The sequence below is a fragment of the Phyllobates terribilis genome, unplaced genomic scaffold (assembly GCF_046119375.1).
Source record: "Phyllobates terribilis strain yellow unplaced genomic scaffold, ASM4611937v1 Scaffold_1__5_contigs__length_1240528914, whole genome shotgun sequence".
NCBI lineage: Eukaryota > Metazoa > Chordata > Amphibia > Anura > Dendrobatidae > Phyllobates > Phyllobates terribilis.
The window spans coordinates 1,135,675,785-1,135,747,873 of NW_027362761.1; the positions used below are offsets into that span (position 1 = coordinate 1,135,675,785).

At 45.4% G+C, this 72,089-nt stretch overlaps 1 protein-coding gene across 1 annotated transcript; it reads right to left on the bottom strand.

Annotated features, from left to right (window-relative positions):
• Positions 1-22,633: 22,633 nt before the first annotated feature.
• LRPAP1 (LDL receptor related protein associated protein 1) lies at positions 22,634-54,836 on the bottom strand. The gene is made up of 8 exons (XM_073647645.1): positions 54,568-54,836; positions 46,712-46,856; positions 44,453-44,577; positions 43,157-43,277; positions 35,185-35,340; positions 33,691-33,773; positions 33,439-33,615; positions 22,634-23,092 (listed from the first exon to the last, which is right to left on the bottom strand). The coding sequence occupies exons 1-8, from the start codon at positions 54,736-54,738 to the stop codon at positions 23,024-23,026; spliced, it is 1,047 nt and encodes a 348-aa protein (XP_073503746.1). The 5' UTR covers positions 54,739-54,836; the 3' UTR covers positions 22,634-23,023.
• Between the last annotated feature and the right edge of the window lie 17,253 nt (positions 54,837-72,089).

The following is a 72,089-nucleotide window of genomic DNA, read 5'->3' on the forward strand; positions in this document are numbered from 1 at the left end:
GGGGGTTGGCTGGATCCAGGACCTGGTGGACGCAGCACGGCTCGGGTGGTCACTAGCAGCTGGAGTGACCAGTACAACATCTGCAGTAAGTAAACACCCTTAACTGCACAACCCGACTCTGTCTTCATTGCCGTCTGCACTGCACCACCACAACCCCCATCCTCTGCACCTGTCCCCCCTGAGGCTATACCCCTCCCGTTGGGGGTTATCTCATCAAGCTGCGCACCCACCATCAGCCTCAGCGGACCCTGCTGCAGCGGCGGCCACAGTGACCGCATCACAACGGGTGGCGTAGTCGACACAAAAGAACTTTAGTAACATCTGTAGAACTGCCACATCACACTGAGCTTGACGCCCTGGGCACGGGACCGGGTCACAGCCGCTCGGAGACTACAACCCCCCCCCATCTGATCCGGTGCCGGGTATTCCCCTCAAAAAGGAATATGTCCCAGGGGGCGCGTCACAAACAACTCCAGAGTTGTGAATTAGTTAACCACCAAAATGAGTGGAAAAAGGCCTGCTGCTGGTGGAAAGGGGAATAGGCGTGTTGGGAAGGGGAAAAAAGGTTGTGTCCGTGGGGTAGGTGTTAAAGCAACAGTAACATCTGCAGAAGAAAGACCATCTTCCAGCCAAACTAAAATGTTTACTTCTTTTAGCGGACAATGTGATAAGATCCCTTTCTTACGGCCACGCCAATCGCTACAAATTCCAGATGAGGCACAAAAACAGCAGGTGCTTCAACGGATATCAAGTGCTCCTTTAAGTGGGCTCTCCTCCACATCAACTTCAACATCACAAATACTCCAGTCCTCAAAGGTGTCACCCAAATCGCACTTGCTTCCTCACAGCTCCCAAATCTCCAGCTGCCCGTCTGAGTATGAGGTAGAACAGATGGTTGAGTCTGCAGAGCTGTTTACTCATACTATAGCCTGGGAATCAGAGGTCGACTCCAGCGCTTCTGTGAATCCAGACGAGGAAATGATCTGCACTGATGCCCAGAATCTTTATGAGTCGGATCCAGGACCAGACGCAGAAGGTTCTGACCATAATGTAGACCCTCATTCCCAAACTGTAACTCCTGTTGGTGGAGACAATGAGGAAGACGATGATAAGACTCAAATACCTGATTGGAGCGACAACTTTAGTTTTTTGTCAGGGCAGGAACAGGTTGGCTCTGAGGACGACGGGTGTGATAACGCACAGGGTGATGATGATGAGGTCGGAGATCCCACTTACTGTCAACCCACAGTCAGCCAAGAGATGAGGTCAGCAGAGGAGGTGGAGGAAGATGCTAGTGACGACGAGGTCAGGTTGCGCCTTCCTGGACAGAGACGTAGTACTGGAAGCACGTCAACAACTGCATCCTCAAACACAACTCTGCCTCTCACCACAAGTCGTGGTGGCTCTTCAGGTCGCATGGGTGCTAAGCCTTGCATAGCCTGGGCATTTTTTCAGATCGATAAAGATGACCCAACTCGTGTTATCTGTAACATTTGTCAGCAAAAGCTAAGTAGAGGCCAAAAAATACATAGTTTGAGTACTTCATGCATGAACCGGCACATGGACATGAAGCATAAGTTGCAGTGGGAAGCTCAGTGTGCTACAATGCGGCCTAGCCGGCCGGGCCAATCACCGTCTGCCATATCTTGTGCATCCGCGGCCTCTTCATCCTCTGTGACTGGGGGGACAGCAGTCACACCTGTTTTGGGGCGCAGACCTGCCACCTCTTTACCCGCAACAGCCAGCGTGATTGGCAGGTCATCATTTTCTTTGGAGGTGGTAACACCAGCTGGTGTTGAGCGCTGTCCGACATCGATAGCACCACCTTTGGATCAAGGCAACCTAACATGTCCGCCTGCATCTTCCTCACAGACCGGCAGTTTGCCGGGGACACCCTTATCAACCCCGTCTAAGCACAGTAGCCAGCCCTCGGTCCCTCAGATGTGGACAAGTAAAAGACCATTTCCTCCTAGCCATGAGAAAGCTAAGAGGTTGAATTTCACCATCTGCAAGCTCTTGGCTACAGAAATGCTGCCTTTCCGCCTGGTGGACACAGAGGATTTTCGAGACCTTATGTCCGTCGCAGTGCCCCAGTACCAGATGCCCAGTCGGCACTACTTCTCAAAGAAAGGTGTGCCTGCGCTCCACCAGCATGTCGCACACAACATCACCGCTTCTTTGAGAAACTCTGTGTGTGACAGGGTGCATTTCACCACAGACACTTGGACGAGTAGGCATGGACAGGGGCGTTACATGTCGATGACTGGGCACTGGGTAACTATGGTGACAGCAGGACAAGGGGCTGCTGTCCAAGTCTTGCCGTCCCCACGAGTTGTGCGTCAATCCTCTTTATGTCAAAGTTCCTCCACTGCTTCTGCCTCCTCAACCTCCTCTCGGTCTTCCACCTGCACCCAAAGCCTGTCTGGTCATGCCACAAGCTTTCTAACTGCGCAGAAGGGATCCTGCACACCTCCTTACTATGCTGGCAGTAGGGCTCAACGTCATCAGGCGGTTTTTACATTGAAATGTCTGGGAAATGTGAGTCACACAGCTGAGGAGTTGTGGTCAGCTCTGGAGAACCAATTTCATGAATGGTTGTCTCCACTGGACCTGAAACCAGGGAAGGCCGTGTGCGACAATGCTGCAAACCTGGGTGCGGCCCTTCGCCGGGGCAATGTCACACACGTGCCTTGTATGGCTCACGTGTTGAACCTGGTTGTCCAGCAATTTTTAGCCCACTATCCCAGACTAGATGGCCTTCTGCAGAGGGCACGGTCGCTGTGTGCTCACTTCCGCCGTTCGCATCCCGCAGCTCAGCGACTTACATCTCTACAGAAGTCGTTGGGCCTGCCACTTCACCGGCTAAAATGCGATGTGCCTACCCGGTGGAATTCAACTCTGCACATGTTGCAGCGACTGTGGCAGCACCGACAAGCCCTGGTGCAATACGTTCTGACGTATAGCCTGGGCCAACGAGATTCAGAGGTGGGGCAAATCACGCTGGAGGAGTGGTCTCAGATCAGGGACCTATGCACCCTTCTGCACAGTTTTGAAATGGCGACGAAGATGTTTAGTGCTGACGATGCCATTATCAGCATGACTATTCCGGTGATTTACATGCTGGAGCACATGTTAAACAGAATTCGGAGTCAGGTGGTGGCACAAGAGGAGGTGGAGGAAGTAGAGGAGGAGGAGTTGTATGCGGAAGGGCTAACATCTGCAAGGTCCAGACGGTCGGCAGCACCAAGGCGGCAGGCATGTGAGGGTGGGGGAGATGGTTTTACCAGGGCGCATGGTAGCAGCCAAACTAGTGAGGAAGGTGCAGGAGCCCAGGAAGAAGTGGAGGACGAACTGATGGAAGACTCATCAGATGAGGGAGACCTTGATCACATTTCTGTTGTGCGAGGTTGGGGGGAGAGGACAGAGGAAGGAAGCATGATTGTTACCTCGCCACCAACACAACAGGGACTTGGTGCTCCTGGATGCGCAACACACATGAGTGCCTTCTTGCTGCACTACCTGCAACATGACCCTCGAATTGTGAGAATTAGAAATAATCCTGACTACTGGGTTGCCACACTGTTAGATCCCCGGTACAAAAGTAAATTTGCAGAAATTATTCCTGCCATAGAAAGGGATGCACGCATGCAGGAGTATCAGCAGAGACTGTTGCAGAATCTTACATGTGCTTTTCCACAAAATACCAGTGGTGCACGTAGTGAATCTCACAGTTCCAACTTGCCAACCGTGGGACCGTCAAGTGTTCAGCACTCAAACCGTAACAGAACCACAGTATCTGCTGGTAACATCAATTTTGCGGAATCATTTCACCACTTTTTTAGCCCATCCTTTGCAAGGCCACAGGAGACAAGAAGTCTGACACATAGTCAACGCCTAGAGACGATGGTACAGGAGTATCTCCAAGTAAACATTGAAGCCACGACTGTGTCACTGGACCCTTGCTCTTTTTGGGCTTCCAATCTGGATAAATGGCCGGAGCTAGCCACTTACGCCTTGGAGATCTTGTCATGCCCCGCAGCCAGCGTTCTGTCTGAACGTGTGTTCAGCGCTGCTGGTGGTGTGCTGACAGATAAGCGCACGCGGCTCTCCACTGATAATGTAGACAGACTCACGTTCATAAAGATGAACAAATCATGGATCCGAAACGACTTTTCTACCCCTGTGTCATCCTGGGGAGAGTAAAAGCTTGATGATTGGTTAAAATCACCCTACCAACCGTTTTAAGCTTTCAAATTACTAATCATGTTTATCTGTATCTTGACTGGAAAATAATTTGGGCTTTGTAGCAGTGTGCAGCACTGATCCTATTAGGCCATCTATACTAAAGCTTCACCAGATTTAAAATTAAAAATAATTTTTAGCTGCATCTAGCCCGGAAAATAATTTTGGGGCTCCGAGATGCGCAAGGCACATAAGTGCCTTCTTGCTGCACTACCTGCAGCATGACCCTCATATTGTCAGAATTCGAAGTAATCATGACTACTGGGTTGCCACACTCTTAGATCCCCCAAACTTTTCGATCAACCTTTTCATTTTAATAAAGACCAAAAAAATGGTCATTTTTGAAATTATAAGCATTAGCAGGTTGTTAGAAACTGAAATCAAACAGTTTTCAACTCAAAACTTTATTCTAGGTGATGTTACATTTTCACATAGGACCCCTTGTTCGAAAGGAGCTTCTGAACTCTCTCGTCCATTGAATTTGTCAGGTTTTGGATGGTTTCTGCTTCAATTGTTTTGCATGAGGACAGAATACCCTCCCAGAGCTGTTGCTTAGATGTGAACTGCCTCCCGCCATCATAGACACTCCTTTTAATGATGCTCCAAAGGTTCTGAATGGGGTAGAGGTCAGGGGAGCATGGGGGTCACACCATAAGTTTGTCCCCTTTTATGCCCATATCAGCCAGAGATGCAGATGTTTTATGTGCAGCATGAGATGGTGCATTATCATGCAGAAAAATGATCTTGCTGTGAAATACACGGTTCTTCTTCTTGAACCATGGCAGGAAGTGCTGTTTGAGAAAATCCACATACATTATGGAGTTCATCTTTAGCGCCTTCAGGGATCCTAAAGGGGCCGACAATCTCTCTCCCCATGATTCCAGCCCAAAACATTACTCCACCTCCTCCTTGTTGGCGCTGTAGCCGTGTTTGCGTGGGGTGTCCATCAACCAGCCATCCTCCACTCCATCCATCTGGACCATCGAGCGCTGCACGGCACTCATCCGTGAACAAAACAGTTTTGAAATCAGTCTTCATGTAATGTTTGGCCCACTGGAGCCGTTTCTGCTTGTGTGAAGTGGATAGAGGAGGTCGACAGGATGGCGCATGCACAGCTGCAAACCTCTGAAGGACCCTGCATCTTGTTGTTCGGGGGACGTTGGAGGCACAAGCAGCTTCAAAAACTTGTCTGCTGCTATGACAAGGCTTTTTTGCCGCTGCTCTTTCAACCTGACGTAATTGCCTGTAGGAAAGAGTCCTCAATTTGCCCTTATCAGCACGCACACGTGTGTACTGTGAATCAGCTACATACTTCTTGATTGCCAAGACACTTCATCCTGATCATCGCACAATGTTGATTGTAGTCATGCCTTGACCTAAACACTCCACAATTTGTTGCTTCTCAGCAGCCGACACATCCTTTTTCTTTCCCATTTTGGCAGAAAATGTAGGCTGCTTAATAATGTGAGAGAGCCTTCTTAAGTAGTCTTGCCTTTCATTGGACACACCTGCCAAACTAATTAGCACAGGTGTCTGCAATTGCTTACAGTGATATAAAGAGCCCTGACACACATCACCATCAATGAGTTTAACTGACAAACAAACAAATTCTTCCCTTATCACTCCTAAACACTTTTTGTATAATAATTTGGAACGCAGTGTACATGTGCTTTTCCACAAAACACCAGTGGTTCACGTAGTGAATCTTACAGTTCTAACTTGCCAACCGTGGTCTGTATGGAGTTGTTCAATAAAGGGCCCAAAATTAAGATAACATAGATGGGAGAGGTCTCTATGAATAGGAATTCCTAAGTATTTGATACCCTGTGAGGGCCAGGCAAAGGGAAAGTTGGACTGGATGGAATCCTATTTGGATTTGGGGAGGGAGACATCGAGGGCCTCAGACTTCGCTGCATTGATTTTAAAATTTTACCATGTAACAAAGTGATCTATTTCAGCCATAACAGCATGGATGGATATATGTGATTGAGTGATATATACTAGGACATCATCAGCAAATAGAGAGCACTTGTACTCGGTGCCTCCCACCTCAATCCACCTAATATTGGGGTTATGGCGAATTGATGAGAGCAGGTGCTCCGTCACTAGGATGTATAAGAGAGGGGACAGAGGACATCACTGCCTTGTCCCATTGGTGATTGTGAAAGGTGATGAAAATGTTCTGACGCACCCCCTGGGCCTTGGGACACCCGGAGCCGGACCCTTTTTGGTGGATGCTGGTGGTTGTAGTCTTCGTGGCGGCGACCCAGTTCCGTGGCTCAGGGCGGTCAAACCAGTGGCGGAACTATTTATGTGGTTTTCATGTTTAAATGTCCGACTACGCCACCCGTGGATTGCGGCCAGAGTGACCCGCCGCTACAGGGCAGACCACTGAGGCTGGTGTTGTGGGTGCAGCAGAGCGTAGCATAACTCCCACGGGAGGAGTATAGCCTCAGGGCAGTGTATGCGGAGGATGGGGGTGATGGTGCAGGGCAGCAGCAGTAACGACACGGAGTCAGTGATGCAGTTCAGGGCCTTTACTCACAGTTCTTATTATCCAGACCACGTCTGCAGGTAACGGCTGCCCACGTCGTACTGTGCTCACCAGGTGAGGGGCTCAGACAACTCCCAGATAACTTTGGAGCACTTCACAGGAACCCCTTTGTGTGTCCTTTGTCTGGCCTTTCTTACCAACACTTCTGTCCGGCTGCCTCGGGCCTCCTCTTGGTAAACTTGGCGCCAGTTTCCCTGACCCTATGTGGTGCCTTCCTAGCGGGTGTAGCGAGGGGCTGCGCCACATAAAATGTCAGAGCCTCCGGTTTCTAGCTGAGGGTCGTTTCCTGCCTCCACTAGTTCGGGGACCGGTCTCCCCCTTTGGCCTGACCCCTCCACGCAGGTGGATTCGGGCGTGCGGTGGCGACTCGCCCGTCCGCACCCCTGGGATCCCTTCATTCCTCGTTCCTGGAGCCTTCTCCGCTCCTCTTCCTTCCTTCTCCCTCTTCCAGGCCTGGGCCTCTGTTACTAGGCCCGCCTCCGGAGCAGAGCTCATGCAGAGCCCCTGCTCCCTGCCACTTCTGCTCAGACTTCTCTGCACTGAACTAAGATGGTGCCCACCTTTTATACTCCCTTCTCAATGCACCCAGGAACTGCTTCCTCCCTGCTCCTGCACTACAGGGTTCCCCTTCCTCAGTGTTCCCTCCCCCAACTCCAGCCAGGGACAGGGACTGTCGTGCCCATCTCAGGGGCATATTGGTCGCCCTGCCCCACGGCAATGTGGTGTAATGCATGCAGGTGTCGGGTCCTGATCCACACTCCATCCTTACCTGAGAGTGAGATATCACACCTCTGGGTGAGGTGCAATACGTCTGTAGCAACCGAGCCCTCAGGGTGCTACAGTTCCATTTATCTTCAGCCTAGGTGACGTATTGCGATACAGGGCCGTGATTTTGGCTATAAAAGGGTCCCCTAGACCCCTACCCCAAGCTTTTTAAAAGAATCATATATGGCGTGCCAGGAGACTCTATGGAATGCTTTCTCAGCATCCAACGAGAGTATCTAATTACAAATTTTTAACTGCATCTAGCCCAGGAAATACTTTGTGCCTAGTAGCAGTGTCTGCTAGTGAGCGGATTATCCCGGCTGTTAAGCAAGCTGCACCACCTGTAGTTTAGACACTTAATTTTTTCAAAGGAAATGCTTCGGGACCATGGGATACTTAGTGAAGAGCATCAGGAGGCACCCCAAGGCATAGGGGCTGGGACTGGCAGTAGAATGCCTTGCGGTGGACAGCCGAGCTCGATCCTTATAAAAGCTTTTTAACTGCAGCAGCTTTAGTGGACGCTACTGGAGCTGGAATTACCGCGGCTGCTGGCATGAGACTTGCCCTCCAATAGATCCTTGTAAATGGATTTAAAGTGTATTCATTCAAATTAGAGAGACAATTTAAATTAAAAAGCTTAGAGCTGCCTCCACCACAGGGGGGCTCGCTCGACCCACCAGCGGTCAGGCACCAGTATTGGGAGAGGGGGGCTGGCCGTCAGGGTTCACCGCGGCTCTGGCACAAACCCGGCGACACGGAGGTGGCACGGGCAGGAGCGGACTGGCCGTGTCGGCTTCTCACTTTTTGGATTTTAGAAGGGCATGACATGCCTATATCTGTGTCTCCCCCTCCTTTTACTCCTCCACCTCTTTTATTTTCGCATGACTATATGTACTTGTTACTTTTCCATGTGTTAGTTATGTCTTCTGAGCAGTTTGTCAGCTTTTGGACACCTTTGAAGGTGTTTTCTATGTGTTTCTATGTGTTTTTGTTTGCCTGCCATTGGTTTTAACGGTGTTCGAAGGTGTTCGACGAACAGTTCGACGAACAGTTCGGCGAACACACGGGTGTTCGACGAACCGAACCGAACTCGAACACTACGGGGGTGGCTCAACACTAGTGGCCAGCAATGAGTCCAGACCTGAATCCCATAGAACACCTGTGGAGAGATCTCAAAATGGCAGTTTGGAGAAGGCACCCTTCAAATATCAGGGACCTGGAGCAGTTTGCCAAAGAAGAATGGTCTACAATTCCAGCAGAGCATTGTAAGAAACTCATTGATGGTTACCAGAAGCGGTTGTTCGCAGTTATTTTGGCTAAAGGTTGTGCAACCAAGTATTAGGCTGAGGGTGCCAATAATTTGGTCTGGCCCATTTTTGGAGTTTTGTGTGAAATGATCAATGATTTGAATTTAGCTTCATTCTCTTTTGTGTTTTTCCTTGCAAGCAAATTAAATGAAGATAATAATACCAAAGAATTTGTGATTGCAATCATTTTCAGGAAGAAACTGAGTATTATCTGACAGAATTGCAGGGGTGCCAATACTTTTGGCCACCACTGTGTGTATATATATATATACACACACACACACACACACACACACACACACACACACACACACACACACACACACACATACATACAGTACAGACCAAAAGTTTGGACACACCTTCTCATTTAAAGATTTTTCTGTATTTTCTTGACTATGAAAATTGTACATTCACACTGAAGGCATCAAAACTATGAATTAACACATGTGGAATTATATACTTAACAAAAAAGTGTGAAACAACTGAAAATATGTCTTATATTCTAGGTTCTTCAAAGTAGCCACCTTTTGCTTTGATGACTGCTTTGCACACTCTTGGCATTCTCTTGATGAGCTTCAAGAGGTAGTCACCGGAAATGGTCTTCCAACCATCTTGAAGAAGTTCCCAGAGATGCTTAGCACTTGTTGACCCTTTTGCCTTCACTCTGCGGTCCAGCTCACCCCAAACCATCTCGATTGAGTTCAGGTCTGGTGACTGTGGAGGCCAGGTCATCTGGCGTAGCACCCCATCACTCTCCTTCTTGGTCAAATAGCCCTTACACAGCCTGGAGGTGTGTTTGGGGTCATTGCCCTGTTGAAAAATAAATGATGGTCCAACTAAACGCAAACCGGATGGAATAGCATGCCTCTGCAAGATGCTGTGGTAGCCATGCTGGTTCAGTATGCCTTCAATTTTGAATAAATCCCCAACAGTGTCACCAGCAAAGCACCCCCACACCATCACACCTCCTCCTCCATGCTTCACGGTGGGAACCAGGCATGTAGAGTTCATCCGTTCACCTTTTCTGCGTCGCACAAAGACACAGTGGTTTGAACCGAAGATCTCAAATTTGGACTCATCAGACCAAAGCACAGATTTCCACTGGTCTAATGTCCATTCCTTGTGTTCTTTAGCCCAAACAAGTCTCTTCTGCTTGTTGCCTGTCGTTAGCAGTGGTTTCCTAGCAGCTATTTTACCATGAAGGCCTGCTGCACAAAGTCTCCTCTTAACAGTTGTTGTAGAGATGTGTCTGCTGCTAGAACTCTGTGTGGCATTGACCTGGTCTCTAATCTGAGCTGCTGTTAACCTGCGATTTCTGAGGCTGGTGACTCGGATAAACTTATCCTCAGAAGCAGAGGTGACTCTTGGTCTTCCTTTCCTGGGGCGGTCCTCATGTGAGCCAGTTTCTTTGTAGCACTTGATGGTTTTTGCAACTGCACTTGGGGACACTTTCAAAGTTTTCCCAATTTTTCGCACAGACTGACCTTCATTTCTTAAAGTAATGATGGCCACTCGTTTTTCTTTACTTAGCTGCTTTTTTCTTGTCATAATACAAATTCTAACAGTCTATTCAGTAGGACTATCAGCTGTGCATCCACCAGACTTCTGCACAACACAACTGATTGTCCCAACCCAATTTATATGGCAAGAAATCCCACTTATTAAACCTGACAGGGCACACCTGTGAAGTGAAAACCATTTCCGGTGACTACCTCTTAAAGCTCATGAAGAGAATGGCAAGAGTGTGCAAAGCAGTCATCAAAGCAAAAGGTGGCTACTTTGAAGAACCTAGAATATAAGACATTTTCAGTTGTTTCACACTTTTTTGTTAAGTATATAATTCCTCATGTGTTAATTCATAGTTTTAATGCCTTCAGTGTGAATGTACAATTTTTATAGTCATGAAAATACAGAAAAATCTTTAAATGAGAAAGGTGTGTCCAAACTTTTGGTCTGTACTGTATATGTATATATATATATATATATATATATATATATATATATATATATATATATATATATATATATATATATATATATACACACAGTGCCTACAAGTAGTATTCAACCCCCTGCAGATTTAGCTGGTTGACACATGCGGAATTAACTTGGCATTGTGACATTTGTACTGTAGATCAGCCTGGAAGTGGGAAATGCACTGCAGCAAATTTTGTTTTTGTTTTGTTTTTGTTTTTTTTTAAAAACGTTAAAAGTTAATTCAGAGTGTCATTTATTATTCAACCCCTCAAACCACAAGAATTCTGTTTGGTCCCCCAAAAGTATTAAGAAGTAGTTCAGGCACCAAGAATAATGAGCTTCACATGTGTGGATTAAAGATCTCTTTTGCCAGCCTTTTCTGACTATTTAAGACCCTCCCCAAACTTGTGAACAGCACTCAGACATGGTCAACATGGGAAAGACAAAGGAGCATTCCAAGGCCATCAGAGACAAGATCATGGAGGGTCACAAGGCTGGCAAGGGGTACAAAACCCTTTCCAAGGAGTTGGGCCTACCTGTCTCCACTGTTGGGAGCATCATCCGTAAGTGGAAGGCTTATGGAACTACTGTTAGCCTTCCACGGCCAGGACAGCCTTTGAAAGTGTCCTCCCGTGCCGAGGCCAGGCTTGTCCGAAGAGTCAAGGCTAACCCAAGGACAACAAGGAACGAGCTCCGGGAAGATCTCATGGCAGTGGGGACATTGGTTTCAGTCAATACCATAAGTAACGTACTCCACCGCAATGGTCTCCGTTCCAGACGAGCCCGTAAGGTACCTTTACTTTCAAAGCGTCATGTCAAGGCTCGTCTACAGTTTGCTCATGATCACTTGGAGGACTCTGAGACAGACTGGTTCAAGGTTCTATGGTCTGATGAGACCAAGATCGAGATCTTTGGTGCCAACCACACACCTGACGTTTGGAGACTGGATGGCACTGCATACGACCCCAAGAATACCATCCCTACAGTCAAGCATGGTGGTGGCAGCATCATGCTGTGGGGCTGTTTCTCTGCCAAGGGGCCTGGCCATCTGGTCCGCATCCAAGGGAAGATGGATAGCACGGCCTACCTGGAGATTTTGGCCAAGAACCTCCGCTCCTCCATCAAGGATCTTAAGATGGGTCGTAATTTCATCTTCCAACAAGACAACGACCCAAAGCACACAGCCAAGAAAACCAAGGCCTGGTTCAAGAGGGAAAAAGTCAAGGTGTTGGAGTGGCCTAGTCAGTCTCCTGACCTTAACCCAATTGAAAACTTGTGGAAGGAGCTCAAGAATAAAGTCCACATGAGACACCCAAAGAACCTAGATAACTTGGAGAAGATCTGCATGGAGGAGTGGGCCAAGATAACTCCACAGACCTGTGCCGGCCTGATCAGGTCTTATAAAAGACGATTATTAGCTGTAATTGCAAACAAGGGTTATTCCACAAAATATTAAACATAGGGGTTGAATAATAATTGACCCACACTTTTATGTTTAAAATTTAATAAAATTCAACTGAGCAACATAACTTTTTGGTTTGTAAGATTTATGCTTCTGTTCATAAAACCTACTCTCGTTTGCAGTTTGAAGGCTCTAACTTATTTGCATCTTATCAAACCAGCTAAATCTGCAGGGGGTTGAATACTACTTGTAGGCACTGTATATATATATATATATATATATATATATATATATATATATATATATATATATATATATATATATATATATATATATATATATTCCATGTGTTGGAATCGGATGTGCATATACCATACGCTCACTGTGTGTTCTCCAATAACCGGCCTAGAATATTGTTATGCCTTGTCTGTTTTTAAATGTTTTTATTTTTTCTTGTGTTGTCAGTGTGTAATCATGTAATAAAGATTTTTTCATTTTTCTAATATTGGGTGTGCACGGTTGTATATCCTGAGTCTTTTTTCTTCCAAACTACATAAAACCCAGATACCCCATATCCCCACCGCAGAAATAGCTGATTTTTTTCCCTTGAGGCAAATTTTCGGTTCGTAAAACACTCCACACTAAAAAACAAAAAAACTATTCAAAATGGGAGTGCCAAACATACTATTATGAACTTTATTACTTGCACTACAAGGGGCGTTATTTATGGCCTAAGATGCCGATGTAATAAACTATATATAGGCTGCACTATACGCCCCCTGACTATCAGAATATATGAACATCTTCGTAACATCAGGAACAAATTTTTAGATCACCCCTTATCCAAACAAACACTTTGCGGATAAACACGGTGGGTCATGTAATGGTATCCAAATAACGGGCATACAGACAGTCCCCAGACACTGGCGACAGGGGAACTATATAAAACAAATGTCCAGGATAGAGAGCAGCTGGATATTCAAATTTGACACTTGGAAACCCAGAGGTTTAAACTATGAAATAGAACAGTTTGCTTTTAATAACTAATAGTCACCATTCAAGTAATCACTTTTCTGGAATGAAGGATAAAGTCATCACGAGATCTATTCACCTACAACTAATCCTTCCATAAGACTGTGAACCATTCCCCAATCAACTGCTTTTTTTTTTTTACAATTGATACATTACTGGACCTATATAAAGAAGAACCCTATGCCTAGTATGGACCTACCCTGATGAAGGAAACCGTCCTCAGTTTCCGAAACACGTAGGTTTTTTGTCCAACTAGGCACTCGTACAAACTTGTACCACGTGACTGTCCCGTGACTGTATTCCCTGCAGGTCCTCCTGACATGCCTCTACCACACGCTCAGGAGAAGCTCCCTGAGTGTTGAGTCACCGGTCGGGACTCCTCCCTCGCTTTCTCCCCTCTTTCTACACTGCTCCCCTCTGAGCGTCTGCAACTATCAGCCTAAGGACTACATCCTCCGGTAACACAGCACGGCACCCTGCAACCATTCTAACCGGTATCGTTAAAAACACGCCCGGGGACCTGCAAGTTGTAGCATCGGCATCTCTGTCCCTTGCTAGGCAGAGACGCCGTCCATCTCACCTCCCCGCTTCTGGCGTGGCGTCCTCCAGCGCATCTCTCCCCGCTGCTTCCGGCACGCGCTCCTTCCCCGGCAGTGTGCTTAGGATGTGCGCGCGCGCTCTCCCCCTCTCTTAATGGGACCGCGCGCGCCGTCCTAAGGAGTCCCCGGCCAATTGCCGTTGGACCTCCCATATTTAAGGCACCTCCTCCAAAATGGAGGTGCCCGAGCAATGTTGTTGCAAAGCCTTTCAACTCTGCTTCAGCCCTCAGGTCCCGTTACCAGATACCTGCCAGTTACCTGCCGGATCTCTGCTTGATACCTACCTGTTTCCTGTCTATCTGCTTGCATTCCTGCGGTCCGACAGTCTGCCTTCCATCACCTGTCAGTCTGTCTATGGATCTGCCCGCTCACCTGGGAGTGCTCACCTGCTACCTGCCTGCTAGCCTACCTGGAGGCTCTGCCGTCACTTGTCGTGACCACCTGCCTGTCCAGAGACTTTCGCCCGCTCACCTGGGAGCGCCCACCTGCTACCTGCCTGCTAGCCTACCTGGAGGCTCTGCCGTCACTTGCCGTGACCACCTGCCTGTCCAGAGACTCTCGCCTGCTCACCTGGGAGCGCTCACCTGCTACCTGCCTGCTAGCCTACCTGGAGGCTCTGCCGTCACTCGCTGTGACCACCTGCCTGTCCAGAGACTCTTGCCCGCTCACCTGGGAGTGCTCACCTGCTACCTGCCTGCTAGCCTATCTAGAGACTCTTTCCCTGCTGTCACTTGCCGTGACCACCTGCCCTTCCACCCAGAGACTGTCCCCGTAACTTGCCGTGACCTCCTGCCCTTCTACCCAGAGACTTTCCCCATCACTTGCCGCGACCTCCTGCCCTTCTACCCAGAGACTGTCCCAGTCACTTGCCGTGACTACCTGTCCGCCTTCCCTGGGAGCCACCCGCTTCCTTACAAGGACTGCCCCTTTGTATAGTTGCTCAGAGGTTCCACCTCCCAGACCCGTAACACAAGTACAGACCTGTAAGTACAAACCCTCAATTGGCACGACGCAGCAGGGCACTTTCTTACTAATTGGCAAGCGGCACTCTGGGACCGAAGCCGCGGACATCTTTCTGCCATCTTCACCGCTACTCCTGCCGTGTTCTGCCGTCAGCTGCATACCGCAGGAATCATCGTGACTCGCTACACGCCGACTCTGTGTATTGACTCAACATCCTTGTGAGTATCACTGCTCTCTTTTCCCCACACTATAGACTTTGGACCTTGCCTCCATCACCCACAATTCTCCTATTTTACATTCCAGCACCTCACGTCGAGAGGTGACGAGTTTCTAAGTGACCAGTACACATTACCAATTTTCAATCTGTGTCACTTAGGAGACAGTCAATACTACTGTAAAGGCACGTCATGATCCAAAAGACCCTTACCAGCCTCCTATATAATATATAGTAGCTACACAAAAGAGGTAAATAGTCCATAGAGCCAGGAAATCACATTGGCAACCCCTAATTAAGATTCCCCCACGGTACCCACTCTGTATTGATTATCCCGTTCAGGTGTTCATTGGACCACTCCATACCTATGTGGACATCTACCTCCAACAGAGAGACTTAGGAACAATAATACCAGGTACATATCAAGTCCAGGGAACTTACTTTGTACCACCTTATACTTCCTAAAAATAGACTCTGTACTCTTTTAACTTTTCTTGTGTCTCTCTTTAAGATTGATCCTTTTACTAATTAACAACCAAAACATAAGTCTGAGCCAGCTGTACCTCTTCTGTAAAGACATCTACTTCCCTATCCCACCAGGACATCCACCTACCTATCTTGGGACAACTTAGCAGGTATACCTTAAATACTTATTCTTATTGACGATCACCAATTCCCTTTTTAAATCCTAAACTTTATACACCTCTTTTCAGAGTGAACCATCTCCCTGGGTCACCCACAACCTTCTTGGACTCCTCGGATTCACTTCTCCTCCTTGCCATCAGGAAAATCACCCTGATCTAGAAGCCAATTCTTAGTGGATCCGCTTTGAGAAGATCCACAGAGGGCCACCAGCCTTTTACCACTACTACTAAACCCTTTACCTAATATAAATTACTCCCGTTTTACAATCGGGTTTTAATCAATTTTATCAATAATTTTATTTTATACCTTTCACTCCATCTCATATTTATTTTACGCCTGGGTCCAGCGCTAGTTAATTTTAATCTAATCTTTTAACCCTTGACATACCGTGGTTTGTGTGTCCTACTTACTGCAGGACCCTTCAGGCAGACCTACCAGCGCCACTGTTTTTTTATTTATATTATTGAGTTATGGAAAAAAAATGACGGCAACTATAAATTGTGGAATATATTGAGACTACACTAGAAGTTAAAGGGTTGTTCCCATCTCAAAGATCCTATCCCAATGTGGAGTAGGTGTAATAATAATATTAGCAAATACCTCCAATTAGAAATGTAGCATTGTTTTTCTGATTGGCTAGGTCTCGTTTCTCATGTGCAGGGCATTGCAGGACCTTAGTATCCATGGTTACAACCACAGATATAGGACAGTTTGCTAGTTGCTAGTGGTCGTAACCATGGATACCCAAGGTCCTGCAATGCCTGCACATTAGGAAAAAGACAGAGCGGATCAGGAGAACTATACTAAAATTCTATTATTACACCTACATCATAATGGGATAAGATCTTGGAGCTAGGAGTACCCCTTTAAGCTGCTATTCATTTTACTTTTTTTTCCCCTTCTTTTCATGAAAACATTCGAGTCCCCACCACTGGCCAAATATAACTCACGACAGAGCTTTCTGCAATGGGTTTTTGTGGTTTCATAACTATAAACCCTACAGAGCTGTAATTATAATCCAGGATCATTCCTGCTGAGCAGATAGCTGGATGCAATTGCAGTATTGTAATAAAAACTGCAGGTTTCCTCCATCATCAAAAATCCTATATACAGTTATATGAAAAAGTTTGGGCACCCCTATTAATCTTAAGCTTATTGTTTTATAAAAATTGGTGTTTTTGCAACAGCTATTTCAGTTTGATATATGTAATAACTGTTGGACACAGTAATGTTTCTGCCTTGAAATGAGGTTTATTGTACTAACAGAAAATGTGCAATCTGCATTCAAACAAAATTTGACAGGTGCATAAGTATGGGCACCTCACCAGAAAAGTGACATTAATATTTAGTAGATCCTCCTTTTGCAAAAATAACAGCCTCTAGTCGCTTCCTGAAGCTTTTAATGAGTTCCTGGATCCTGGATGAAGGTATTTTTGACCTTTCCTCTTTACAAAACAATTCCAGTTCAGTTAAGTTTGATGGTCGCCGAGCATGGACAGCCTCTTCAAATGATCCCACAGATGTTCAATGATATTCAGGTCTGGGGACTGGGATGGCCATTCCAGAACATTGTAATTGTTCCTCTGCATGAATGCCTGAGTAGATTTGGAGCGGTGTTTTGGATCATTGTCTTGCTGAAAGATCCATCCCCTGCGTAACTTCAACTTTATCACTGATTCTTGAACATTATTGTCAAGAATCTGCTGATACTGAGTGGAATCCATGCGTCCCTCAACTTTAATAAGATTCCCAGTGCCGGCATTGGCCACATAGCCCCAAAGCATGATGGAACCTCCACCAAATTTTACTGTGGGTAGCAAGTGTTTTTCTTGGAATGCAGTGTTTTTTTGCCGCCATGCATAACGCCTTTTTGTATGACCAAACAACTCAATCTTGGTTTCATCAGTCCACAGGACCTTCTTCCAAAAAGAAATTGGCTTCTCCAAATGTGCTTTTGCATACCTCAGCCGACTCTGTTTGTGACGTGCTTGCAGAAACGGTTTCTTTCGCATCACTCTCCCATACAGCTTCTCCTTGTGCAAAGTGCATTGTATAGTTGACCGATGCACAGTGACACCATCTGCAGCAAGTTGATGCTGCAGCTCTCTGGAGGTGGTCTGAGGATTGTCCTTGACTGATCTCACCATTCTTCTTCTCTGCCTTTCTGATTTTTTTCTTGGCCTGCCACTTCTGGCCTTAACAAGAACTGTCCCTGTGTTCTTCCATTTCCTTACCATGTTCCTCACAGTGGAAACTGACATGTTAAATCTCTGAGACAGCTTTTTGTATCCTTCCCCTGAACAACTATGTTGAATAATCTGTTTTCAGATCATTTGACAGTTGTTTTGAGGAGCCCATGATGCCACTCTTCAGAGGAGATTCAAACAGGAGAACAACTTGCAAGTGGCCACTTTAAGTAGCTTTTCTCATGATTGCATACACCTGGCTATGAAGTTCAAAGCTCAATGAGGTTACAAAACCAAAAAAAGTGCTTTAGTAAGTCAGTAAAAAGTAGGTAGGAGTATTTAAAACAAGAAAATGATAAGGGTGCCCATACTTATGCACCTGTCAAATTTTGTTTGAATGCAGATTGCACATTTTCTGTTAGTACAATAAACCTCATTTCAAGGCAGAAACATTACTGTGTCCAACAGTTATTATATATATCAAACTGAAATAGCTGTTGCAAAAACACCAATTTTTATAAAACATTAAGCTTTAGATTAATAGGGGTGCCCAAACTTTTTCATATAACTGTATTTATCATCTTGCATTAAAACACTGTGATAGGTGCCAGAGTGATGACCACGTTCATTATCTTTCCACCAGGTGCATAAAAAAAACACATGGAGCCGTGGATGAACGAAGCTAAATTCTAAATAAAACCACAAGGAAAATGGTGCTGAATTCAGAAACTTGTAGATGGACAGTCACAGGTGAAACACTGTCCACACTGTTAGGGTGCCACCGCTTTGCTTGGAGTCAGAAGGGAAATCTTAGGTACAGTTTATTGCATTTTTTTCGGCATGGAGGTGTTGGTTTTCCTTGCGTAGCTGTGCCATTTTTCAAAATTGTACTGTGGTCTAGGAAGGCTGTTATTTATTTATTTTTATTTTTTTTACATGTTTTGGTGCCATATTTAAATTTTTGAGATTGCAAATCATGTGGTTCTAAAAGGAATCAAGGAAACACATGACGGTAATGTTATAAAACACATATAGGGTACATTTTCTAATGCCTTCGAAACTTGGCACATCTTCAAACTGTCTAGACTAAATTTGCATCAACTAGTTGGCTTGCATTGTGATAGAAAATTGCATCAAAATTTTGGAACATGGTGTTGCCTATGAAGACACCCCCTTTCTTGCTAAGTCACAAGCACCTTGTCAAATCAAGAGACAAAAACACTTTAGAAATGTGGATATTTTTGGCACAGAATTCTGGGGCATTTAGCTTCAGAAATTTCCTTCATTAAAATTGAAAAAAAATTACCAACATACCAAAAAAAAAAAATAAATAAATGTAATGGTGTTTTTACATGCTGTTTTTCGGGAAAAAAAAGAGCCAAAAATAGACAAGTTTACAATTGGTCAGTCAACTGACAGCTAAACGGATTTTCCAATGAAGGTAGGTGATCAAATTTAAAAAAAAAAAAAAAAAAAAAAAAAAAAAGTGTGTTCCGACTTTTATCCCTGTCCGAATGCTCATGGTGAACCATTAAATTTCCCTTGGGGGTGCTGAGCGCTTTGTCCAGCAGCCCCCTAGAGAATGAATGGAGCGGGTGTGCTCATGTTCAACCGCTGCTCCATTCATTTCATTTGGGAGTGCGGAGTGCTGCGCTCGGCTTTTTACGGATGCCCCATAGATAATGAATGGAGCGGGTGTGAGCATCGCGCACTGCTGCACAATTGTAATGGGGATAAAAATGTCTCGATCTGCCTATTGGTGGTGATCGCGGGGGTCGTACCGTCAAATATCCTCTGGATAGGTGATGACTCAGCTGAAAGGACAAATTAAAGGGCTTATCCAGTGAAGATAAGTTAAAGGGAACCTCCCATATGAAAAAATGCCTTTATGACTGAAAGCCAGAGGCCGCCGAGAGGAATGAAGTTAATTTCCTCCCGGCAGCGGGGCTTTCAGTGTGGTGGCCGCACGGCTTCAGAACGCTATTAACCTGAAAACTAACTGCATATCCGCAGTTTAATAAAGTTTTTCTGACATGACAAGTTTCCTTTAGATGTGCATGTAACTAGTACATATTTTAATAAAGGGGGCAAAAATGGGACAGCAAAATCCATCCTGTGGGACCCCTTCTTCCACTCAAAGCAGGGCTTGGCAAACAGTATCAGGTCTCATATTGTACTGATGACCACCATTGAATCTGGCAGAATTGCAGTATTTAGTCACTGTTGCTCTAATAGCACCAACATGTCAATTGGCCGTTCAAGTGCTGGAGGAAACTTGCCCAAACACGGGGTCAACATACAAGCTCCATGCAGATGTTGTCTTTGGCTATATTCTACCTAGGTACCCCAGTGTTGTAAGGCAGCTGTGATCGAAACAAACCAGCGTGATGGCAGTCTATAGTGATATACACAGTGCTGTGCAAAAGTTTTGGGCAGGTGTGGAAAAACATGCGGTTTTGATAGCAACAGGCGGTCTCCCCAAATATTTATGGGATATAGATTGCTCTTTTGTTCATTCACTTTGCCTTTTGCTAATTGATAGAAGTGTTAATAGTTTTATTTTTTATTTTTAAAACTTCATACTGTGCAGGCTTCTTTTTTCCACACCTGCCTAAAACATGTGCACAGTACTACACTACATGGCCAAATAAACTAAAAAGGGGCACAATAGATCTCGGAGCGATTTGCACCTATTTTACACACCCCTGTTAAGATGCCAGTTTTTTGTAATGCAAAAATAGATAGATCGATAAATATCTCTATCTCTCTCTCTCTCTCACTCAAATCAAGAAGAATTAGATGTTTTTCCACCTTTAAGGTCACCCATAATCTGTACAATTCAATTGACAAACTGAAATCTGTTCAGATGGAAAAAGAAAATTACATAAAATAATGTGGCTGCATACATTTGCACCCCTTTAAAACGAGTACTTTGTTGATGCACCTTATGAATTTATGACAGATTCAGTCTTTTTGTGTAGAACTATCAACATGGTACATCTAGAATTGGCAATCTTTATTTACCCCCTCTTCCTTGCTGTAGCTTCAAATCTGTCAGATTGTGAGGACATCTGTGTACGACGCCCTCTTCAGGCCACCCACAGATTCTCAACTGGGTTCAGGTCTGGACCATTCCAAATCTCTTATCTTCTGTAGAAGCCATTCGTTTGTTGATTAAGAGGTATGCTTAGGGTCGTTGTCATGCTGAAAGGTGAAATTCCTCTTAATCTTTCTATCAGAGGTCTGAAGGTTTTGTGGCAAAATGGACTGATATTTGGAACAGTTCATAAAATTACTCCACCTTGCCTAAAACCACACAGTAACAGCTTTCGAAAAACAAGCCCCAAGCATAAATGCTGCCTCCACCGTGCTTTACTGTGGGTAAGATGAGCTTTTGGTGATGCGCAGTGTTGGCTTTGCATCAATCATACCTTTTGGAATTAATCAACAAAAAGTTCAACCTTGGTCTTATCAGACCATAACACGTTTTCCCACATTCATTTTTCAGACTTGATTTAGGTTTTGGCAAAACGTAGCCAGACTTTGATTTCTTTGTAAGAAAAAGTTTCCGTCTTGCCATCCTAATCCACAGGCCAGACATATAGAATATGGGAGATTGTTTTCACATGCAGTACACAACCAGTACTTGGCTTCAAATTCCTGTAGGTCCTTTTGGCAACCTTCATAACCAACTTTCTTCTTGTCAATTTTTGAGGGACGTCCAGTTCTTTGGCAATATCACTGTTGTGTCACATTGAAGCCACTTCACGAGATCATCGTCACAGTGGCCATGATAGATCTAATGCCTTGAAAGTTTTCAGTCAGGAGAAGGGAACAAAAAGACTTCCAACAATGAAATCCCTTTGCTGTGTTATAAGCCGTTTACAGATCATAGCTTATGCTGTAAAATGCAACTAATAAAAAGGTCCTAAAAAATTCTCTTAGAACAGCAAAACTTTATATAGGGTTAATCAAAATCACTGTAAATGATGGATGGCAGCTGTGCACTGACTAGTATGTAACATTAGTGTACATATGATTGGCTGATTCTGAGCACAACCACATTCCCCAAACCATTTTAAATTGTGCTATTTTTCCTCTCAAGAAGATTTGAGTTTGATTCTCAATGGATTTGCACAGATTGTGACATTAAAGGTGAAAAACGTTCTTAAATTATTCATGTGATTTTTATTTTACATGACAAAAACCTGGCCTTTTTATATGCACTGTACATCTACTTGTTGACCATGCTCAACTTTTCAAATCTGTAGATTAACAAAAAAAAACTTTGCAGACACTGGTGATGAAATGTCAAACTTAGACTAAAGCAAATGGCTATTCCAAAATGACCTTCAAAAACCATAAAGTGGTCTTGGATATATGCAATACCTGAAAAATGGCTTGGCTCACAGAATTGCATAAGCAATAAGTCAAAGATAGTCCACTAGTACTACCACCACAGGTAATGTTTGATGGGAAGCAACGCAAAAAAAAGCGAAAACATTTTGCGTAGAGATGAGTGGAACTCTGAACACGGACTTCTCCCGAAAGTCTGAAGAAGAAATGAGAGAAGAGAGAGACCGAGAATTTTTTCAAGTCCAAAGTTCGGGTTCATGTTTGGGAAAAGTTCTGGTACCCGAACTGAACTTTGGACATAAAGTTCAGTTGGGTACCAGAACCCGAACTCCCACGGGTCCGCTCATCCCCAATTTTGAGATTTCAATAATTTCATACAGACTGAGGAAAGGTTTCATAGAAAATATTTAATTACTATCACAATCGTCCGATCTCTAAAAAAGCAATTTAAACTCATTCGGCTCCATAAAATACAAAAACACAGCGTGAAGAATATATACACAATCCAAATTTCTACAATGTAGCTAATAAGAATTTTCGTCAACTCTATGAATGTTAGACGATTTGGAATAATGATTGGGCTTTTCTAGAGGAATGTGTTTGGGCAGACGGAACGCTTCCCCTGAAGGAGACACTGGCTGTACTGGGACGGAGAGAACATCTGCCGAGGAGAGTTTCCAGCACTCCTGACAGAAGCAGGGCGCGCTCTGCAGAACAGTCGGGAACACTTGATTTGGCCTTTTGTATGAAAGGTCTCTGTTTTCACCTCAGTCTTTGATCACAGCTCGTTGTGGGGGAGGCCATCCTTAAACACGCGGCTTGTCAAATCCTGAAGATGCTTCTTTACCTACACAGGATGAGAACACAGAAATATCCAAAGTGTTACTGTCCTTAACTGCCTGGATCTGTCTGCCTATGCAGGGACAAGAAGCCAAACTGGAAAATAATGTAAAAAAACAAAAACACAAAAAGAAGGAATGGAGCGAAGAGAAGGATTTGCTGCCCAAGACATAAGTGGACTATTGACGGATCTTGTTATTTCAGCAGCGTTGGGAAGCAATTTCTGCAGAATTTCCAGCGTTCTTTTGGAAAAAACAAAAACAAACACCTCCCTCTCTTCTCATGAAATTTGGCTTAACCCATTAACTCTGGGGCAGGAGAAAAAGCTGGAACGGCATGACCCGCTTCATTATACATCATAAAAAAAACAGATTCTCAGTTAACCGATTCTGCAGTTAGCAAAAGACAACGCATCGGCTATAGGAGGCAAATGGCACAAAATTACTAATGAAACCCAAGTGTAACCATGTGCTTTTTAAGCCCCCAATTACAATTTAAATAAAAACTCGAAAAAGGTGGATGACACTTAATACGGCTTCAGATAAACTGTTTAATAGCGGAGTGGTGTAGATAAAGCGGACTGTAGAAATATGCCCTAGCTACACGATGAATCTATGGCGAGGACATATCTACAGGCTTGCAGCAGAAAGGGTTAAAAAATATTGAGAAATTGAAGCAGAGTTCCCCTCTTCCCTGCCTATCGCTTTGTGTTTACATCCACACTGCTGTTATAGGGGGGGCTCCAGACTACACATCCACACTGCTGTTATAGGGGGGGCTCCAGACTACACATCCACACTGCTGTTATGGGGGGGGGGGGGCTCCAGACTACACATCCACACTGCTGTTATAGGGGGGGGCCTCCAGACTACACATCCACACTGCTGTTATAGGGGGTGTCACCAGACTACACATCCACACTGCTGTTATAGGGGGGGGGGGGGTTCTCCAGACTACACATCCACACTGCTGTTATAGGGGGGGCTCCAGACTACACATCCACACTGCTGTTATAGGGGGGGGGGGGGTTCTCCAGACTACACATCCACACTGCTGTTATAGGGGGGGCTCCAGACTACACATCCACACTGCTGTTATAGGGGGGGCTCCAGACTACACATCCACACTGCTGTTATAGGGGGGGCTCCAGACTACACATCCACACTGCTGTTATAGGGGGGGGGGGGGCTCCAGACTACACATCCAGACTGCTGTTATAGGGGGGGCTCCAGACTACACATCCACACTGCTGTTATAGGGGGGGCTCCAGACTACACATCCACACTGCTGTTATAGGGGGGGCTCCAGACTACACATCCACACTGCTGTTATAGGGGGGGGGGCTCCAGACTACACATCCACACTGCTGTTATAGGGGGGGCTCCAGACTACACATCCACACTGCTGTTATAGGGGGGGGGGCTCCAGACTACACATCCACACTGCTGTTATAGGGGGGGGGGGGCTCCAGACTACACATCCACACTGCTGTTATAGGGGGGGGGGCTCCAGACTACACATCCACACTGCTGTTATAGGGGGGGGGGGCTCCAGACTACACATCCACACTGCTGTTATAGGGGGGGGGGGCTCCAGACTGCACATCCACACTGCTGTTATAGGGGGGGGGGGCTCCCGACTGCACATCCACACTGCTGTTATAGGGGGGGCTCCCGACTACACATCCAGACTGCTGTTATAGGGGGGGCTCCAGACTACACATCCACACTGCTGTTATAGGGGGGGCTCCAGACTACACATCCACACTGCTGTTATAGGGGGGGCTCCAGACTACACATCCACACTGCTGTTATAGGGGGTGTCACCAGACTACACATCCACACTGCTGTTATAGGGGGGGCTCCAGACTACACATCCACACTGCTGTTATAGGGGGGGCTCCAGACTACACATCCACACTGCTGTTATAGGGGGGGGGGGGCTCCAGACTACACATCCACACTGCTGTTATAGGGGGTGTCACCAGACTACACATCCACACTGCTGTTATAGGGGGGGCTCCAGACTACACATCCACACTGCTGTTATAGGGGGGGGGGGGGTTCTCCAGACTACACATCCACACTGCTGTTATGGGGGGGGGGGGTTCTCCAGACTACACATCCACACTGCTGTTATAGGGGGGGCTCCAGACTACACATCCACACTGCTGTTATAGGGGGGGGGCTCCAGACTACACATCCACACTGCTGTTATAGGGGGGGCTCCAGACTACACATCCACACTTCTGTTATAGGGGGGGGGGGGCTCCAGACTACACATCCACACTGCTGTTATAGGGGGGGCTCCCGACTACACATCCACACTGCTGTTATAGGGGGGGGGGCTCCAGACTACACATCCACACTGCTGTTATAGGGGGGGGGGCTCCAGACTACACATCCACACTGCTGTTATAGGGGGTGTCACCAGACTACACATCCACACTGCTGTTATAGGGGGGGGGCTCCAGACTACACATCCACACTGCTGTTATAGGGGGGGGGCTCCAGACTACACATCCACACTGCTGTTATAGGGGGGGGGCTCCAGACTACACATCCACACTGCTGTTATAGGGGGGGGGGGCTCCAGACTACACATCCACACTGCTGTTATAGGGGGGGGCTCCAGACTACACATCCACACTGCTGTTATAGGGGGGGCTCCAGACTACACATCCACACTGCTGTTATAGGGGGGGGCTCCAGACTACACATCCACACTGCTGTTATAGGGGGGGGCTCCAGACTACACATCCACACTGCTGTTATAGGGGGGGGGGCTCCAGACTGCACATCCACACTGCTGTTATAGGGGGGGCTCCCGACTACACATCCAGACTGCTGTTATAGGGGAGGGGGGGGGGTTCTCCAGACTACACATCCACACTGCTGTTATAGGGGGGGCTCCAGACTACACATCTACACTGCTGTTATAGGGGGCGTCACCAGACTACACATCCACACTGCTGTTATAGGGGGTGTCACCAGACTACACATCCACACTGCTGTTATAGGGGGCGTCACCAGACTACACATCCACACTGCTGTTATAGGGGGGGCTCCAGACTACACATCCACACTGCTGTTATAGGGGGGGCTCCAGACTACACATCCACACTGCTGTTATAGGGGGGGGGGTGGGGGTTCTCCAGACTACACATCCACACTGCTGTTATAGGGGGGGCTCCAGACTACACATCCACACTGCTGTTATAGGGGGGGCTCCAGACTAAACATCCAGACTGAAGGCAAGGGGAATGGTCCAGATTTCATACGAAATACAATGCCGTTACATAGCTAGCAATGAAAAGGTTAAAAAGTGATTAATAGGACGTCCATATAGTAAGTGTCTTTCTGTATAAACACTAAGACAGAAAATATCTCACAATGGCGGCTACCCTTCATACCATCATGCTTATGTGCAGGTAAAAACAGCATACTAATAATGTGGGTTAAGTACATCGGCCCCATCAGGCAAACGTCAGGAGCTGAAGAATCTCACTGGTGGTGAATACAGATGGCGTTTTCTGTCGGACATTCACAGCAATAAACCTTGTTCTGGAGCTTATAAAATTCAAGGACGCGCTGGGTTATGTATGAAAGACGGCAGACGAAGGAATCATGAAGGATTTGGTGTTCGAGCCAACTGATGCACAAATCCTTGTGTACAAACAGATTTTTACCCCCGATTGGAGGGCATCTGCAGCTTTATTCCCCTTCATATTCTCTCTCTCTTCCTTTGTCTTTGTTACTGTGAGGGGTTCTGAACATTTACAGAGGGGGCTACAGGTATTAAATGGATGGGGAAGGTACTACTTTATTCTAATAAAACTATGTAATATAACTTATGTATTGAAAAGCATTGATTAATGCAAAATAACCTATTTATAAGGCGCTTTTCCATCTCACAGTGTAATGGCACCAAGATAGAACATCACTTTAGGTGTCCAATCATGGGGACCCTCACCGAGCCTGGGAATTAAGTGAATAGTGCAGCTCTGCTCCTCCTAATGTTTCACTTCTGGTTGTGCAGGGAACTGCAGTCGCCTCTATTCACTTAAAGATGACCTTTAACTGGATTAAATTTAGACAGAGTTCCTTTCCCAATTGGCGCTGATCCACAGATCCTGGAACAGTTTTTCTTTTTCTTCTGCTCCCCGCTGTTCTAAAGTTATGTCCCGCAGTAATAAAGATACTAAGTTTCCCTTCAACCTACTGGGCGTGTACCACAGAACTTGTGGGCGTGACCATGTTTTGATTGGCCAGTGTGGAAGGGAAAAAAAGAAAACCACCCACAGGGAGTCACAAGACTTTGTTTTACCATTAAAACCCAGCTCTATTAATATGCAAAAATGCAAGAAGCTCATGAAATCAATAAACAAAGAAACTACAGAAACCCCCCTGTAGCGTCAGCGTCCCTGCCTCCTGCTAGGCAGGGACACTGTTCCCCTCACCTCTCCGCTCCGTGCCCGGCGTCTTCCTCCCGCTCTGCTGGCAGCACGCGTTGCTTCCCGGCCACTGTGCTTAGGGCGCGCGCGCTCCCCCTCTCTTAAAGGGGCCGCGCGCGCCGTCCTAAGGAGTCCCCGGCCAATGGCCGGAGGACCTCACCATATATAAGGCACCTCCTCCAAAATGGAGGTGCCCGAGCAATGTTGTTGCATAGCCTATCACTCTGCTTCAGCCCTCAGGTCCCGTTACCAGATACCTGCCAGATTCCTGCTTGATACCTGCCTGATACTTGCCTGCCTGGAGGCTCTGCCGTCACTTGCCGTGACCACCTGCCTGTCCAGAGACTCTTTCACGCTCACCTGGGAGCGTCCGCCTGCTACCTGCCTGCTAGCCTACCTGGAGGCTTAGCCGTCACCACCTGCTGTGACCACCTGCCTGTCCAGAGACTCTTGCCCGCTCACCTGGGAGCGTCCACCTGCTACCTGCCTGCTAGTCAACCAGGAGGCTCAGCCGTCACTTGCTGTGACCACCTGCCTGTCCAGAGACTCTTGCTCGCTCACCTGGGAGCGTCCACCTGCTAGCCTATCTGGAGGCTTAGCCGTCACTTGCCGTGGCCACCCGCCTGTCAAGAGACTGTCCCCGTCACTTGCAGTGACCTCCTGCCCTTCTACCCAGAGACTGTCCCCGTCACTTGCCGTGACCTCCTGCCCTTCTACCCAGAGACTGTCCCCGTCACTAGTCGTGACTACCTGCCCGCCTACCCTGGGAGCCACCCGCTTCCTTACAAGGACTGCCCCTTTGTATAGTTGCTCAGAGGTTCCACCTCCCAGACCCGTTACAGTTTGCTCGGGCCATGGAACCCGGTGGCACCCAAGCTCCCTCGCTCTCGGACTTATGTCATGAACTTTCCCGTCAGAGGTCCCAACAGGAGTCCATCCTGAGTCACCTGCGTAGTGCTAACTCCCGCCTGGACACATTGTCTACCTCTTCGGGAGCTGCCTCCACACGCACACTTACTACCCCGGTACCGCTGCAGCCCATCAACACCATGGCATCTCTTCCCGGTCCCCGCCTCTCCGCTCCTCCTCGTTTTGGCGGAGATCCCAGCCAGGCACGGGGCTTCGTTTACCAGTGCACTCTGCACTTCGAACTGTTGGCACACCAGTTTTCCACCGACCGAGCCAAAGTAGCCTTCATCATGTCCCATCTCACGGGAGAGGCACTGGCTTGGCTAAATCCTCTATGGGAGAGAGGAGACCCCCTGGTGTCCAACCTGCCAGCCTTTCTCACGGCTTTCCGGAAAGTCTTCGACGAACCAGGACGGAAGACCTCATCCGGATCATCTCTGCTACGCCTTCGTCAAGGAAATCTCACCGTGGGCCAATATGCCATACGGTTCCGTACCCTTGCTTCGGAGCTGGCCTGGGATAACGACGCCCTGGTGTCTGTCTTTTGGGAGGGTCTGTCCGGCCGGATTAAAGATGAACTCGCCGGTCGGAACATTCCTACCACTCTCGACGACTTAACTCTAGCCACCCGGATTGACATCCGGTTCCAGGAGCGCGCCAAAGAGGTCACCCGTGAGAGGAGGTTTCCACGTCTAGCCCCTACCTTCCAGAAACCCGTCATTTCTCCCATTACTCCCCAGGTGCACTCACCCGAGCCTATGCAGGTCGACCAGACCAAGATGGTCAAGACCCGTCAAGAGTTACGCCGAGCCGAGGGGAGCTGCTTCTACTGTGGCAGTAAGGAGCACCGGATCCGTTCCTGCCCGGAGAGGTCGGGAAACGCCTGTGTCTAGGATCGCTCAGAGAGGTCGTCCTAGATAAGAGTAAACCCTCTCCATCTCTGTTGCTGTCGGTCTCTATCATCTGCGGGGAGAACCGTTATTTTGAACTAGCCCAACTTGACTCTGGAGCTGCCGGAAATCTCATTTCTCAGTCCCTGGTAGAGAAATACTGCATTCCCACCAAACCTCTAGCTGTATCCTTATCTGTCGCTGCCGTAGATGGGGGCCTCTTACCACATCCCATCCAACTCATCACCGAATCCATAACCCTGCAAGTGGGAATGCTGCACTCAGAGAGCATCTTCTTTCATGTTCTGCCTGGACTCTCTCACGCCCTCTTGCTAGGCCTACCTTGGCTTCAGAAACATGCACCCGTGCTTGATTGGCAGCCCGGAGAAGTCCTTCGCTGGGTGCAGGACTGCCATAAGACTTGTTTAGTTCCTGTCCATCCTTCTCCTACCCCAGCCAATCTACTTGGTCTTCCGGTTCCCTATTGGTCTTATGCAGACGTCTTTAATAAAAAGGAGGCAGAGACATTACCCCCTCATAGACCATATGACTGCCCAATCGACCCGATACCCGGCGCTACTCCTCCCCGTGGGCGTATTTACCCTTTGTCCGCTGCTGAGACCCGGTCCATGTCTGAATATATTGAGGAGAATCTGGCCCGGGGATTTATCCTGAAATCGACCTCCCCAGCGGGAGCAGGCTTCTTCTTCGTCAAAAAGAAGGACGGCTCACTCCGTCCCTGTATAGACTATAGAGGCCTTAACCAGATCACGGTGAAGAATAAATACCCCCTTCCGCTCATTCCGGAATTATTTGACCGTCCGAGGGGGGCTAGAATCTTCACCAAGCTGGACCTCCGTGGGGCGTATAACCTGGTCCGTATCCGTCAGGGGGATGAATGGAAGACGGCATTCAACACCCGGGACGGCCACTATGAATATCTGGTAATGCCCTTCGGTCTCTAACGCTCCCGCCGTCTTTCAAGAGTTGGTCAATGACATCTTCCGGGACTTTCTCTACTCCTGCGTAGTGGTGTACCTGGACGACATCTTGGTCTTCTCTCCGAATCTTCTCACTCACCGGAGGGATGTTCGTCAGGTCCTGCTCAGGCAGAACCACCGCTACGCTAAATATGAGAAGTGCCTCTTTGAGCAGACCTCGCTTCCATTTTTGGGCTACATAATCTCTCAGACCGGCCTACGAATGGATCCTGAGAAACTGTCTGCCATCCAGAAGTGGCCCCGACCAGAGGGGTTGAAGGCTATTCAGCGGTTCCTGTGCTCTGCTAACTACTACCGCCTTTTCATACCGCACTTCTCTTCCTGGACTGCCCCAATCTCTGCGCTCACCCGTAAGGGCACTAATCCCAGAGAATGGCCGCCCGAAGCAGAGGAAGCCTTTCTTTCCTTAAAACAGGCTTTCTCTTCCGCCCGCTGCTGTATCGTCCGGACGGCAACAAAAAAATTCTTCCTGGAAGTGGACGCCTCCTCCTCTGGAGCCGGAGCGGTACTTACCCAAAAGTCGTCTTGCGGAAGAATGGTAACTTGCGGCTTCTTCTCCAAACTCTTCTCCCCTTCTGAGCACAATTATTCTATAGGAGACCGAGAGTTATTGGCCATTAAGCTGGCACTGGAGAAGTGGCGTTACCTGCTCGAGGGGGCTCTTCACCTGGTAATTATTTACACGGACCACAAGAACTTGGCTTACCTCCAGAGCGCCCAGAGACTTAACCCGCGCCAAGCCTGGTGGTCCTTGTTTTTTGCCCGCTTTGATTTCGTTCTTCATTTTCGCCCGGCAGACAAAAACATCAAAGCTGACGCCTTGTCCCGATCCTTCCTGGTGTCTGATCTAGAGGAGGAGCCTAAGCACATCATTGATCCCACCAGAGTAATGCAGGTGGCCCCCGTGAATCTAAATAGTCTCCCTCCCGGTAAGACGTTCGTAACAGTACCTGATTGGAAGAAGGTCCTACACTGGGGTTACTCGTCTAAGCTAGCTGGCCACGCCGGTCAGAAAAAGACCCTCCAGCTTATTACCCGGCATTACTGGTGGCCTACCCTGCACAAGGACGTAATAGACTTTGTTTCAGCCTGTGTGTCCTGCGCCCGCAACAAGGTTCAGAGACACCTGCCAGCCGGTCGCCTCCTTCCTCTTCCAGTACCTGCTGCCCCGTGGCAGCATATAGCTATGGACTTTATAACGGATCTCCCTGTCTCTGCCGGTTGTACGGTCATTTGGGTGGTCGCTGACCGCTTTTCTAAGATGGCTCTCTTCATTCCCCTACCGGGCCTCCCGTCTGCACCAGAGCTGGCTAAAGACTTTATCCGCCACATCTTCCGTCTCCATGGCCTGCCCCTCCACATCGTGTCGGATCGTGGGGTTCAGTTCACCTCACGCTTCTGGAGAGCCACATGTAAGCTGCTTGACGTCACCCTGGACTTCTCCGCTTATCACCCACAGGCCAATGGTCAAGTGGAGCGGATCAATCAGATCCTGACCAGTTACCTCCGGCACTTCGTTAATGCCCACCATTCGGACTGGGTGGATCTCCTACCATGGGCCGAGTTCTCTTACAATAATCACGAGAGCGAATCTTCCTCCAAATCCCCGCTTTTTGTAGTCTTCGGTCAGCATCCTCGGATCCCATTTCCCGTCTCCACCTCGGTGGACAATCCGGCTGCGGAATCTCTCGTTAGCGAATTCTCCTCCATTTGGGAGAGTACCCGATCCGCACTCCTTCAGTCGTCCGAGCGGATGAAAAAACACGCTGACAAGAAACGCCTGGATCCTCCACAATTCAGTCCTGGAGATAAAGTCTGGCTCTCGTCCAAGTATGTCCGGCTCAAGATTCCTTCCTACAAGTTAGGGCCTCGGTTCATCGGCCCACTGCAAGTTATCAAACAAATCAACCCGGTGGCCTATAAATTGAAACTCCCGGCCAACTTGCGGATCCCTAACTCCTTCCATGTATCTCTCCTCAAACCCGTGGTACTTAACTCTTTTTCCAAGTCTACAGGTACGCCTCCTGTTCCGGTTTCCGCTGAAAACGAGTTTGAGGTAGAGAACATTCTGGCCACCAAAAGGGTAAGAGGAAAGACCTTTTTTCTAGTAGATTGGAAGGGGTTTGGTCCTGAGGAGAGAACGTGGGAGCCCTGGGAGAACATCCATGATAAATTTCTGTCTGGCCTAAAAAAGGGGGGGCCTAAAGGGGGGGTGGTGGGGTACTGCAGCGTCGGCGTCCCTGCCTCCTGCTAGGCAGGGACGCTGTTCCCCTCACCTCTCCGCTCCATGCCCGGCGTCTTCCTCCCGCTCTGCTGGCAGCGCGCGCTCCCCCTCTCTTAAAGGGGCCGCGCGCGCCGTCCTAAGGAGTCCCCGGCCAATGGCCGGAGGACCTCACCATATATAAGGCACCTCCTCCAAAATGGAGGTGCCCGAGCAATGTTGTTGCATAGCCTATCACTCTGCTTCAGCCCTCAGGTCCCGTTACCAGATACCTGCCAGATTCCTGCCTGATACTTGCCTATCTGCTTACATTCCTGCGGTCCGACAGTCTGCCTACCAGCCCTGCCAGTCTGTCTATGGGTCTGTTTGCCCGCTCACCTGGGAGCGCTCATCGGCTACCTGCCTGCTAGCCTACCTGGAGGCTCTGCCGTCATGTGCTGTGACCACCTGCCTGTCCAGAGACTCTTGCCCGCTCACCTGGGAGCGTCCACCTGCTACCTGCCTGCTAGTCTACCAGGAGGCTCAGCCGTCACTTGCTGTGACCACCTGCCTGTCCAGAGACTCTTGCTCGCTCACCTGGGAGCGTCCACCTGCTAGCCTATCTGGAGGCTTAGCCGTCACTTGCCGTGGCCACCCGCCTGTCAAGAGACTGTCCCCGTCACTTGCCGTGACCTCCTGCCCTTCTACCCAGAGACTGTCCCCGTCACTTGCCGTGACCTCCTGCCCTTCTACCCAGAGACTGTCCCCGTCACTAGCCGTGACTACCAGCCCACCTACCCTGGGAGCCACCCGCTTCCTTACAAGGACTGCCCCTTTGTATAGTTGCTCAGAGTTTCCTCCTCCCAGACCCGTTACACCCCCACACCTGTGGATACCGACCTTATACCCAAGCTCCTTGATCTTGTCAGTGAGGGCGTTATATTTCTCTTTACTCTTCTTGATGTGCTCCTTGTCCCCGGAGTCTGTAATGTGCTTCAGCTTCTCCTGGGAGATTTCAAGCTGCTTCTGATAATGTTGGTGTTTCTCGATTTTCGTTTCAAAGTGTTTCAGTTCCTCCTAAAGAAAAAAAAAAACAAACTAATAAATATATTAACATTTTTATAGCAGTTGTTTTTAGTTATATTCCTTTACCTTGAATGATTCCAATTCACTGGGAGAAAAGTTTGCGCTCCTTGCCATGTCCCACAGGTCATTAACTCTTGGCTCGTTAAAATCTGAAATAAATGACAATTTTCATAAAATATTCTTCACTTTCTCCTTTTTATTTTTCTGCCAACATTTGTCATATGACTTTTTTTTTTTTTTTTTGCGCAGGAGAAATTGTAGTTTTGAAATGACAAAAAAAAATATATATATATATAAATAATATTTTGTTTATATAAATTAGCTTCAGTTAACATTCTGAGAGACAGAACTATTTGATTTTTCAGTGGATAGTGTTGTTTCTTTGCAGGATGAGCTGTAGTTTGTATTGGTACTTTTTTAGTGTCCATAAGAATTTTTGATTACTTTATTCCATTTTTTTTCTTGATAAGAGAAAACAAAACAAAAAAAAAGTGATTTTTAGCAAATCAATTCTCCCCTTTGGCTTTTACCGTATGGGATACATATTCTAATATTTTATTCATTTGAACAATTGTACAGTAATACCAAATAAGTTCTTTTTATTTATTTTTTGTAGTTCGCTCTTTACGTTTAGTGAAAAAGTGGGGGTGACCTAAACTATTTTATATACTTTATTATGTATTATTTTTAATACTGTGAGTTTTTTTTAACTACCTTTTAAATGCTGCTGTCACGATTGCAACAGTTTGAATTCTTGGATGACAATCGGAACTAGTGCCGATCCCATGAGTTACTCTCGGATGCCTGCAGTATAATGCAGCCGACAACCCGAAATGTATGGAGCCAACTTGACTTCTGAGCTCACTCATTTCATGCCTAGAGGATGTCGTGAAGGACATCATCATGCAGAAGATCTCTTTATACATCGGGCATTACTTATCTTGTAGGCATTCAGTATTATATTACTGCACAGCTGCACTTTAATTTTGCAAGATTCTACACTCAAAAGGGGGCCAGCATGCTCTACTAGCTCAGTGTCTGCTTGGGCACTACCTTAGGCAGCGTAGTTTTGACACATCGGATTACTGTACAGTACCTAATGTAAAAAGTCTACTGCTTGTAGATGCCAAGCGGTTAGAAGAGGGTCTGTTGACAAAGTGTAGGCTGAATTATGATCGCAGCTCTTAAAAAGCATTATCTGAAAGTTTAGTCCAGAGAACGGAGCTCCAGCAGAACGGAGAAGTGTTTGAGCATGCACAAAGGCAAGAGATGGCAGAGCACTCTTCACATCCCCAGTCTTTGGGGCTCAAATTGCGAGACCCTACCAATCAGCAAGTCAGGATAGGTGATAACTTGCCAAGTTAGAACAACCCTTTTAAGTATTATACACGATTTATCTTGGAGTTAAAAAAAAAAAGTTAAGATTTATAAATGTTATGGACGTACAAAGACTCTACTTTTCAAAGTATATGTCAAGTAGAAAGGGCACTGAAAAATGGTCAATTTACCGTCTTTGCGCTAAAATGGGATTTAATCATGAATGATGTGCCAGACGCTCACCTCTTTCACCACTGTAACCTTCATGACTTATTTTCCGAAGGCGGTCGAATCCTTGGTTTATGCTGCGGAGTTTCTCCTTTAAATCTGTGTGTTTGCTGTGCAGATCTTCTGCCTTAATCTCATTTTCATCAGGGCTGATAATATTTTTGTGGATTTCTGTTACCAAAAAGAGAATTGGAAAGAATTGTGAGCCTTGTGTCCACCCCACTGGGTCAGTGTCCTAGAAAATGCTTTATCTGCTCAGCCATTTTATGAAGGAACTCATTGTGGACCAGAGGAATTTAAGGGTGTGTGCAAATGACTTGTTTGAGAACGCCGGCGTACCCACATTATTCCTGAAGCAGAAGATGCTTTGGGAAAATACCAGTGGCGCTTGCCCTGAAGCATCTTTTCTGACGTATTTTTTATTTAAATTCGAAATATAAAACAGTGGCTGAAGCCGCGAGAAGAATTCACCTCACCCTTTGGAAATCTGAAGTGAAATCTTCTTTCCCACTTTTCGGAACGCTTTTTTCGAGCGAAATCTGCCCGAAAAAGACATTGTGTGCACATACCCCAATTAGGATTTTCTCCTTAGACTAGAAGAGGTGGCAAGAAGGGTTAAAAAAAAAAATAAATAAAAAAAAAATTATGTAACCTGTAAATGTAAAAATTAATAAAAAGCAATTTCCAGTCTTTGGCCCCAATTCAAATCTTTTATGCCAGAATTCCTTTGTAAAAAGCTTTGCAAAGTCACAAAATGTTGGCTCAACGCAAGGGCGGGAGGGGTCCATGGCAACCATAATCATAAATTCATGATTACCCTAGGGCATAGAGTACCTGATAATAATCTCTATTTTTATATAGCGCCAACATATTCCGCAGCGCTTTACATACATTATCACTGTCCCCATAGGGAATCTAGATTGTGAGCCCCTATCAGTTTGTCTTTGGAGTGTGGGAGGAAATTGGAGAACCCAGAGGAAACCCACACAAACACGGGGAAAACATACAGACTCCTTGCAGATGTTGTCCTTGGTGGGATTTGAACCCAGGACCCCAGTGCTGCAAAGCAACAGTGCTAACCACTGAGCCACCGTGCTGCCCGCCTATTACCCATTATCTGTATCCTCATAACATGGAGGATCACAGGAAAAACTGACATACAGATTATATACACTGCTCAAAAAAATAAAAGGGAACAGTAAAACTACCACATCCTAGATATCACTGAATAAAATATTCCAGTTGCAAATGTTTATTCATTACATAGTGGAGCGTTGAGAATAATGAAACAAAAATGATCAGTGGGAATCGAGATTAATATCCCATAGAGGTCTGGATTTGGAATGATATTCAAAATCAAAGTGTAAAATCAAATTACAGGCTGATCCAACTTCAGTGGAAATGCCTCAAGACAAGGAAATTATGCCCAGTAGTGTGTGGCCTCCACGTGCCTGTATGACCTCCCTACAACGCCTGGGCATGCTCCTGATGAGGCGGTGAATGTTCTCGAGGGATCTCCTCCCAGACCCAGATTAAAGCATCAGTCAACCCCTGGACAGTCTATGGTGCAAGGTGGCGTTGGTGGATGGAACGACCTATGATGTCCCAGATGTGCTCGATTGGGTTCAGGTTTGGGGGAACGGTCAGGCTAGTCCAAAGCATCAATGTCTTCATCATGCAGGAACTACTGACACTTCAGCCACATGAGGCCTAGGCTTGCCATGCATCAGAAGGAACCCAGGGCCCACTCCACCTGCATATGGTCTCACAATGGTTCTGCGGATCTCATCCCGTTACCTAATGGCAGTCAGGCTACCTCTGGTGAGCACATGGAGAGCTGTGCAGCCTTCCAAATAAATGCCTCCCCACACCATTACTGACCCACTGCCAAACCGGTCATGCTGGAGGATGTTGCAGACATCAGAACGTTCTCCACGGCGTCTCCAGACTCTGTTACATGTGATCAGTGTGAACCTGTTCTCATCCGTGAAGAGCACAGATATGCACATACAGTTAGATCCATATATATTTGGACAGAGACAACATTTTTTCTAATTTTGGTTCTAGACATTACCACAATGAATTTTAAACAAAACAATTTAGATGCAGTTAAAGTTCAGACTTTCAGCTTTCATTTGAGGGTATCCACATTAAAATTGGATGAAGGGTTTAGGAGTTTCAGCTCCTTAACATGTGCACCCTGTTTTTAAAGGGACCAAAAGTAATTGGACAGATTAAATAATTGTAAATAAAATGTTCATTTCTAGTACTTGGTTGAAAACCCTTTGTTGGCAATGACTGCCTGAAGTCTTGAACTCATGGACATCACCAGACGCGGTGTTTCCTCCTTTTTGATGCTCTGCCAGGCCTTCACTGCGGTGGTTTTCAGTTGCTGTTTGTTTGTGGGCCTTTCTGTCTGAAGTTTAGTCTTTAACAAGTGAAATGCATGCTCAATTGGGTTGAGATCAGGTGACTGACTTGGCCATTCAAGAATATTCCACTTCTTTGCTTTAATAAACTCCTGGGTTGCTTTGGCTTTATGTTTTGGGTCATTGTCCATCTGTAGTATGAAATGACGACCAGTTTGGCGGCATTTGGCTGGATCTGAGCACACAGTATGGCTCTGAAAATATCAGAATTCATTCGGCTGCTTCTGTCCTGTGTCACATCATCAATAAACACTAGTGACCCAGTGCCACTGGCAGCCATGCATGCCCAAGCCAAACATGCGGCCGCAGGGACGTGAACATCTGATTCGAGCACCCGCGATACTCTGTGTATACCCGAGCACCCTAGACAAACTCCAGTAATAAGCACTTGCTTTCATCACTAGTGAGCACCCTTCTGTCCTCTTAAAGGGTCCATCCTTGCTTGTGGATGGTAGATGAGGTGGAACTTTTTTTTTTTTTTTTATTCATTTAATTTAAAAACCCCAGACTTTGTTTAGTCCAAATAATTATTTATCTTCCAAAAAGAATATACAATCCATACCTGGCACTAGAAAGTTTATAAGGTCTTACTCTATATGTTTGAAGGTCACAAGGAGGACTTTTGGTCACAATAAAAATTGCATTTTTTATTTTATTATCATTTGCCATAAAGGAAACACTGCAGTTACCAATGATTATACAATAAGCAATAGATGCCATGAAGCATATCACATATGTGATAAATAATAAAAAAAGATGTACAAAAATATATCACAAATACAGGATCGGGGGCACGGAAATGGTCTTGACGTCTCGTGTTGCTACAAAATAAATGTCAGTTAAGGTTGTGGATTAGATTTCTGAGAGTCGTTTGCCAGCGGCTTAGACAAAACCCTTTACTTAGTCATCGTCACCTGCACCTCACCCGGAAAAGGGCAAGTATTATTTACCGGAATCCTCCCGCAAAGATCAAGGAAAACACTACACTTATTCTTAGTCTTCACCGACCGCCTCGGGCAGAGTATTTCTGATCTTTCCATGAACGCTCTATATCCGGCCTTTAATGGTCTCTGTGCTGACAAATCTCCAACTCTGTCCAATGCTTTACCTCTACAAACAAAAGCTACTCTGACACGTGCAACCTGATTGAAAGATTGCATTAAAACACAATTACAATCGGAGAACATGGACCGAGCAAGAAGATTAATTAAATGGTATATTCTGCCGAATGGCAGAGGTTGTCTGCATCAATAGAGGTTATGGATGAAACTGCAAATAGATTAAAGCACGCTCAAGGGGCTTCGGCGTTTGCTGCTCACAAGTTTTTAGTCTTTGGCGATTAACTAACAAAAACGTCATTTTAGAGACGCGAAAGAGCTGCAGTTGTTTTTTCTGTGCAGGTTACATAATACATTGCAGCAAACCGAATCGTGACATATTAAAGGGTTAAACCAGTCTATAGCGATGTATAAATGATAAACCCCAACCAAGCACTTCATTAGAGAAATATAATAAAATTAATCAGTAGTTTGGAATGTTACGGGTTGGAAAAGGTTACTTGCCCGGAAAGGGCGCAACAGGTGTTTCCTAAATTAATTATGCAATTGTTCACATGTAACTGACTATTTAAAACCAGTAAGAACCAGTCAAAGTTGCATTATCTCTATGGCTAAGGGTGTGCGATTGACGCGTTTCCAGTCAATCAGTTAAAGGCTTTGTTCACTTTCGACCAATCTCTTCTGAGGCTAAGTGCCCACAATACAGAAATGCTGCTTATTTTTTCCTGCATCTCCCTGGTAGGAAAAACGCATGCGGATTGTACATGCGGATTGTACATGCGTTTTTCCTGCCAGGGACATGCGGATGTGAAGCGTTCTTCACATGCATTTCTGCACGCGGGTTGTCAAGCGCTTTCCAAGCGATTTTAGCATCACTTGTAAAAGTGCTTGACAACTTGGTCACACTATATCAATCCATGCAACCGGCATGGATTTATATAGTATGACAAAGTTAATAGTTAAAAAAAAAGAATAAAAATGGTAAAAAATAAAAAACATTATACTCACCTTCTGATGGCCCTCGGTCTTCTCTCCGGTGCGTTCGGTGTCTTGGGCGGCTCGCGGTGGTGTAAAAGGACCTTCCATGATGTCATTTAGACAAGTGACAGGTCACACGACTGCCGACGTCAGCGGTTGCGTGACCTGTCACATGACATAATGGAAGATCCTTTTACACAATCGAGAACCACCGGGGAGTCAGGATGCACTGGAGAGAAGACGGCGGGCCATCAGAAGGGGAGTATAATGTATATTTTTTATTTAAAATTATTTTTTTAACAGGTACTATGGTACCCGTGTCTGGAGGAGAGTCTCCTCTTCTCCAGACCCGGTTACCATCCACACATTGAATCGCTTAATATCCGCATGTGCACATGTAGTCATGCGCATATTAAGCGATTCAATGCAAGTTAATGGCGCCAATTATGCCGTGTTTCCGCAAAAATAATGGACATGTTGCGGATTTTTTCGCAATGACCATGGGGCACGTATTACCAAGCGTTTTCGCTGCAGAAATTCCAAGGCAAAAACGCTTGAAAAACGCATAGTGGGCACACAGCCTGAATCCCTAGGTCTCCCCTCTTTTAGACAAATCAAGACAGTTAGAGCAAGTGAGAGCAGCCGTAGTTCTCACTTACTACAGATGTCAACTACGTCTGTAGGAGAAGCGAGTAAAGCCAGCGCTGATTGGCTGCAGGGATCACATGACATAACGTCACACAATTACCGGGAAAGCCAGTGCCAACATCGCTGGAATGGCGCCAGCACTGGAGCAGGGTATAGTTGTTATATAACTGGAGAAAAAGGGATTGAGAAGGGTTTGTCCAAGTAGAAGACAACCCCTTTAGATGCCTCCATCAAGTATGAGCATATCCACACACAAAAAACAAACAAAAAAATACAGTAGATCTATGTGTTTTGGTTTGTAGCCTTAATCATGGAATCTTGGTGGGAGCCTTTTACTTTAGATCCTAAAAACATGAAATTTTATTCCAGGAATCAGCATTGGGGCCAAAGAAAAGGACATCTACAGCCCACAGGTTTCCCAACCCTGCATAAGGAAATAAGTAATATTACATGATGGCCATTCAGAGTTATATCCATTCATATATTGTTATTTATTAGAGCTTGAGATCTCCAATTCTGAGCATGTGTGGTCTACATGGCACAACCCCATTAGGAAGGGTCGTCTCACCCTCTACCTTCAGGAGCACACAGCTCCCCTGACTTTCAGCTTCCTACTTGCCAGGGGAACAGTGTGCTCCTGATGACTGACAGTTCAGATTAGAGGTATGCTTGCACCACTGGCCTAAAGTGTGGGCACTATTATGCTGCTAGAAGAATCAGCTTGGAGAAGCACATGATTGAATTCATGATTGATTATAAGCTCATCAACAAATAACTTGTAAGGCCACGTTCACATGTTCAGTATTTCATATTAGTATTTTTAAGCCAATACCAGGAGTGGGTGATAAATGCAGAAGTGGTGACATGTTTCTATTATACTTTTCCTCTGATTGTTCCACTCCTGGTTTTGGCTTACAAATACTGAGGTACAATACTGAAGGTGGGAACATGACAAAGCACAAGCTCGGTGCCTATGAGGTTGGACACTGCCAAAAGGCTGTGGTGGTGGTCGGTAACCTAGACAATGAGCAGTAAGCTATAAAATGAAAAAAAAAATTAAAAATCCCCATTGTCGAGATCAGAGATTTTTAATAAGAGGGGAGCTGCAAATTTGCTTAATTTTTACAGAAATTTTACACTTTTACCCATTTAATACAATTAAACAAGCCCCTTTAAGTGCCAAATGGCAACTTTAGTTCTGCTATATCAGTTCTCAAGGTGTTTCCATAACCAGTAAAAGGAGTGGAGATAATTCCACACAGTATATGTGATCCAGCTGCAGTAGTTAAAGCAGGCAGGAGACAACACTGCACAGAGAAATCAGAAGAATACGATGATCTAAGCAGGTGTCATATTTAAGGCCCGTGGGTCGAATAAGGCCTGCCATGTCATCTTATGTGACCCGTGAAGTCAGGACACAGAAGGAATGCCTCTCCACTTTCCCCATGCGGAGTAGTGTAGAAGTGTGCGCTGGAGCTCAAAATCTAAGACGGCACCCGTCTGAGCTTAGGAGAGGGGGGCAGAGCCAGCACAGGGAGCTTATGCCATCTTGGCATCTGGGCAGACGCAGCCAGCGCTTAGTAGAAGGAGTGGAGCCAGCACAAGGCGTGGTTGCCATCTTTGAAACAGAGTGAACGCAGTCAGCCAGCCCAAATGTGAACGCAGTCAGAAAACACTTTTGCGTGGTTCCATCTTTCAATCAGTGCAGACGCAGCCAGTACTTAGCCTAGAGAGCAGTCCATCTTGGATTCTGAAGTCTGGTACACCTCTTACCCTTACTACCCGGGGACAGCCGTCTTAGGGCCCCCGCTACCATGCGGGGACAGCCATCATAGGGCCCCCGGCCAGTCTGTGCATTACAGTCCGTCCTTTTACAGGGTTACACAGACGTTACAATTACAAGCGGCCCCTTTAAAAGGCAACCATAATGTGGATGTGGCCCTCGGTGAAAAGGAGTATGAGATCCCTGAATTAGAAGATTTATCATTATTAGAAATGATTCATCTTTCAAACTTCACAAGACCTTTATTATCTGTTCCATACAGTGAATTACATGTACAAACAGTCAGGGGCTGATGAATACAAACTAGTGAAGACAATGGAGGATGAGTCAATTGGACCATTAGAGGCCTCCTACGACAACATTGTCACTATCTCACTGTCTACAACCACGCATTTCACTCCCAGTGCAAAGCAATTGCGCATAATATAGGATGCGAGACTTACAACGCTTGACGAGATGAGCTCGGACTCTGTCTGGACCATTGTTGCAGGATCAGTAAATTGTAACAGTCTGTAGTCTGTTGTTACCATAGAGACACATGACTCCTCATAAGAGCTGTATACGCAAAATGGCAAGACAATATTAAGACCATTTTTCAAAGTTGCCTTCCCCACCTCCCCCCTTCATTTTAGCACGGGAGCAATACAAAAATGGAAACAGAGATAATTCATAGCACATTAGGAGGTCATATAACCTATAACAGAGGGTTTTACTTGCCGAAGGGGTGTCAGCTTGTATGCAGTTTATCATACAAGTGACAAAGAAGTGGAAAGTTTGCTATATATGCAACGGCTGTGAAGAAACAGAACATAAGAGATAAATAGCTAAAGGTTTGGTACCCAATCATGAGGCCAGAGCAATCATCAAAAGGAGCCATCATTTGCCCAATTCCATATTTGCTGCAGGTATACTCCTGAGTCTGAGGAGCAGCTACAATAATCTAAGCTTAAAAATCCACATATAAAAATGTCACAGGACGGCAGTGTTACATATTAAATTGTGAAGGACAAGATTTTGCAGCACACAGAACACTTTCTGCCTTGTAATCCTGAAGAAGAGCCATCGTTTATCAATATGGCCAAGGACCCTACCTTCTGTCCTGCTCACAGTGTCGAGCAATATGTTGTATTCATTGGTCTTCTCCCTATGATGGAGGAACTCCCGCCACAGGTTATCCAGCTCCTCATCTGAAAATTTCCCAGATGTCTTAGCCTAGAAGAGATAAATCACATGTTATACTATGCAAGCTCACATTCAGAGAAAGTTGTCAACCATCGAGCCACTCCGCCCACGGGACTCCGCCCCCCCGGTCAGAGCGCCACTCCGCCCACGGGACTCCGCCCCCCCGGTCAGAGCGCCACTCCGCCCCCCCGGTCAGAGGCACACTCCGCCCACGGGACTCCGCCCCCCCGGTCAGAGGCACACTCCGCCCACGGGATTCCGCCCCCCCCCCCCCGGTCAGAGCCACACTTCGCCCACGGGATGCCGCCCCCTTGGTCAGAGCCACACACTACGTCCACGGGACGCCGCCCCCCCCCCCCGGTCAGAGCCACACACTACGTCCACAGGACTCCGCCCCCCCCAGTCAGAGCCACACACTACGTCCACGGGACTCCGCCCCCCCGGTCAGAGGCACACTCCGCCCACGGGATTCCGCCCCCCCCCGGTCAGAGCCACACTCCGCCCACGGGATGCCGCCCCCTTGGTCAGAGCCACACACTACGTCCACGGGACGCCGCCCCCCCCCCCCGGTCAGAGCCACACACTACGTCCACAGGACTCCGCCCCCCCCAGTCAGGGCCACACACTACGTCCACGGGACTCCGCCCCCCCCAGTCAGAGCCACACACTACGTCCACAGGACTCCGCCCCCCCCCCCCCAGTCAGAGCCACACTCCGCCCACGGGACTCCCTTCCCGGTCAGTTAGCAGAAATAATTAAAAAATAAATAATAATAATAATATTGTATAATGTTATACTGAATCTTTTCCATAAAACCACATAATCTGTTAATCTTCTTCCGCTCTAGTGCATGCCGCCTGAAAGCAAGAAACCATGGGCCCAAATTCATCATCAGCATTTTTTTTTTTTTTTTTTAAGTATTCATTGACAGTTTTTTTTTTTTGCAAAAAATATTTTAAAATGGCGTACGTGGTTCATGAATTTTCTGCAAAGTGTTTTCAATTTTTTTTTGTCAAGTTGACATAAAATCACCACAGTGGGAGAGGGGTTGGCAGTGGAGTACATTAGCAGAAAAAAGAAAAAAAAAAAAAAAAAAAAAAAAAAAAAAAGACTCAAGCAAAATGTATAAGGCGGAAATGAAAAAAAAAACAAGCAAAAACTTCCATATACCTAAACAGAGGTTCTCCTAGAGCTTCCGGCCTCACCTTATTCCACAGCTTTTCTAACCGAGGATCATTTAACACATCATTTTCTGTGCCGTCCTTAATATAATTATTCTCTTCTGTCTGTGTTTGTTTTTTCCCATCCAGTCCAAACTTGGCCAATATTACTGAAACAGAAATATGATAATAGGTGACAATATTGGGACCAACCCATTTTTGGATACCAAATCCCTATCCAAAAGGGTCCAACCACTGGAACCTAAAGTGCTCCCAAGAACCCCCAGAACGAGGCGCTGTTGAACCACCTTGGATAGAAAGGGGATTCGCATCCTGGACCTCTGCTCCATTCATTGCCAAGATATAGCAGGGTGCTGTATTTGATTTTCAGGCAGTCCCATAGATAATGAATGTAGCGAAGGCCGAGCATGCGCAACTCTGCAGAGCCCCATTTTCGGAGTTCCAGAACCCTGATCTTAGGATCTCTGGTGGTCCCAGAAGTCTGACCACCAGCGGTTAGAAAATTATTCCCTATCTGATGGATAAGGGAAAACTTGTTTTGGGAAGAATCCCTTTAAATGAGGCTGATTGGCGTCACCATATTCCCTGCAGTGTAAAGCATGGAGGAGACAGCAGCAGCAGCAGATCAAACTAAACTCTGACCATAACTGTGCCCAATTGGAGCAGAGCTAAAAATCAGCATGTGTGTAAAAAAAAAACAGGTAAACATATTGACTTTTGTTTAATATACAATTCCTTTGATTGTCCAAATATCGGCCTCAGAATTTTTTTTGTTAAAAGGAAACACCAGTAAGAGATTCGGCATTTAAATAACTCATTTACTTTTCTTGCAGACAGTTCCAAGGAATGAACTTTGAAGCAAAAATAATGAATATATTAACCATCAGCAAAAAGCCACAACTCACATTCCCTAAGATAATAAGTAAGTAATCATGACCACCTTACATTAAGCACTACATCCTAGGGGAACAGGGACAGGTAGCAAAATCACCCTGTCAGGAGGCAAAGTAACACTTGCCATAAAAAAACCTGCAGAGATGATAAAAACAAAACAAAAAAAAAAAAAAAACCTTGGCCACCATTCATGGTGAAAAAGCCAAATATGATTACATACATTACTAAATAGATCTGATACACGATGAGACTCTTGTACTTACTGTAATAATCCATGTCAGAAAGGCAGTCTATTCCTTATTGAAAGTTTAAAATTCCCTCTCCACCCACAAAGCTAGATTGACTTGCTCCTCAGTGTACTTCTTCCCTGCTGCTCCTCAGTGTACTTCCTCCCTGCTGCTTCTCCTTCCATCTAGCCTAAATGACAGCGCCTCAATGCCCCTCCTCCCAGGTGAGATCTCACACTGATTTTATTATTTTTAACAGTGTTCTGGATGGTGTGCAGAAAGTTGCCAATAGGAAAAAAACCCTTATAAATGTATAAATTACTGTACAGGTATGAGGATACTATGTAAATGAACGTTATATTTTTGTACATATCTATCAAATATAATACACTTTATTTTACTAGGGTCATCCCTCCTCCTTTGTGAAGCGCCACGATCAGAGTAATGAACAGGTAAAGTGTCACGATTCCACCACTCATGGTGTCTTTCACGCAGTGACAGTTCAGCCATCCAATCAGGAGTAGGGGCGTGCTGGGTTTCCTTCAGGTGTCTCCCGTCCGGGGTTATGACCTGGCTATTTAGGTAGATGTCTGATTACTGCCAGTTGTAGCCTAAGCTCGGTAGTATTTGTGTGCCTTGTGCTTGGTTTCTGATAGATTGCTGGCTGACCCCGGACCTTGCCTCTGACCATCCATTTACCTAGCCCCTTTGTCTTGATCAGCCACCTTTCTGGAATTCTGACCGTGACCCGACTACGCCTTTGTCGTGCTCTTTTGGCATCTGACCCTGAAACATTTGACTACCCTGCCTCACAGCATGTCCGTGAGTAGTGACTAGTGTCACAGAGTGCCAGGATCAGAGAGTTTTCTCCGCTCCCAAGAATTTCCAACCTGCATGATCTGTATGTTCAGAAGCCTCCTCAGTCATCGATAAAGTTTAAACTAAAGTATTACAGTAAATACTTGGCTACTAGAGAGGGAGGAGGGAGATGCAGCTGCAGGTTCTTTTATCTCTTTGTAAACATGTACAGATTAGGAGGTGGAGAGGAGCAGAAATGGGCAGATGTCTGAGCAGCACACAGTGCTAGAGAGGGATAGAAAAATACCCAAAGTACACAGGTCATATTCTGGACTCAAAGTATCAAAAAAGAGTAAATAAGTACCATTCAGGGATCGTCGGAGTTTGGCCTCTTTCTCTCCATCGTTGTCTAACCCTTCCGCCTTCAGTTTTTTCCAGTTCAGCTCATCTTTCTCTTGGATTTTCAGATCACTGTGAAGTTCTGCTAATTTTACAGCAGAAAACTGGAGCTAAAAGGAGAGAAGAGGCAAGAACAGGGAGCTCAGGGTTACACCTGCCCCAAAATCATCCATTTAACATAAGGAAAGCTAAAAGTAAAATGTAGGCGATGGCACCTGCTGGACACACAGATGGTTGGAATTATTTTTTTTTTCTGCAAAACCAAGCAAGCAGAGTAATCAGATAAATGTACGGTAATGTGAAGGTCTGTATAGTTAAAGGAATTGTCCACTCCCCAATTACTGAGCATGTGAGGTCAGACCCTGATGTTGGGGAGAGGCCGGGCTCACAATCTGTGCTAGTCCATCCCAGAGGTGTTGGATGAGGTTGTGGTCAGGAATCTCTGCAGCCGGTCATGTTCTTCCACCAAAAACCCCCAACCATGTCTTTATGGACCTTATACACTGGGCAATTGGGGCCGGGTGTTATTTAAAGAGGTATTCCCATCTCTAAAGATCCTATCCCAATATGTAGTAGATGTAATAATAATAATAATATTTATTATTATTATTCATATTAGCAAATACCTTCAGCTAGAAATGTAGTATAGTTTTTCTGGTTCACTATGCCTCTTTCCTCATGTGCATGCATTGCAGGACCTTAGGTATCCATGGTTATGACCACTAGCAACTAGTTAACTGTCACTATATCAGTGGTCATAACCATGGATACCTAAGGTCCTGCAATGCCTGCACACAAGGAAAGACATAGCGAATCAGAAAAACTAGGCTACATTTCTAATTGGATGTATTTGCTAATATTATTCCACCTACAACATATTGGGATAGGATCTTGCAGATGGGAATACACCTTTAAGCTCATTTTTGCTTTTCTTTTGGGTCGGACAACCCCTTAATTACAAATCTTCTGGTCCCCACGCTAAGTCATGTGTTTGCACTGGACCAGAGTAATACAAAGACGTATTTTATTGTCATCTTTCTTGTCTTGTACAATTTAGGGAGAACGTTGGAATATTTTTTTAGGGTCACTTTATTTTATTTTTCGGCCACATCTCCGGTTTTCCTGAAGACAACAAGCGCCTTCAATAACAAGAAAAAGAAAGAAAAAAGGAAGAAAAATAATTTCACTTTAAAAAAAAAAAAAAAACAAACAAAAAAAAACACACTTCCAGATTTCGGTCCTTGAGCCGTATGTGAAATTTTAGGTGACATTTTAAAACAGCAGAAGATTAATTTCAATCAATTCTTAACACCAAAACCACGCCGCAATTTCCAATAAAAGCAGACTGACATTCTCAGAGAAGGTGAAGGTCCTCAACTTAATTTAAAGTCCAAGCGACATCAGAATAATAATAAAAATAAAAAATGGATACCTTCCATAGGACAATGATATATAAAATACAACATGAACTCAGTTGTGCTGTACCTCTTGTATATCCATGCAGTACTATTATGACCGTATATGCCCAATCTGAAGGGATTATTCACTACTATGATCTTGATGACTAATTCTTAGGATAGGTAATCAACATCAGATCGGGGGTGGTCCAACATCTGGCAGCCCCACCGATCAGTCATTATCCGCTCCGGCAGTGGACGGATGTGAACAAAATATGGAACAGAACAGCACCGCTTTATATAGTTTAGTAACCGCTCCCAGGTACTGTAAATTTTTCCTCGCCTTCGTCCATTCATTCAACATTGTCGTATCAAGTTTTGTTTTTTGGAAAACGAGTCATAGTTTTGAATGACCGCATTTCGCAATATAACGTACTGAAAAGTGCGGTGGAAAAAAATAAAATATGCAATTACACCATTGTTTTCTGGGTTTCAGTTTTAAGGTGTTCGTTGTGTGGTGAAAAAGGAACCAGGCAAGATTCTTCATGCGAGAATGATTATGGCAATGCAAACTTAAAACAGGTATTCCCATCTCCAAGATCCTATTCGAATATGTAGTAGGTGTAATAAGAATATTATTAACAGCAAATACCTCCAATTAGAAATGTAGTATAGTTCTTCTGATACGCTATGTCGCTTACCCCATATGAAGGGCATTGCAGTAGCTTAAGTATCCATGGTTACGAACACTAACAACCAACAACTTATCACTATATGAGTGGTCGCAACCATGGATATCTAAGCTACTGCAATTGCCTGCACATGAGGTAAGCAAAATAGCGAATCAGAAGAACTATACTACATTACTAATTAAAGGTATTTGTTATTATTATTCCTACTACATATTGGGATATGATCTTGGAGATGGGAATACCCCTTAAAAAGTTTTATTTTCTTTTTATTTATTTTAATGGTTAAAGATGTGAAAACTTTGTAAGTAATTTAGTTTTCTGCTACAAATTTTCTGAGACATGTAAAAATTTTAAAGGGCAGGTAGGATCAATTCTTCCCATCAGTCTAAGGGTCCGTTCCCACAAGGAGTTTTTGATGATTTTCTGAAACATTTATGCACCCATTACATAAAATTATATTACTTGTGTTTTCATATTAATTTTTTATGTTTTTGACACTGACGTTTTTGTTTCTCTTAGGTTTGTCATGTTTTAAATAAAGCTTTGTTTTTGATATGTTCTGGTATTTGGCAAAACCTTTTGTTGATGCAATCTTGTGCGGATTACATGTGCTTTTTTTTTTTTTTTTTTTTACCTGCGGATTTTCCACATCTAATGCAAGTCAATAGGGAAAATCTGCAGATAAAACTCAGCGTTCCCGCAAGGTAAACTGACATGCTGCAAATCTGAAACAAGCACCGCGGCTCAGTTTATGCAAAATAAAAATAACATATACATACAGTACAGACCAAAAGTTTGGACACACCTCATTTAAAGATTTTTCTGTATTTTCATGACTATGAAAATTGTACATTCACACTGAAGGCATCAAAACTATGAATTAACACATGTGGAATTATATATTCATGGTAAAATAGCTGCTAGGAAACCACTGCTAAGGACAGGCAACAAGCAGAAGAGACTTGTTTGGGCTAAAGAACACAAGGAATGGACATTAGACCAGAGGAAATCTGTGCTTTGGTCTGATGAGTCCAAATTTGAGATCTTTGGCTCCAACCACCGTGTCTTTGTGCAACGCAGAAAAGGTGAACGGATGGACTCTACATGCCTGGTTCCCACCGTGAAGCTTGGAGGAGGAGGTGTGATGGTGTGGGGGTGCTTTGCTGGTGACACTGTTGGGGATTTATTCAAAATTGAAGGCATACTGAACCAGCATGGCTACCACAGCATCTTGCAGCGGCATGCTATTCCATCCGATTTGCGTTTAGTTGGACCATCATTTATTTTTCAACAGGACAATGACCCCAAACACACCTCCAGGCTGTGTAAGGACTATTTGACCAAGAAGGAGAGTGATGGGGTGCTACGCCAGATGACCTGGCCTCCACAGTCACCCAACCTGAACCCAATCGAGATGGTTTGGGGTGAGCTGGACCGCAGAGTGAAGGCAAAAGGGCTAACAAGTGCTAAGCATCTCTGGGAACTCCTTCAAGATTGTTGGAAGACCATTTCCGGTGACTACCTCTTGAAGCTCATCAAGAGAATGCCAAGAGTGTGCAAAGCAGTCAAAGCAAAAGGTGGCTACTTTGAAGAACCTAGAATATAAGACATATTTTCAGTTGTTTCACACTTTTTTGTTAAGTATATAATTCCACATGTGTTAATTCATAGTTTTGATGCCTTCAGTGTGAATGTACAATTTTCAGAGTCATGAAAATATATAAAAATCTTTAAATGAGAAGGTGTGTCCAAACTTTTGAGATATATATATATATATATATATATTATAAGGTTAGGGCCCCATTAGAGACAGTTCGCCTTGTGGGCTCACACAAATTGAAAAAATTGTGCACCAAGTATTTTCTATATGGCAGTAATGCAGTTTATCATTTCATATATTCAATGTTTGCACATTTTAGCGCTTACAGAGACAGCTGTATTCTTTACTTTGCATATCTTATAGCGGAAAAAAAAAATTGACCAGCCCCTCCTAACAGAAGCAAGTGTGAACAGGACTGTTCACACTTGCTTCTGTTAGGAGGGGCTGGTCAATTTTTTTTTTTCCGCTATAAGATATTTTATACTTTTGTCTATGGACATGCAATGAAGGCTTGCTTTTTTTTTGGTGCATGTACAGCTGCAGTTTTGATCAATACCATATTTTGTACATACAATTGCTGATCATTAACATTTCAGTAGGCTCCCAACTGACCCTAATGTCATGGTCACACATTCAGTATTTTACATCAGTATGTAAGCAAAAACCAGGAGTGGGTGATAAATACAGAAGTGGTGACGTGTTTCTATTATATTTTTCCTCTAAATTGTTCCACTCCTGGTTTTTGCTTACAAATACTGACCAAGTACTGAACGTGTGAACGTGACCTAAGGCTATGTTCACACATCATAGTTATTTTTTGGCGTCAATTTTCTGCAGCAAAACCTGATCTCTCAAGGGAGGTTTGTTCAGGATTTCTCTTGCAGTTTTGGTGCGTTTTTTTTTCAGCGTCCTTCCATCTCTTATTATGCATGTACATCGAGTTCAGTGAAAAAAACAAAACAAACCCATTCTATTTTGGCATCAAAAACGCTGAAAGAAGAGACATGCTCTATTCCCCCCCCCCCTCCCCCAAAAAAAACATGATGTGTGAACTAAGAATTCTGCAATCTCTTAGACTTTGCTGGTACGGCAAATAGCCAAACAGATCGGCGCCCAACAATCGCGCTGCATGGTGTGCTGATGGCCGTCAGAAGCGACAGCTGCCATAAACTGATGAGATTGGAAGTCAGACACTTTTTTTTTTTTTTTTTTTTTATACTGTAAACCCATCCCACTATTCCCCCAGCCCATCCACCACAAAAAAAAAAATGGGGGCATTGCATTTTTTGTTTGTTTGTTTTTTTCTGCTCGCCATTTGTTGGAATTTGAGGTTTTTTTTACCTGTGTTTTGCAGCACATTGTATTTATTTATTTTACTCACTTATATAGCGCCATTAATTCCACTGCGATTTACAGGCATCATCACTGTCCCCATTGGGGCTCACAATTGTATGGTAAAATGAATGGAGTCACAACTACAACTCATCCTGCAAACAAATAAGTCCTCATAAAACTACGAGCACATCAATATAAAGCTTAAAAAAAAAAAGAAAAAAAAAAGTTACCTATCTTGGTAGAAGTGGACAAAAAACAAATCAAAAGTGAAATAACGAAAAGAGTTATCTTTTCCTTTCTCCATGATATTGTTCGCCGTGATTTCAACACTTTTTTTTTTTTTATTTTTTTTTTAAAAACACAAAACTAGAAGTCATGCATGCCAGTGAAAATCCAGCAGATATAATTATGTACTGGAGTTACTGATTTGTAGTTTTCCCATTATAACTGAGCACTTATTAACTTCGTATCCCGGGATGCTAAGAAATGCATCATCTCTTTGTGAACGCATCGGAAGACACTGAGTTTCGTTACATATTTTTCAGACTGAAAAAACAGGTAACAAAAAGAATAAAAAACAAAAATAAATATAATATAGCATAGGGTGTAGCAATATTATGCATGGTCCAGTATCAAAAGCCAGAATATAAGCTTGAAAACACGCATTTTGTCAGCGATTTTATGCTTGGAACATGTGGCAAAGAATTGACATAAATTGATTAGATTTTTTTTTTTTTTTGCTTGTTTTCATTACTACACATTAAAGGAAATCTTTTAGCAAGATTTTACCCTCAAACTATTTATATGTGCAAATAGCTCTTTCAAAGACAAGTCCAGCAATACCTTTACATGGCCGGTCCATTCCTCTGTTACTGAGAAATCAGTGTTACAATTGATATGCAAATGAGGCTGAAGAGCTATGGTAGATCTGAAGCCTCTGTCACTCCAGCTCTATTCCTTGCACGTCTAAGTGAAAAGTGCAGATACGCTGTGGACAGATTCCAAGTAACTGTATACCTACACGTTCAGTATTTTTCCTCAGTATTTGAAAGTCAAAACCAACAATCAGAGGAAAAATATAATAGAAAAACATCACCACCTCTGTATTTATCACCCACTCCTGGTTTTGACTTACAAATACGGAGGTAAAAATCTCAAATACTCAACGTGTGAATGTGGCCCAATCACAGGGGGTGACTACCCAGCAGTGTTGCTTTAAGGCTATGTGCCCACGATGCAGAAATGCTCAGGATTTTTTCCTGAGCATTTCTGCATCTCCCTGGCAGAAAAAACACATGCGGATTGTACATGCGGATTGTACATGCGTTTTCCTGCCAGGGACATACGGATGTGAAGCGTTCTTCACTTGCATTTCCGCATGCGGGTTGTCAATCGCTTTCCAAGCGATTTTAGCATCACTTGGAAAGTGCTTGACAACTTGGTCACACTATATAAATCCATGCAACCGGCATGGATTTATATAGTGTGACCATAAAAGAAGGGTAAAAAATAAAAATTATACTTACCTCCTGATGGCCCACGGTCTCCTTATCCGATGAGTCCGGTCTCCCCGGTGGTCTAAAAGGACCCGCCCTTACGTCATTTAGTCATGTGACGGGTCACGCGACTGCCGACGTCAGCACATTGTACGGTGGAAAATAGTGTGCTGCCGAAAACAATGTCAGCCTATCCGCAGTGTGTTCAACGACACTCTGAAGAGCAAACAGGCGATCAAATGTCCTCCAATTGGGAAATATTTATAGATCGGCATCATAAAGCAATGATGAAGCCAGTTGTGGTGGAGTTTCTCACTTTTTTTTAAATTTTATTTAATAAAAGGGGTTCTCTGGCGCTGTTCACTTCTGCATTGAAGCTGATCTGTGCCAATAACATTTATTTTACTCACTTATACAGCGCCATTAATTCCACAGCGCTTTACAGACATTATGGGCACTGTCCCCATTGGGGCTCACAATCTAAATTCCCTATCAGTATGGAGTGTGGGAGGAAACCGGAGAACCCAGAGGAAACCCACGCAAACACAGGGAGAATATACATACAAACTCCTTGCAGATCTTGGCCTTGGTGGGATTTGACCCCAGCGCTGCAAGGCTGCAGTGCTAACCACTGAGCCAACATAATGTTATATATATCACAGTGCTAACCACTGAGCCGCTAATAAAAAATATATATATATCACAGTGCAGCCCCAAACACCTTGCATAATACACCAGATAGCATCTCTGCTTGCTGTTAGAGAAAAGAAAGACACTTGTTTACATCCAGAGGCTGAGAACCTGTGCTGGAATCAGCCTGGAAGCACCTCAGGGGCGTGGCAATGCACTGACACACCCTCAATGCACTTCCAGGCTAATCTGCATGTGGCTTCGGAGCCTGGTTTCTCAGCGCTGGCACATCGGATTCCCACAAGACCGCCGGGATCATGGTGATTGTCGTGTGAGGCGTTATCGAGCCACATCTCTAGACTGACTGACAAATCATCCTGACAGGTCTCCTTTAAGAGGGTCTTCAGTAAACCCCTTCAAAACAGGAAGGGGGGACCCCTTTAAAAGAGGCCAGAAAGTCCCTGTGTGCAGGAGGCTCAGGCTTCACAGCCGAGCACTGTTCCCAGTCTGTAGGTCAGAGCAGCAGTGTAAATCGCTGGCACCATCAGGGAGCAGACCTGTGCAGGCGGCCCGGCACGTCTGCACTCACTGACAGCCAGCAGAGATCCTGCCGCTAACATGCAGCCATCACTGACAGTGCACGGTCACATCACCCCATTCACATTACTCACTCTCTGCGCCTTCTCCCACACTTGATTCAGCCTCTGTATCCGGAACTCTGCCGCCTCCTCGTCCGCCCGGTTCTCATTCACGTCCCGGGAGTATTTTCCACCACCGGCCCGGACACCGAGCAGCTGCAGGGAGCAGAGCAGCAGCAGTGAGCGGCGCAGCCGTGCGGACATGTTTACAGGGAGGAGCCGGAGCGCACAGGGACACCGCAGCCGCCGCCGCTCAGTGTTAGGCCCCAGGATCTCGCTGCTGATTGGTCAATTCCTGACACGGAACACAAACTGGCAGCTCATTGGTTGTCGGCAAGCACGTGGAACCGCCCAGTGTAGAACGTTAACTCTATCAGTGGTGGAGCGCTGGGCTGCCTTCTACAGCATCATTACCTGCAGCAGAATGAGATGTAGATGCAAGAGAAGCTAGAGAAAGGGGGAAACTCCTGGGTAACACCAGCATAGTATGGGGAGAGGTGGATGGGAAAGGCTGCAGGCAACAAGTACAGCAGATTCCCAAAGCAGCCATGAAAGCGCAAAAAACAAAACATTGATCACGTAAGGGTTAATTGTAGGTTAACCCCTCTGTGACTAACATTTTTTTATTATTGAGCTTTCATTTGTTTTTTACTAATTGCTAATTTTTTTTCGGGATGAAATTTTTTAAAAAAATTTAGGCCTCATTGACACGATCAGTATTCAGTCAGTATTTTACATCAGTATTTATAAGACAAAACCAGGAGTGGAACAATTATAGGAAAAGTATAATAGAAACAAGTCACCACTTCTGTATTTATCACCCACTCCTGGTTTTAGCTTATAAATACCGAGGTAAAAAAAACTGACCAAATACTGAACGTGCGAACGTGGCCTTAAATGACACATTCATTTTACCATAGAATGTACTAAAAAAAAAAACAGGAAACAAATTCAAAGCAGGATAAAACTAATTCCGCTGTTGTTGTTTTTTTTGTACTTATGGGGTTCATGATGCTCAGACAATATGATTCTCCAGCTCAGCCTGATACAAACTTGTGCTTTTTTGTTATAGTTTAGTGTCATTTTAAGCCTTTAAGGCTATGTTCACACTAGGCGTTTTTTCAGCTTTTCTTTTTCTTCAGCAAAATCTGATCTATTGGCAGGAAAGAAGCTGCGTCAAAAACACAGGTTTTGGTGCATTTTTTGGTGCAGTTTTTGGTGCGTTTTTCAGGATCCCAAAGTTCAGCTTTGCTTCCACAACCGAGGCATGTACACAGGTCACCAATGCAAGACATATGTGAAACCATATTAACCAGAATTACAACTGTATCAGTGGGGGGGGGGGTGAATTGTTCAGCAATAGTTTACCTAAAACACTGGCAGAGTATTAAGTTTGTAGGACACTATTTACTTTCACACTATAGTGTCTGCCATTCAGTTGCTCAGAGATTGTTCAATTTCACACCTCACTGGGCCACAGGTATTGTTTAATCTCACACCTAGTTCAGCCAATGTTTACTGTCTACACATCACTAGTTTAATTTAACTCTCCCAATACAAACAACCATCTCAGTGATCTGGACAAGATGGCAAAATCACAAAAATGAATAAGTTTCTCATACTGCTGTACTTGCTTATTTTCACTAAAAACGCAACAAAACCTGATAGCTAAGTTCACACTATACATTTTTTCACTGCCCATTACTTTCAATGGGTGAAAAATTCTGAAAGAAGTGACATGCTCTATTGTGCAAAAAAACACGCAAAGCCCAAAATTCTGATGACACAAAAACCAATGTGTGTGCATGGGATTTCTGAAATCTCATAAACTTTGCTGGTACTGTAAAACGCAGCTGAAAATTTGCTTACAAAATGCATAAAAAAACGCAATGTGTGAACATAGCCTAACGCTCATTTTAAATAAATTTATTATTTAATAGATGGGACTTATATGGATATGACAACATCAAGTAGGGATTTTTTTTATTGTTTCTTCATATTTGAATAGGGAAAAGAGGGGGTGGATTAAAAAAAAATGTTAGTACGTATTGATTATTTTTGGCTTTAACTGTGACCAGTTAATTGCTTGTTCTATGCACTATATACTTCAGTTTTTAGAGAAATTTACATCCTCTTTTAAAGCGCAGCGTCAGGTTGAGCTTCACAGGACCACCAAGATGGCAGCTACCGGGGCTTTCAGTAGAACCCCAGCTAACATGCCAACCCATCGGTACCTTTGGGAGGATACATTAGGCGATGGGTGCTACACATACTGACAACAAGTACATTTGAATGCCAATATCCATGATTGACAGCAGTATCTAAATTGTTGAACAGCAGCGATCGGAGGTTGATCTGGTTGCTGCTGTCTCAGACACATGCCGCCTGTATAACACACTTCCGGAGCCCCTTCCATACACCTGCACCTAATATAAGGAACATCAGGAAAGGGTTAATGACTTATCTTTAGGGCAGTCCATCATCAAACAAGAAAAGGAAAACGTAGCAAAGCTCCAGCTGGGAAGCCATGAACCCCACATTGCAGTAACCGGTTTGACTGTCCTTGGTCCTGCAGCTCAGCCCATTCAAGTGAATGGGGCTGCGTGTTTTTTAGTAGCAGTACCAGCCACACTCCTATGGATGTCGCTGTCCCAGGTACTGCATAGTCTATGCTTTTCTGACAGCGATCAGCCCAGCAAATTGGAAGATATATCCATCACTGTGATCCATGCAACTATCAGCATCGGAGATGACTCTCATCCCAGTAGTATAGAAAGTTATTCTATATCCACGAGATAATGGATAACTTTCTGACCGCTGGGATCTCAAGAATGGGGCTCAGAAACCCAGAAGCTGTGCAGAGCCCCATCCTGAATGCAGAGGGCATGCACATGCTTGACCTCATCCTCTATGGGATTTCCAGAAAGAACCGAGCGCTATACTCAGCTTGGTCTGGCGGTCCTATACCATGGGGGTACAAAGAAATCATGGGACCCCATAGCAGAAGTCTAATTGGGTCCTCCATAAATGTTTTATAATATTTGTCGATAATATTAATAATAATAATAATTAATAATATTCGATATTCAGAAAAGCATATCTCACAACTTTGCAGCCTTTACTTTTACTGAAGCCCCTTAGTAATCCAACACATTAAGATTCCCTTTAATGGCCCCCATAAAGTATGATGCCAACAAAAGTGCCCCGCAAACACAGTATGATACCCCCATGGTGAATTCTTACACAGTACCCTCCACGCGAATAGTATGATGACCGTAGATAACACCCCACCCAACAAAGTATGATACCCCCACAGTGACCCCAACACAGTAAGATGGTCCCAACACAACCTTCCACACAGTATGATGGCCCAACACAACCCTCCACATGGTATAATGGCCCATGCACAGTATAATGGCCCCCACTAGACCTCCAAACAGTATAATGGACCCCACTAGCCCTCCAAACAGTATGATGACCTCCCACATAGCCCTACAAATAGTGTAATGGCCCCCACTAGTCCTCCAACATGGTATGATGACCCCCACATAGCCCTCCAAACAGTATAATAGACCCCACTAGTTCTCCAAACAGTATGATGACCCCCACATACCTCTCCAAACAGTGTAATGAGCCCCACTAGTCCTCCAAACAGTATGATGACCCCCAAATAGACCTCCAAACTGTACAATCGCCCCCACATATCCATCCAAACAGTATAATATACCCCAGTAGTCCTCCAAACAGTATTATGGCCCCCACATAGCCATCCAAACAGTATAATGGACCCCACTAGTCCTCCAAACAGTATGATGGCTCCCACATAGCCCTCTGAACTGTATAATGGCCCCCAAGTAACCCTGCAGATAGTATAATGGCCCCCACGTAGTCCTGCAAATCATACAATGGCCCCGGCATAGTCCAGCAAATCGTATAGTGGCCCCCACATAGTCCTGCAAATAGTATAATGGTCCCCGCTTAGTCCTGCAAACTCTCTAATAGGCCCCACATAGCCTTCCATATAATGGCCCACATATCCCTCCAAACAGTGTAATGGTCCCAACATAACCATGCTAATAGTATAATGGCCCCCGCATAGTCCTGCAAATCGTATAATGGCCCCCACATAGCTCTGCAACATGATAATAGCCCCCACATAGCCTTGCAAGCTGTTTTATGGTCTTCAAACAGTTTTCCAAAACATACTCATCTCTCCCTGTTCCCAGGCTGCTTCGGTCTCTGCAGCATGTGTTCTGAACACTCTGTAGAGCAGGCGCAATTTAGTGACATCATCGCGCCGTCTACACTTAGACGTCTGAGCTCAGACGTGCAGGGAGAATGATGGAGGAAGGCGCTGATGGTTCCCTCTTCCATCATTGCTTTCAACTGTGTGAAGAGCTGCCCATTTATTAAAGACTTTTCCAGCACGGAGCACCGACTTTTCTCGATCTTATTGTTATGTTTTATTAGTGATTTCTTGCTGTGTTTTATTGTTCTGCTTGCTCTTAACTATGTGCATTAATTTCACTTGTAAAGTGTCCAGCATTCCAGTAATCTCATTAGTATCTCAGAAGACTCTAGCCAGTTTTCAAACAGTGACTAGGCCCATTGTGTGAGTGTTGAAAGAAGATCTGGTGGAGCCGTCACCACAGGGAGTCTCAAGTGCAGACCCAGGTGATGGGTTCCACCTTAGAAAAATACCTCCACTAATGCACACTTAACTTTGGGGGGGAGGGTGAAAGCAGTTCTGCCCATTCAGGGGGCTAAGCCCAGTGAAGGAGAAAAGAAGGCACATGTTTAATGGGAATTGATGGAATGATGTCAGAGGGGTAGGATCTAGTCTGAGGACCTGGACCATAGATGGATCGATGGCTTATGGAGTAGAGATCGGCTGCCGACTGGGCTGGATAAACGTGCTACAATTGTGGGATCTGTCATCTGGATTTGATAAACTTTTTTAAAGGACTGTTGCTACTAGATACCTTTGCTTCTATTGTTTTATCATATGGAGGATCGTGGACTGTGACTGCAGACTATACTGGCTGGAGATACAAAATCTGTGTGCCAACCAAAAGTTGGGGGACAGTAGTGAGTGTCGCCTGGCACAAAGGCAGTGGAACTACCGTCCCGGGGAGGAGATCTTGCAGACTGAGACAATTGTATTTTGGACATTTACCTGGAAATGCTGTATTACCATGGATGTAAGGAATAAAATATTGTTGCATCTTTAACCTGCCTAGGTGATTATTAAAACCCACAGTGTCAGATCTTTACAAACTGTATTGACATTTAGGATGCCAATACAGTGGAAAGTGCAATGTCGGGCAAGGGGGCCCGGTGCCAGTGCACTGGCACCAGGACCCCCCAACTTACGCGCTTCACAGCGACCGTGTGGTCTGCCACTATTAGCTGTACGCCACTGCTATAGACATTGAATGCAGCAAAGACTGAGCATGTACTCTTCTGCTGCATTCAAGACAGGGCACATCTACATCCTGTGACTTGGGTTACCTTGGTATACAGCGGTCAACGAAGGCCATTGGAGTAAGCATATACAATATATTCAGAAATTATTGGGTCCCATTGCAATTGGACCCTCCCAAAAAATATCGAGAGTAGCAGACCATTGGCAGGGTTGCGACATGTAGGTGTAGTCACAGAATAAGAAAGCCAAAAACTTCTGAAGACTTGGTTGGCCAATAAGCAGACCATACAGCTGCTATGGAGCCCGTGAGTTGGAGGTCCTGGTTTTGAACAGCCTCCGTCCCCTGCCTGGCGTCTGCCGCTTCAGTAGGTCTAGTCCGGATTTCTGGACTCCTGTATCTTTTGTGGCCAGAAACATCTGCAAAGTCAGCTGGACAATAAACAGAGAGAAACTGAGACAAGTCTTTTGACATTTCTGGCCAACCTGTTCTATGTCTGCACCTATACACCAAAACCCCCCTTCCCAACATACGCACCTTGATTCCTCTGCTTTCTATGCTTTTTTTCATGGGTGGGGGATTGGGAGGGAGTAAAGATCCCAAATCGGACATTTGCTCACTCTACCCCATTTGTATGTGTGCCCCTGGTATATGTCACATATAGTCACGCATATAAGAAAATAAATGCGTATACCGCACAGTACACTTTTTTGTATACCTTTGTGTGCAGCTCAGTTTACTACTCTGTTTGAGAGAGAGATGATATTGACACGTGTGCACATTATAGAAGTGCAGGTTTTCTGGAAAAGTCAGTAACTTCATTTTGAGAGCCAACATTGAGAATCAATTGCAGCTCTTTAGCTATTACTGGACTTAGAGGAATCGATTTGGCAATTTTAAAGAGCAACCTGAATCCCAAATTCAGTAAAAACGATCCACTCATCTGCAGTCCATCTCTTAAAGGGTTTGTCTCATCATTGACTTTCATAGCAAGTCATTTGCCAACACTCTCTGTCTAGGCAAAGTGCAGCACATATTACCAAAAAAAAAGCTGTGGATATTAAAGGGGTTGTCCAGGCTTGGGACTCAAATCTGCAATCACTCTATGTGACAGCAGACTTGTAAATCTTCACAGCGTGAAAGTGAACGCTGTCAAGATTCTCCGGTGCCAGCGCCAGGAGCAGGCGGGCATATGAACCCAAGTATGTGATTTGCATACATACGGTCACATGCCGACTAGACATCCACGGACTCGCCCAGTACAAGTGAATTGAGCAATTTCGGACATGTCTAGTTGGAATGCGGCTGGAAGTATGCAAATTGCATACTTGCAGTCACGTGACTACCTGCTCCCACTGCTGGAGGGTGCAACATTAGGTATTTTTCACTTTTTTGTGCTTTTTTTTTATAATTTTTTTCCATCTGTTTTACTGGTGGAAGAAATGTAGAATTTCACAGTAACAACAATGTGAATGAGATTTCTAAAATGTCATTCACACTGTGCTTTTTTTTTTAATTCTTAAATTTAATTTTGCAAAACCTCTGTTCACTAATATTGCACTGTTCTCTCCTGAAAGGTCATCAAGGCTTCTACGAAATATGGAGACCTCCCGAGAGTTGGCAAATTTCTCCAATGCTGCTGAGGCCTCTTGGAGTCTCCCAGAAACCAGCACTTGGGGAATATTTCTTGCGTCTGATGCTGCAATGCTCCGTCATCATCCAATTACTCATTAAAGGGGGTGGTAAATAAAGCGTAAAATGTGGGCTTATGAGCAAGAAGTTTTTATAGCACACACAGAAGAGCCGACAGTAAAAACTGCCAATGTGAATGCCACACTGTTGTGTCCTGTTCCATAAGCCCTGTTCTGGGTGATGGGGTTGTTCAGGTGACCGATGACATCCAAGCTTCTGTTCTAACTCCTGGATTTCAGAATTTAATTCCAGAAGAAGGAGGCTGGCTTGGGTATTAAAGAGGACTAGTGATGAGCGAGTACCGTAATATTCGTAATCGCTATACTCGTAACGAGAACTTTGTAATAATCGCGTACTCGTTCCGAATAGCGAGTATAATGTAAGACAATGGGAAATGCGAGTAATTTTCTGCTGGAGCCTACAAAGGGGTCTGGGGGCCTGAGAAAAGGCTGAAATGGAATGAAAAGGTGAAGAGCCTGGAGAATGGGCCTGCATGCATTTCTGACTCACATATGGTTTCTGGGAATAAGTTTGTCGCAGTATTACCCCACTTTTACAGACACACAAGAACAACTACCAAACCTAACCTAAATTGCATTTAACAGGCCAAAAAGGTTAAAACAGTTTTTCCTGCACAATCTCTTATATATCGGGCTAAATAAACCAGAGAAACCAAAAAAATATCCCTTTTAGCCTTTGTTCACACATACTGTTGTGGCTTTTTTACAATCACCTTTTACAATTGGGAGGGCCCTGACATACATTTTCTAGGCTCCTCTGTCATACATCATTTTTAGTTCGCTATTCCCCATCACTTTACAAGCACAGCTAGAATGCACCAATAGGTATGTTGATAGTTGATGCATTTTGGAGGGACAGCAGTTACTTAGACATTTGGGCGGTCCCTCCATCAATGATACTCAGATAGTGGAATACATATTCCATAGCAGTTTACAATGTGCCCATTGTAGTGTTGGGCTTGACCCTCTTCCTCCTCCTCCACCACTGTAAGGGGTGCAGGGTGGTAGTAGTGTCGAGTATTTGAGGTGGTATTATATTCTCACCCTGACCGCCCACAAATACAAGATAATGTCCGTGTTGTATTGTGCTTTGCATGTTGTGTAAAACACAGTTTTCAGTTGCTCCTCCATCTTCTTTAGGAATCCAGCCGTTGGAGGCAAGCAGTCATTGTCACACAGTCTCTCTTTTATATAACATAACTTTACTAAACTCCTTTTGTTGCTCAGTTCTGGTCACAGATACCATTCCTTTGCACATCACAATTACATTTGTCATCCTCTCTTCTGTCCCTTTCGGTCCTATCTTCAGAGTTAGTTTCTCCGGTACCGCAGCTTTCCAGAACATGGTCCTACTCTCCTCAGGTATGTCCCTGCGACACCCCAGGGGTCTGGTTGCCACAGTAATAGAGATATTATGTCTGAGAGCAAGTGGGAGGTTTCTCTGGTCAGGATCCCTAAACATGCAACATGGTCCGCCCAGACCTGGGAGGGGAGGAATCTGCCCTTATAAACTGGGCCTGGGGCGGGATTAGAGCAGTCAGAGTCTGGACAGGGAAAGCAAGAACAAGAGCTCTGTAGGAGCAGTAGCAGAAGTCCAGGGGTTGGAGCTGAGCAGAGTTCGCCCTGGACGAAGATACTAAAGCCGGACACAGGAGTCCGAGGCTGTGGGGACTGATATACACCCAGCAGCAGAAACCAGCCGGCAGGGGATTCCAGGTCCTCTGGCCATAGAAGCCCGGAGGCTCAGTCACAGAGAAGGGACCAGCGCCGCCATCCAGGAGCGGAGGCTAACAGAAGGCCCCAAGTCACCAGCCATACGGGTGAGCACCACACGGTATACTCAGGGACGTGGGCTACTTGTAACCGCTGACGGCAAGGTAGCCAGGAAGAGTGCAGATAAACGGGGAGGCCTACAACTCCACCTGGCCAGGGGAACTCCTGCTTGCTCGCAGACTGACCAGGCCCCTTATACTAGCCAGTACTCCCGGGAGGGTCTGCCTTGTACCATCAGTAAAGACCCTGAACTGCACCACACGTCTCTGTGATTCCTTGCCGCTCCTGCACCATTAGCACTGGGACCCTCAGACCATCACTCCCATCATCTTCCACATTAGCTGCCCTGAGGCAATACTTCTCCCGTGGGGAGTCATCCCATACTCAGCTGCGCAAACAACATCAGCCTCAGCGGTCTGCAGCGCAGCGGCGGTCCCCACTGACCGCAATCCACGGGTGGCGTAGTCGGACACTTATTACAATACAAATAGACTGCCACTGGTTTGACCACCCTGGGCACGGACCTGGTCACCGCCACACGGAGACTACAACCCCCAGCATCTCAGCGATCCGGCTCCGGGTATTCCCTGCACAGCACAGGCCCAGGGGGCGCGTCATCCCCTTCCGCTCTCCCCTCTTTGGGAGTTGTGAAGACTGGCTCCATCAGTCCTTCTACAGGCCTCGAACGTTTCAAGAATTTTCCTCAGAGTTTACCGCTTCAACATTCCCCAAGCTGCCTTACTCTTGCTATCATCGACCGTCGGTATCCTTATTGACCTTCAGCCCCAAGGGCCCCGAGCTTCTCCTCAGTCTTCCTCCAGCACATAATCTAACGTTACCAACAGCAACAACTGCTCTGACTGAACTGATCCCTGACAGGAATAACCGTTGCTCTCCTCTGGCCAAAACTCCTCCCCCTTTTTCAACTGGACCAATCATCAACCGTCTCCGTCAGTTGCTGGGCAAACTACTCCGTTACTACCCCGGTTCCTTCTACACTGGAGCTATTACTAAATATATTAACTATTTCTATCCTAAACTACTGTGCCCCCCACTGCACTGTACCCAATTCCTAATCTAATATACCATCCACTCCTAACATATACTGTCCCTGTAACTAACATTAGACAATAGACATTTACATATTCATATATAAACACGGAGTAGAACAATACATTCACAAAAGGGAAAGAGGCGCATGACCGTCCCGGTCACCCTCTTACACCACCATGTGATACTGCGGCCCTAAATCCAAATGTTCAGAGGGCCTGCAATAGGCAGGAGAGCTGAGTTTTGTGAGAGTCCTCGTGTGGCCCTGTAACATACATTTTGAAGTGCCCTCCTCTAGAGATTTTGGAGGTCCCTCTTGTGTACATTTGAGAGTACCCTCACTTACTCATACTGTAGGACCCTCACTCTATTATTTAACGCATTTAAGGGCAGAGACTACAGAGAAAAAGGCCAAGAGACATGGAGTACTAGAAGGTAGCGGTGAGTGCGGCCTACGATCCTCAGGTATGGCTGAACTCTGTGAACCGGAAAAATAAAGCTGCACTAGTCAACTGGATGACGAGCTCAAATATATCAGCAAGTCAATGGCAAAGGATATATGGTGCCCACCCTCCAGGATGTGTTGGAGAAGCTTTTCCAAATGGCTCAGAGATTTTGATTGTCAATATTCCCCAGATTATATAGCAAGAGAAGATTTCTTGATACTGTACTACTTGGTCCAGTGCAGAATGTGCATCGTATTTCCAAAAATTACTCCTGGGACTGAGGGCTGTGTCATAAGTGCAGGAAGATTCCATGACAAGGGCCTCCCTTGACAAACATTATCTATGATGAAGTACTGTAGTAGTTGTGGCCCTCAATTCAAATTTTCAGAGGGCCATCAACAGTCAGTGTAAATTTCTATTGAATATGTATCCCCTATCTCAGTCACAATGTGACACAACCTGTAACAAGGGCCTCCAATGACAAATATTAGTTTGGTAGGACTACTGTACATTCCAGATTTGTCCACTGCACAATGTGAATAGGTTTTGTGAAAATTAGCCCTATGAGCTGAGTCATGGTTAACGCAGGAAGCTACCATCCCAAGGGCCTCCAATCTCAAATAGTAGTTAGGCTGGAGTAGGAATACTGTCCTGGTTTGTCCACTGCACAATGTGCATAGGATTTGTAAAAATTAGCCCTATGGTCTGTGTCATGGTTGACTCACTATTTTGGCTGTGCCTGTGACAGCTAGCTTGGCTTGTGCCATCAACATCTGAAAATCTGTCAACAAAACCCAAAATGCCAAAAAAGCCTGTTGTTAAGGGACGTGGACGTGGTGTTGTCAGTGGTGCGCGAGAAGGCACTCAGCCTGTGTCAGGTCAGAAGAAGCTTGATGCATCCACTATGTTCCTGGAAAAAGTTCCCGGTCTGGAATGTAAACATGTGTGGAAGCCAGAAGAGAGAGAGCAGATTCTGTTTTGGATAGCAGACAAGGCCTCTACTCATTTGTCAAGCAGCAACAACAACCACGTAGTCTACTGTGGATACACAGAAGGCTGGCCCTTCCAATCCTGAAGCTGGTTCTCCTTCCTCCCGCCAATATCAGTCACAGGAGACATATGACCCCAAGCTTGGCCACTCTAAGAATCTGTTTGGTACGTATACTTTGGATGGCTCTGGCCTCTCACCGTGCAGCATTGAAGAGGGACAAGAGGAGGTGGCGTGCGTTGATGCTCAAGTATTTGAGGACCTACCGCCAGAAGAAAGCCACTTGGAGAAACGTCATTTACTGTCTCTATAGGTGGAGGCTGATGATGATGAGACACAGTTGCCATCAGGTCAGCCTACAATGTCAACTGGGAAGGAGGATGAGATAGAAGACAAGGTGGTCGATGATGAGTCCACTGATCCGACCTGGACCGTTGGCACGCATAGCCATGACAGCAACAGAAAGGAAGATGGATATGTAGCACCAACACAGGCACCAAGGGGTCGTGGTTTGCCCAGAGTGAGAACTGGGTCAACTGTTCCCAAGAGCACCCCCGCTGTGTGCCAAGTCAGGGCTAAGGGGTGTTCAGCTGCTGTGTGGAATTTTTTTCTGAAAGTCCTTCGGAGAAAAACATTGTTGTCTGAAGCATCTGCCATACTAACCATACTAAGTTGAGCAGAGGCCAGGGCAAAGGCAACCTGAGCACCACCAGTATTAGAAACCACATGGCAGCCAAGCACCCCAGTAGGTGGGCAGAACACCAGTGTACCTAATCTGCGTCTGCGGGTCAAACCAATAATAATAATACTCTTTATTTATATAGCGCCAACCTATTTTGCAGTGCTTTACAATTCAGAGGTTCATATTCAACTGTCATAAGTAACATAGCTAAAGATAATAGAATAATTAAAGCAAAAATAATCACGACCCTGCTGGTAAGAGCTTATGATCTACAATGAGGTGGGAGTCACAGAAAGGACAGGGGCTTATTTGCTATGATGGTCCAGCCATCTTGAAGGGATGAGGGATAGATAAAGGCTGCATGAGCTCATCACCAGCCAGTATCTGTAGTGCTTTTTGGTTCGGTGGAGACTTATGCCATGTCATCTGGGCTATGTCCTTCAGAATCTGCTGTTCAAGAAGCAGGCGCTCATACTTCCTGCCCACAAGCTGCGGTTGCTCACACACAACAAACATCAACCACATCCACTTCCTTGTGCCAGCAAAGTGTCCAATTGTCCGTGCTTGAGAGTTTGGAAAGAAAGCGTAAATACCCAGCCAAGCACCCACAGGCACAAATCCTAAATTCCCACATTGCCAGATTGCTAGCTGTGGAGATGTTGCCATTTAGGCTTGTGGGAGCACAGTCTTCCATGATCTCTTGGCTGTGGCTGCCCCACGATACAGTGTTCCCAGCCCCCACTATTTTGCCCGGTGTGCCGTCCCTGTGTTACACAAGCACGTGTTAAACAATCTGAACCGTGCTCTCACCAACGCCGTAACCCGAAAGGTCCACCTAACAACAGACACCTGGACAAATTGTTGTGTACAGGGATGATACATTTCTGTCAATGCACACTGGGGGAACCTGGTGGAGGGTGGGACAAAGGAGCAAACTGGAACATCACACATCCCACCCACATTAAGAATAGCGGCCCCAACTTCTGTCAGGGTTTCCACCTCTTCATATTCCACTTCCTCTCTCCCCTTCCGACCGATCAGTGGCTGCACCTCCAACCCGGTCTGGTCATCTGCGATAATGGGCGTAACCTGGTGGCGATTTTAAAGGTTGGCAAGCTGGTACACATGCCATGCATGGCTCACGTGCTGAACCGAGTTGTTTAGAAATTTATGAAAACTTTCCGTGACTTGCCGTACCTACTTGAGAAGGTGCGCCGTATTAGCGCCCATTTCCACCATTCCTCTACTGCTTTTGCTGCTTTTACAGCGCTGCAAAAGCGCTTGAATTTGCCAAGTCACCGACTCATTTGCGACCTGCCCACAAGGTGGAACTCCACCTATCATATGTTGGTGGGGATTAGTGAACAGAATACCAGCTTCAGCATGCCGGTCAGACTGAGAGTCAGCCACCACACATAACAACTGTCGAGTGGGTGTGGATCGCTGACATTTGTGAGGTTCTTGAGAACTTTGAGTACTGCACCAACCTTGTGAGCGGTGATCAGGCTATTATCAGCGTAACCATCCCGCTGCTGTGTCTCTTGAAACAATCACTGCATAATCTCAAAGAGGAAGCTTTGAGTGCCCAGCATGTTGGTATGAAGCTAGATTTCCCAATGGGTGATAATACCCAGCCTAGCCAATATTCTGAGGCAACATTGGGTGATGAGGAGAGAGAGGACTTGTTTTTCTGTGCTATCGAGGGGACTCGTAATGCTACAGAGGAGACACCCAACCCAAGCTTCATGTCTGTCCAGCCTGGATGGGCTGGAGAGGAGGAGATGGAGGAGGAGGAGGAGGCGAGTCAGTGTGAGGAGAGGATGGGTACTGTTTCTACTGTTGGGGACACAGAACATTTGCCTTTTTGCAGCTTGGCCTACATTTCACCGTTCATGTGTAAGTGTCTGTGGCAAGACCCTCGCGTGATACACATTTTATCCAACAGTAATAATAATAATCATTTTTATATATATACTGCCAACATATTCCGCAGCACTTTACAATTAAGTGGAGACATGTACATACAATAAATTCAGTTTAAACAGTTACATTAGGAGTGAGGTCCCTGCTCGCAAGCTTACTTTCAACAAGACAATGGGTGGACACAATAGGTGAAAAGTGCTTGTTATTTCAGGTCAGGCAATTATAATAAGTAGGGATTTTCATATAAGACTGCATAATCCGGTCATCAGCCAGTATGTTTAAGTGCAGTAATCAAGTATCAAGTGTAGTTATCGTGTGCATGGAGGGTGTGGAGACAGACGAATAGTAGGGTGCAGATTCTGAATAATATATAGAAGGATGGGACAGGGGAAAGTTAGTTTACTGAGTAGTTGAGGTGATAGTCTTGTTTAAAGAGATGGGTTTTTAAAGCGCGCTTGAAGACGTGGTGGCTAGGCATCAGTCGGATTGTCTGGGGTAGAGCATTCCAGAGAACTGGTGCAGCATGAGAGAAGTCTTGGAGATGGAGGTGCGAGGTTCAGATTATGGGGGATGTTAGTCTTGGGTTATTTGTAGAACGGAGGGCACATGTAGGGCGATAGACAGAGATGAGAGAGGAGCTTTGTGGGTGAGAGTGATGAGTTTATATTGGACCCTGTAGCAAATGGGCAACCAGTGTAATGACTGGCACAAGATGGAGGCATCGGTGAAGCGGCTGGCTGGCCAGGAATATGACCCCGGCTGCCGCATTCAGGACAGATAGAAGTGAAGAAAGTTTGGTAAGAGGGAGACCGATCAGAAGAGAGTAGCAGTAGTCCAGTAGTCCAGACGAGAGTGAATAAGACTGACAGTAAGAGTTTTAGCAGTTTCAAAGGTGAGAAAAGGTCGGATTCTGGAGATGTTTTTAAGGTGCAGGTGACAAGAGCGACCTATACTGATTGGCCACCTTTCTCAATCCATGGTACAAGGAGAAATTTCCTTTTCTCCTTTTGGAGTCAACAAAGATTTCTACAATTGAATTGTTCAAGAGCACCGTTGTAGATCAGTTGCTGAAACATCACAAGCAGACAATGCTGGTGGCAGAGGTACCGGATCTTTTCAACACCAAGGGATAATGGGGAGAGGCAAGAACACCAGCTCCAACAGAGGTGGGGAGAAAATGTGCACAAACTGGGCAATTTCCAATAGACCAGCACAACAGTAAAGGCTATCTGTGCCTGTAACAATGTCAAGGAGGGATAAGTTGCAGAACATGGTCAAGGGGAACTTAAGTGACCATACGTGCGTCCTTTCTGACATTTCGGTTCCCTTTAATTATTGGGTGTCTAAGCTGAACACTTGGCCTGACCTCTCCTTATATGCCTGGGAGGTGCTGGTCTGCCCGGCTGCTAGTGTGATGTCTGAGCGTGTTTTCAGTTCTGCTGGGGCAATCATCACTGATAGGCGCACACGCCTCTCCATGGAAAATGCAGACAGACTTACTCTGATTAAATTCAACGAGGACTGGATATCTCCACAGCTTGTAATCCCTCCAGATGAGAGCAAGCCAACCTAAATTCACTAAAAATGCAGATTCATGCTACTGCTGTTAATGTCACCCCCTTCCCATAAGAACCTGTTTCCTTCCTGTTTCCAACCATGACTCAGCCCATAGGGCTAATTTTTAGAAACCCTATGCACATTGTGCAGTGGACAAACCAGGGCTGCATTCCTACTCCAACCTAACTACTATTTGTGATTGGAGGCCCTTGGGATGGTGGCTTCCTGCGTCAACCATGACTCAGCCCATAGGGCTAATTTTTACAAACCCTACGCAGATTATGCAGTGGACAAACCAGGACAGTATTCCTACTCCAACCTAACTACTATTTGTGATTGGTGGCCCTTGGGATGGTGCCTTCCAAAATAGTGGTTAAAATGGCCTGCTGCTTGCTTTGTAGCAGGCAGTAGGAAATATTTGGACTACTGCTTTGTGCAGGGTGCCAAAACTGCAGGGCGGGACATCGGAATATAGTGAGGCGAGTGCACAAATATTCGCCGAATAACCGTACCGTACTATTCGTGCAAATAGCGAATAGTAATGAATACACTCGCTTATCACTAAAGAGGGCCTTTCACCAAAATTTTCATGTAGAAATGGACACACAATGTACTAGCAGCTGCAGAGCAGAACAAAAAGTTTTTGCTATTTTTATAATCTCACCTTTTGACTTGACTAGCGCTGCGCACTGATGTCGGATATCCCGGGGCCAGGGGGTTCTTCCCTATCCCTAAAGCTAGGTGCGCCCTGGCTATCCCTGCTCCTCGGATTAGTTCTAATAGTGAAGATGCCGGGGCCACGTACCTTGCTGAGCTCCTAAATCAGCCATTATCTGTCCCCTCCACTACCCAGGGAAGTGGAGAGTACTTGTGTATAGGAATACACAAACCAGACTAATAAGGGAAGACGTACAGGGATTAATGAAAATTCCAACCATACAAATATGCACTCACAAACAACAGAGTGGAAGTATAGGAAGGAAAAAAATCAAAATAGGAGAGGATGGGGATATGCACACAGACAAATCACCAAGCAACAGTCTTTAGAATAATACATCAAACACCTCCTCAAACAACCAGCACCTCCAACTCCAGAACCAGGCAGTATGAAACTAACACTGGCAATCTCAGATTGTCAGAGGAAAGTATATATAGCAGAGGGGAGTGGTCAACACTGAACAGCTGAGACCATCCAAGCAGGAAATCTTCAGAGACTGTCAACTGAACAGATTAACCACTGCACTGCTAGCAGAAACCTGCAGTGTTTAATATTATGGTGAAGTGCTTCTATTCAGTGCAGGAGCATGGGAAATCTGACACTGCGGTTTTCTAGCTCCTCTCTGTTGCGGTAAACCCATGACAGTATATATCAGTAAGGCCTCATTTAGACTTCAGTTTTTAACAATATAATGTGTAAGAGAAGTTTTCCATTTTTTTTTAATAGTAGCATGTTAGAAAATTACCAGTGGTAAAAGTGACACTGACCAAACAATGATGAAAGTCGGATTCAAAACACTGATGAATATCGCTCAATTTTTTGTATATATAAAAAAAATCACTGACATCTGAATGAGGCCTTAAAACTGTAATCTCAACGTCAGAATAGCCGTGTAATACTTTTTGAAAGTTTCCCTGCTTAATATTAAAATGAGAACTTTGTGAGTGAAGCTGGACTAAAATTCTGACATGTATTTTCAAAGCAAGTACACCAGTCTCATCAGATCTAAGATGCCTGATAACGTATGCAGCCTGTATTGAAAAATCTGGCGCCTGATCCTCTTTAATCATTTTCAGCTATTTCACTATGAAAGGTGGCCACGGTTTGGGAATTATGAATTTTCCTTTTCTAACATTGTCATGAATAGCCTAGTAGTCTGCCTGACCTTTCCAATCCTTGGAAAAGATTTTTGACACTCAGTTATTCAGACAAATAGTAGATTTCAGCATTATTGGCAAAGTATTGCACATTTATCTCATTTTTTTTTCACAAAAGCAATAACT

Coding starts and splice junctions, on each gene's coding strand:
- LRPAP1 (XM_073647645.1), bottom strand. CDS start 54,738: ATGTCCGCACGGCTGCGCCGCTCACTGCTGCTGCTCTGCTCCCTGCAG. Junction 46,857..54,567: donor TGTGGGAGAAGGCGCAGAGA/GTGAGTAATGTG, acceptor CTCTCCTTTTAG/CTCCAGTTTTCTGCTGTAAA. Junction 23,093..33,438: donor TCAAGGAGCTTGGGTATAAG/GTCGGTATCCAC, acceptor CATCCTGTGTAG/GTAAAGAAGCATCTTCAGGA.